The sequence below is a fragment of the Castor canadensis genome, chromosome 3 (genome assembly GCF_047511655.1).
Source record: "Castor canadensis chromosome 3, mCasCan1.hap1v2, whole genome shotgun sequence".
Lineage (NCBI taxonomy): Eukaryota > Metazoa > Chordata > Mammalia > Rodentia > Castoridae > Castor > Castor canadensis.
In genome coordinates, this window is record NC_133388.1 from 94,243,438 (window position 1) to 94,315,526 (window position 72,089).

Here is a 72,089-nt window from a genome sequence, read left to right on the forward strand (position 1 = left end):
TTGACAAAATAATTCTTTCATTTTTCTCACAAATCTTTATTAATGATTTAGACAACTGATTTGTAAGAAGCACTGTGGTTATACATTTCATAATCTATCTTTAGGTAAGTGATAAAGCATACATTGGATCCACTGTGCAAAATGGAAATACAATGGAAGCATTACTCTTCTTTATATGTCATGGAAGATATAATGACCAATTGAGTAATACATACAACTGTTTAGATAAGAATTAAATACCATTTTCAGAATTAGTTCTTGGATTTATTATCTCTGTGATGATTATATTTTTGTATATGGCATGGAATTGGTAAGAGTTTTAAGAGTTATTTATCTTTATAATTACCATAGGAAGCAAGGTATTTGAAGAATGGGTTTGAACAACAAAGTTTTGCATTTCACATCAATTTTTTTTAAATAGAGATAATTGCATACCCATGTTTATGGAGGCACTACTCACAGTAACCAAATTATGGAATCAACACAGGTGCCCATCAACAGATGAATGGATAAAGAAAATGTGGCATGTACACAATGGAGTATTATTTAGTCATAACAAGAATAAAATTATGTGGTTTTCAGAAAAATGGATAGACCTAGAGAGCATCATATTCAGTGAAATAAGTCAGATCATGACAACATGTCATGTTTTCTCTCATGTGAACCTAGAAGGAAAAAAGGAACAACATGGAAGTAGAAGAAGAACTATTAGGGAAGAAGGAGAGAAGGGGGACAATGAAGTGTAAATGGTGGAGAATATGATCAAAAAACATTACATCCATCAATGAAAATAGCACAGTGAAATCCATTATTTTGTACAATTAATACACAAAAAGGCCGAAACTGGTAAGAAGGAGGACAACTAGGTGGATCTTATAGAGAGTCAGCTAATAAATACAGTCCAATGTATATTTGAAACCTGAAATAATTTCCACGTTTGCAGGTGAAAAATCACTCTTAGAACACTAATTTTATTAATATAAAACCAATTTATTTTTGTATATTTTAAGATTTACTTAATTTAAACATTTGAAAAAGCAAACTCTTTACTCTTCACACCAATTAGCTCAGGCATGGAGAATCTGATTTCATAACAGTGGTAGGCACATTTTATCCAGGCTGAGCTACAGGACCAATAGCAGGGCTCTGGGTTCCACTGACAGAGTCATCCTCAGATGGCAGCAGTGACAAAGCATAGGGGATTCAGGATCCACTCCACATAAAGTTAGAGATGAACTAGCTGAGTCCTCAGATCCAGGTGGTGTGGATTTGAGAGAAGGTGTCAAACCTCTTTCAGGTTTGAGGAAGGAAGGAGTTGGAGACAAAATACATCAGAAAATTTTAGAATTGCAAACTTCTAAAGTTGAACTGACCTTGAGGATTTAGGGTTTACTTGCCCACACTATATATCTCCTGATGTTTCTGAGAGATCAAAGACCTGCTCCTGCAGCCTCACAGGTTCTACATTCTTAGTTCATCAACATTTGTCCTCTCCCTCCCTTTCTCCCATCTTTCTCTCTTTGTCTTCCCATCAGCATTGACCTCCAGGGGTTATTTTATCTCTGCATCTGGAGTTTGACTTACTCCTTCTGTGGCCCTAAAATGACATGAAGAGCTTGCTGTCTTGATACTCTAGGAGAGTCAAATTGAGTGTATAAAGAAATTCTGGTGTAAGAGAAAAAAATCAATGAATATATTTTGTGAATACCTATAATACCCCTTGACGTTTATCTACTTCTGATTAACAGAGAAATACTTGATGATTCAGGAAAAAAATTTTATAGACTGCCTTACCAGTGATCATCTCCTCTCAGAGCTTCTTCAGTGGAAGAATGGCCTAGCAGAAGTGGATCTGACCCTGAGAAATAGGATACCAGAGTCAAGGCAATATGTGCTGTTTTGGTATATTGAGTATTTCAAGCTTAAATTACATGAGGAACTGTAGTTTCTGAAAGGAGCATCTGGCCTGTCTTTCTCTACACACAGCAAGTCATCCAGACTCTTTGAGGTGGGTTGTCTTTTCCCTACCAGGGCTAGAATATGCCCTTTATCACAAAGCAACTGCATTGGTGCTGCAGTGAACTTGAACAAACTCTGAAGTAACTCTCATCTTCCATTGGCTACCACATTCCCACATAATTTATCTCTTTCTAACATTCACACAACATATTACCCCAGACTAGAGATACATCTGTGTTGTTACTTCTTCACAAATGTGTTCTTCTTTTTCCAAAAAATATTAAAACAACATGCTTTGGTCATTTCTCAATCTTTACTGTCTATCGAAGATCTGGATGTACATGTGAATTAATGAAAGTGTTATATTCTTTTCTGTTGTTAATCAGAACTTGATTTAATTGGGTTCCTAGATCCTGCCAAAGGGCCCACATAGGAAGGCAAACAGCATTTCAATACTGTCTCCAACATTAGCTAGAGTCTCATTAAGAAAAAAAACTTGCTCAAACATAAGATTTTAATAAATTATTAATGAAATTAAGAATCTACTATTTGTCTTGTAGATTGTTTAACTAATTGTAAAAAAGTTTTAAAAGCAATTTATAGTCACCTTAAACTTTATGACCTGAAGCAATAAAACAGTCTGATTATATGTGTGATTCCTTTGAAAACATAGGTAATAATAGATGCCTATGGCTTTATTAACCCATACTCTAATCTTATTAACATGCAAATTAAAGTCTGCACTAAATAGTTTTAGCAACAAAACATTTCAGGGAGGAGGGAGAAAGGAACATGTGAAGTCAGAATTTCCCATCAGTTTCCTCTGGACAGTGACTGAATCTGTGGTACAGAATGCAACAACACTGTTCAATTCCTGGTGACAGGAAAAGGGAAAATGAAACACAACATCAAAATAGTTTTAAACTGCCTTCTTCAAACTTGCCCTTTAGAATGCTTTCATGTTTAATATGGGAAAAGAAGGAGTAAAGAGACCAGATGAAGAAGTTTAGTCTGTGAGTCAACTAAATTGGGTCTTTTCTGTCAAAGGGCTAACTCAGTTGGTAGAGCATGAATCTCTTAATCTCTGGGTTGTGGGTTCACTCCCTCTTTGCACCATACTATGGAATATGTCTGCAATTGTGTGGATATTAGCTAATTTTCCCAGTTGCCTATGTGCTCTGTGGCACATCTTCTAACTGTAAAGTTTCTGCCTTCAGCAATTCATTGTCATCAGCTGTCCTAACATCAAACTGCTAGCTTTAAGATTATTATTATTCAAAGAAATTTCTGCCCTCCCATGCCAAGGTCTCATTGACCCATGAGATAATTATATATGTGATGCTGCCACTTCAGGTCAACAGTTATTTCAGTCCTCAGTTTCCTGGAATTCTACAATTCTGCATATCATGGGTTACCCCTTTGCCTTTTTATACAACAACCAAATTAAGTTGCATCTCCATGCTCTTCAATCATGTATTCTCTTCCCCTATGCCCTCTCCAAACTCCAACCTTAGTCAATTATAATGACTGTGAACCCAAGCTCCTTCCATTAAAGTAAGGGAAGTCCTTCATGAAGGGTAAAAACTGAGGTGATGCTTCTACCAAGTGTGCTTGTTTGTCTGACTCCTGTTGGAGGTGCATCCTTCTGCAGAAGTAAATTTTTTTTTGTCCATCAACTTTCAAGCACATGTCTGATTTGTGATTGTGCCCATGCCCCAATACTTATAACAAATCTCCAGCCACTTAACCATTCTTTCTTCTACTGAGTGCTTTTTAATTGGGGGTAGGACTAGGGCTTGAAATCAGGGCCTACACATTGAGCCACTAAACTGGACTTTTTTTGTGTGAAGGGTTTTTTCCAACATAGGGTCTGGCCAACTGTTTCCCATGGCTGGCTTTGAACCACAGTTCTCCTGATCTTTACCTCCAGAGTAACTAGAATTATAGTCATGAGCCACTGGAGCCTGGACTACTGAGTGCTTTGTAAAAAATAAAAAACTCAAAGTAAAGTATACAGCAGAGGAAAAATAATAAGCATTCAAAAAGCACTCAATAATTTTTTGTAGGAATATCCAATATGGTGGTTAAGGTAAGGAGTCAGAAATCCTAAGCTCCATGACCCCAGGTACCATCTTGAGGTTGAGCTACAATTGGTAATTCTGGCTGCTTCTAGTCAAAATAATAACCTGGCAACACGTAAAATGCATGTAAGATTCAAGAACTGAGCCTTAAAGTAGCTTTTAATTGCACCTGACAGCTGGGAAAATTCCACCTGGCTCAGCCATCAAGGCATGCCTGAGAAAAAAACCCCAGGCCATTTCTTTTTTGTTTTTCTTTCTTTCTTTTTTTTCTTTTTCTCTTTCAACAAACAGAAGGTAGAGCATCATTCAGAACTGAACTCTGTGACACCCTGGACCCCTAACCTGTGGAAAGTCTCCCTATACCTATCATGCTGAGAGAAAAGACATACCATTTCTTTCCACCAACCAGCTCCATTCGTGCTTCCATGAATCTGCAGAATGAACAGGTGAGCATCACATACCATGCACAACTCCCCTACTCACCCCCCTATGAACATAATCCAGTTCAGCCCCTGGGGAGAGTGAATCCCACCCCACAGCAAAACTGAAAAGCATAAACAGCCAATTTTATTCTAACACTGACAGCAGAGGTGGGAGTGGCATACTGAACCTGCCCTGGAGAATGGGGATGGAGCAATGAGCTGAACTTTCAGTGCAGAACTCTCAGTGAATGAAAGGGGGAAAAGCAGCAAATGCTGAGAGCGAAGGTGGGGTGACAAGCCAACCTCCCAGAGGAGCTGACCTAGCACTGAGCAGAGGTTTTGCAGGTGAGGTACAAAGGCTGAGAGTGGGGTTGGGGTGACAAGCCAACCTTCAAAAGTGGGACAAGTGGAGGATGACTGGAGCTAGTCTTAAGGGACAGAGGGCAGTATTACAAATTGATTTGCCCCATTTTTCTGGGGGAGGAGCTGACCAAACTGTTGTAGTATCTAGAGTTTTTTTCTTCTTCTTCTTCACTCTTTTCTTATCCCTATTCATACTCTCTCCACTTTCCCTCCTTTTTCTGTGCTACAATCCATTATTCTCCCTCCCAACTACTCTTTTTTCCACTTCTCATCCACCCTCTCCCCCAGTCTTCACCTCCCCCCCATCCTTCCTCAACCTGCAACCATACTACCCCTTCCTCCTACACACTCACCACCAACTTACTAGCCTACTGTGCCAAGTGTAAACACCCCCATCCCCATGCAATTCCTGACACAAGGACAATTCACTACAACAACAGACATACACCCAAACACACACAAGGGCCACAAACCCAACAGCCTCCATACTTCTTTCTTCATCCACCACTCCTCCTGCCCCCATTTTTAGTAGCACCATTACCAATTACCCAAGTTTCTATGTCTAGCCTAATAACCATTACACCACCAACTCCAATTATTTATAGATATTATCACCAAGGCATTGTCTATATAATATATAAACAACTGTCTGGCATTGAACCTCTGAATTTGTTATTTCTAAATTATACTCCTAGGCCAGGGACAGAAAGAGCACATCAACCTAGCTAATAATCAAGTCAGTCACAACATAAAAATTAAATCAAGGGAAGGAAAACAGGCAGTTAAAACCATGAACTAGCCTATCAAGAACATAGTTGCAAAGCACCAAATGGAGTGATGGGAAGAAGAAGAAGGGATGGAAACCACTCTCCTCAAACAAAATAATTCAATACAAGACTCAGTAGGAAGTGAGGAAAATGGATACCCAGTTCCTGACCCCCAAAAAATAATGATAAATGTCACTAAGGACCCCAGTATGCCTACAAAAATTCCCTCAAAGAGAAAATCTTGGAAGAAATCACAGAGAAACTCTGAGAGAAGATAGTAGAAATGATTAACCAGAATGCACAAGATGTACTCAAGAAATTTCAATACACCAAAAATAAAGAATATTGAGGAGACACAGAAACAAATAAATGAACTCAGAAAGGACTCAACAAACACCAAAGTGAAACAAAGGAAGTAATTATTTAAAAAAAGAGACATATGAATTAAAAAAGACAACACAAAATATAGAAGATCTGAAGAAAGATAAGAAAAACCTCAGAAAGAAGAATCAAACAGAAACACTGGAAGTAAAGAGTTTCTTTAGTCAAACAAAAAACACAGTAGAAGGCCACTCCAGCAGACTAGAATGAAAGGAAGACAAAATCTCAGAGCTCAAAGATAAAATAGAAATTAAAGGGGGGAAAAAACCCAGAAGAACTCTTAGTCAAATAACTCAAGAGCAGTGAAAGGAATATGCAAGAACTCAGTGACTCCATCAAAAGACCAAACCTGACAATCATGATCAGTGAAGGAGAAGAGGTGCAAGCCAAAGGGATACATAATATATTAAAAATAAATAACATAAAATTTTCCAAATCTCAAGTAAGTTTTGCCCAGTCAGGTATAGGAAGCCTCCAGGACACCAAGAACACTTGACCAAAATAGAACCTCTCCATGGCATATTATCATTAAAACAAGCACAGAGAACAGAGTGAAAGAATATTGAAGGCTGTAAGATAGAAAAAAACAAATAATGTATAAAGGTAAGTCCATCAAAATAACAGCAAATTTCTCAAAAAAATGTTTAAAGCAAGAAGGGCATGGAATGAGGTATATATAACACTGAATAAAAGTAATTTCCATGCTAGGATACTGTACCTAGCAAAACTATCATTCAAAATTGACAGAAAAATAAAAATCTTCCACAATAAACAGAAACTAAAACAACATTTGACCACCAAGCCACCACTACAGAAGATTCTACAAGGAATTCTGCACACAGAAAATGAAAGCAAACAAAACCATGAGAGGACAAAAAGACAAGTAATAAGAAATTTGGCCATACAGAATCAAATTCTTAAACAACAAAAACAACTAAATGGCAGGAATCACCACATACCTATCAATATTAACACTGAAAGTCAATGGACTCAACTCCTCCATGGAAAGACACCATTTTGCAAACTGAATTAAAAAGAAAGATCCAACAATCTGTTGTTTACAAGAGACCCACAGTACTGACAGAAATAAACACTGGCTTAATAATATTTACCCAGCTAATGGCACCAGAAAACAGGCAGGGGTAGCAATACTTATATCAGACAAAGTAGACTTCAAGCGTACATTGCTCAAAGAAGAAAAGAAGGACATTTCATACTTTCTATATTTTATATTCATACTTTTATATACTTTTTATATACTTTTATATTCATACTTTCTATATTTTATAACTTTTAATCTATATTTTTGTCTGAAAGTATTAAAGCATCAGTTATTCTTCATTTTCAGAGCACAGTGCTCAACAGAGGAATTTTAGAGAAATTTATTCATTCTTCTTGTTTAATATCTTCTTGTTTTACATATTGTAACTTAATGGAATCTCTGCTAGCACTAATGTATCCATTACTTTCTATGAGGATTCTTTTGTGCAAACATTTTCTTTTATAACCCCCATCCATTTTCTGGCTTGCATTGATTCCATACTGCTTGTCCCTATTTAACCCTGCCTTATATTTCCCCTAAATGACGATTGATTCTTCATTTTTTTATAGTCATGGAGGGTTTAAGCTCTGTTCTTAATAGCTCTTTTTTGTTTAAAAGAAGCATTAGTCCTGCCTAATAAGTTACTGACAATGACATCCTAGTTTGTTGAAATGCAACATGAAAAATTTATTCCTAAGAATGTCAGGAGAGGATGATGCCAGGAGTGTGGTGTGTTTTATATTGAAAAGGAAGTTATTTGATATACTAAAGAATAAAAGTCCTCATAAAAACAACATACACACAATATAGCAGTGTGGTAAGTATGTAAACATTAATACAAATATTACAATTTTTAAGCAAGAGTCCCCCTAAAACCCTTATCTTATCAAAAAATTAATGTAGGGTGTAAAATTAGATATGGCACTGACTTGCTTCTGGAGATTCATCAGGACTGAGTAGACATTGAGATATTTGGAGCATAAATAAAATACCACAGTTTATGAGAGCATTTCTGCTTCCCTGGGGAGCAATGAGGAGGTAAAAAAACATTATATTTTGAAGAAAGTCTGGTTTTGTATTTTTAACTTTGAATTTAAGAGAGTTATCATTTAAACTGGTTAGAGAGGAACTTTTGAGTAATGATGGTGAGGGATAATACATGTTTTACTTTTTAATGTTATTGAAGGGACAATGGAGAGTAATAATACCTGTTGAAAACAGATTTTGTTTACTTTTAATTTAATACAAGTTTTGTAAAGTCTTTGTGAATTTTTTGCTTATGGAAGTCATTTTCCTTCCCAACCTAGTGTTAGGCAGGGATATAATTTCTTCTTCCATAACTATCACATTTTTTATGGACTAATCTATGAGGTTTTCATGTTTTTTTAATTTAATTAGTGGCATACCAATGAGTAGTTTTGCATATTAAAAGATTTTTAAACTTTTTGCAAGGGGTTTAACCCATTCATTTACGGTTTTTCTTGTTCATTATACTGGTGATTTTCTTGTTTTTTTTTATGAAAAGTTTTTCTGAATAAGTTGGGCTCCTATGTAACATAACTAGATGACATGGTCATTTTATAGTTGAGTATAATTTTAAGTATTCATTATTGCTAACTTTTACCGTAAGTGACCAAAAATTTAAGGTCTCTTTTATTTGACAGTGCATATAGTTTGAAACCTGCTTAATGGTTATGATTTTGAATGGTGTTCTATGTTTCAGATGTTGTGTTGTTATAAATAAGGCTACTTTTAAAGTATTTAACTGATTTTATTAATTGAGACATTATGAATATTTTAGTTCTAAATATTTATATTGGCTATAGATGAGCAAAGCATTTATATGCTGTGTTATGTTTGCCTCGTACTTAGAGCTTGTCATTTTGTGGCATAATATATTGTAAAGGTGTGGATTGTTTTTATGTCCTTGAGACAAAAGACTTTTAGTATACTAGGTTGTTTTCAATACGTCTGGATATGTTTATTTCAAATAGCTATACATTGAGACTTGGAACTAGAGGAAAATGGAAGAATATATTTTAAATATAAAATGGAAGGGGTGACTTCAAGTTTGATTTATTTGTTGCATTGTAAGAACCTTTGTAAATGCCACAATGTACCCCACCCAACACACCAATAAAGGAAAAAAATTAAAAAGTTAAAATAACAACACTAAACCAAGAACTATCTGTAAGCATTTGAGCCAGAATACTTAAATGGATTAGAAAATAGCTGTTAAAGGGTTTTATAAGTTTTGTGTAAGTTTTTATTTCTAATTTGGGACAATAAGTAAATTACAAAGGGATTGACCAGGCAATAAGAATTTTTTAAACTTAGTTATTAAAGATTGTGGATTTGATTGAGGTTGGCTTTATATCATATTAGCAATGACAGGAGCTTCATAAATAAATGACAATAACCTTAGTAGGGTTTTTTTTGTATTTTAGACCTGAAAATTGTTTTTCATTTACTTTTTCTGGTACTGGTGAGGCTTTTTTTTTTATCTCATAAGGTCTTTTGGGGACTGTTATGATATTTTGTACGTTTTGGTCTCACTAGACTCAAAGGAATGACACAGAATGGTTGATAAGATTATGACCATTAAATACAGAAAATATTTGTTTCTAATAATGGAGTTAGCCATTTTGTTAAATGAGAAATTACTGTGGTAAGAAATTAAAATGTTTATAACTGTATGTGAGGAAGGGAGTGAAACTTTTGAGCTTTAACATTTTATTATTATACTGTTTTCTCAGAAAATGGTTTAGGGTTTACTCATGGCAAAATATTAAGCCTCAACACTTAAATGAAGTTTATCATGATTTCTCTCATACAAACCGTTACCTAAGTTTCTAATGAGATATTTAAAGATGACTGTTCAGGGCTTGATCACTGGAATACTTGGGCATTATTAGATTTAAGATCTGCCATGTCACAGTTAGATAACCCACCATCTCTGCAGAGAGAGGGACATTTGTTTTTGTTTATATGTTTTCCTGGCAGAGATAATATATATTCAGTTCATGTGATTCTTAGTTGAAATTATACTTTAAGTGGCCCAGGTTTTTATATTTAGACTTTGGGGGTTTCTTTCTACTTTTTTTGGAGTTTTTAGGAGTTATTTTTATAGGGTGCTTAAGTTTGTAAGGAGTTTATTTTCTGATTCATATTCTTATTTTGATAATGAGAGGGTTTTTAACCATGGACTTTTTATTACTTCACATTAATAGTATAGATGGGATTCATTCTGACAATCCCATGGTTGCATACAGTGTACTTTAAAGAAGTTCTTCCCCTGTATTATGTACTATGAAATCCACCTGTTTTCTACAACATATCCCACTTTTCAAAAAAAATGTTTCACTTTGTTATCTTCATGGATGTGTTCTATGCCCACCCGTCCCTTCTTCCCTACGCTAATCCTCCTACCGATTTCCCCTAAAATTCTGCCTTTTAACTCCTCTTACCTTATTATCATCATCATATTCATTGTAAGCCCAGATTCCACATCTGACCACATAAGAGATTGGCTTGTGGTAATCATTGTGATGACCCCACATTCCATCTATTTATCCATATATAACATAATTGATTCATTCACTTCACGTGAAGAATACTCCACTGATGTACACATAACACATTTTCTTTATCCATTCACTGGTGGTGTGCATGATGGCTGATTCCACAGCTTGGCAACAGTGAATAGATCTGTGGTAAATGTGGGTTGCAGCTGTTGCTTTCCTGTATGTTGATATGCAATCCTTTGGATCCGTGCCCAAGAGCAGTATAGCAGGGTCATTATGTAGGGCTCTTTTTAGATTCTCTCATTGTTTTTGGATGAGCTTCCATGATTTCCATAATGGTGACACTCCTTTATATTCCAGATACCAGTGTATGATTGATTCTTGTTGACATTCCCAATGAGAGTTGCACTTGTTGAAATTCCCAGTAAAAGTGTACGCATGACACTTGCTGAACATTCCCAATAACATTGTATGTGGGCTATTTCCCTACATCCTCTGAAGCATTTGTTTTTCTTTGTTTTCTGGATAATTGACATTGTGACTGATATGAGATAGACTTCAGTGTAGTATTGATATGTTTGTCCTGTATGGCCACGCATATTGAAAATTTTTCTCATGTATTTATTAGTCATTTGTTCTTCTGAGAACTATGTGTTCAACTCATTTACCCATTCATTAGTTGTGGTGTTTGTTCTTTTGATGTTTAATTTTTTGAGCTCTTTGTAGATTCTAAATACTAATCTTTTTTTGTTGAATGGCTGCTCAAGCATTTTCTCCCAATCTATGCACAGACTCATGACTCTGGTAATTGTTTCCTTTGATTTGCAGTGCTTTCATTTGACACATTCCCTTTTGTCAATTCTTGTTCTTATTGATTGGTCATTTGGAATCTTGTTCAGAAAATAATTGCCTATACCTATGACTTCCAGTTTCATGGCTCAAGTGTTAGAGTGCCTGCCTTGAAAATTTGAGGTCCTATATTCAATCCTTAATACTACCACCCACTAAAAAAAATAGATTCAATCTTTTGGAACTTACCTTAAGGTATTTGATGCAGTATGAATTTATTTTTTGTAGAAGGTAGGAGTTACAGGACTTGCTTCATTCTTCTATGTATATATAACCAGTTTTGCAGGAAGATATTTTTATATTTATTTAAGATTGGGACAGCTTATTTCTAAATAATGGGGCTAGCTTTTTGTGAAATTTTCCTGTTTTAACCATTCCTTTTTTTAAAAATTCTGCTTTGGTTGTTCAAAAGGACAACTTTGTCAAAAGGACAAATTGTTAATTTTGAATATGAATTTCAGTTCTCATTGCCTCATTTTGTAATTTGAGATCAATATTTGGTGCTGAATAAATTATGAAGGCCATTTTCAGAGGTGTTTACCTTTTTTAAGAGCTGACGATGTTTATTATTAAGAATTTTCCATTGACCTAGAATCTGTGTAAGATTTTATTTTTTCAGTGTGCATTTTCATATGATTTTTAGAAATAATTAATGGTCTTATGTATTGTTTGTTTTATGTTTTTAAGGGAACAGGTGATTATATAACTTTTAAGTTACAGTTGACATCTTTAAATTGATAATTTTAATTGGAGCTGGTGTTGGGATACACTTCTTTTTTGCTGATTTGAATAATTCATTTTTATTGTGCAATTTTTTCTTTTCTTTTTTCTATTGTGCAGGGTGGGGGTGTATTGTGGCAATTCAAAAAGATATTATAATGTATCAGATATTTTTGACCCAAATGTCATCAGCATAGCCCCAAGTCAATGTCCAAAATATGTGTTTATATTTAGAAGTCTAATCCACTGAAAATGTGATTTGTAATCTTTCCAGTTTAAGTTAAAAGTAATACTTACAGCTTTGAACTTAAGTCTTTGCAGAATCATTTGAGCCTAGCTTTATATTGAGATACATGGTTAATGAAGAAGTAATATGTGGTTGTAATGTTATTTAGTTATATGTGTTATTTTTAAGGCATATTTTATTTCTTTTTGTATTGTATGAAGTTTTCCGGTGGGTTACTTAATATGGAGTAATTTTATTAAGAAATGGTAATGAAACAGACTTATATCTGGAAGCCTGATTATTGAAGATCTTGGAGACGGAGGGTAGGGGTCGTATGGCAAGTGTTCGAGGAAGTGGAGAGAGAGACCCTTGAGTATTAGGGTGTGAGTAGTTTGTGTTTTAGGGATCTTGTTTATGTTGTTATTGATGTTTCAGGGGGCATCAGTAGTACTAGAAATCCTTTCAAAGCTCTTGTTTATTTATTTATTTATATTTATTGATTGATATATTTATTTATGGTACTAGGTTTTGAACTCAGGACATATCACATATAGGCAAGCCACTCTACCACTTGAACCATGTCACCAACTGTTCTGGGTTTTTATTTTGTTTTTGAGTTAAGGTTTGTGGAATTTTTTCTTAAGTTGTTATAATGTCTAAATAAATGTATAAGTGTATTTAGAGGCTTCTTAATTTTTAAAAGTAAGATATGAGTGAAAAACATGTGTTAAATATCTGTTTCTTATTCACAGAAAAAGTAATTTTTCTTTACAATATTATTAAGCCAATTTGTTTTATAGAAAAGATCTTTTCAAAAAAGTAGTCACATATGAAATTTCTTAGTATATATTTTAATAGATAATTTTAAGGAATGGGATTGCATTCACACATCAGTCCTATATTGGTGTTTGAATTTGATGGAAAAGAATGAGGGGATCACAGAATGGAAATAAAATATCTTTCAGTAAAACTCAATCCTAATAGGTTTCCAAAACCATTCTCTTGATTTTTGTTCTGCATTTATATTTTGCAGTTGTAGGGTTTTGAAATGTGAACTCCCTGTTTTTAGGCAGGTGTTCTCCTACTTGAGTCAGGTCCCTATTTTACAAATGTGCTTTGACAAAGTTTGGTTCTTAACATTTTAGAAGGAGGTTAGTTAATTGGTTACAGTTTGGTAAAGGGATGTCTTTTACATCCAAATTTGTGATACTCAAGGCTTATTTTTGAGGCCATTTGAATTTCTGTCTAATCATAAACCTAACAAAAACACATGATGAGGCAAACAGTAAGGGCTATTATGATAAATGAGTAGCAGGATTTGAAATTTATGACAAATAGCCCTTTTACATATTAAAACAGGTTACTAACAATTCAATGTACAAGTTGTTTGAACCCTAAAAATAGTCTACCTAGGATTATACCCACATTATTAATTAGAAAAAAAATTAGAGTTAATACTGGCAGATTTGTCTTTGGTACAAAATTGGCACTGCCTGTCCTATACATAAAGGAAAGGACATAGGAGGATCTGCTTTTTATGATGGTGTATTTATTTTTGTTGAAATTGTTGGTAAGCACCTGTCTTGGCTATTTACTACATGAAGGTATAATTTTTGAAATTTTAATTTTGAAGTGTTAGGTTTATTAAAGAATATTTTAAATAAGTTACATGAAATTTTAGGGGGAGATATCTTCTGTAATATTTTTATCTTCATTGTAAATAAAGACACACCTGATTAAAGTCAGGGTGTCCATGTATGGCCCTCCTTCATCCATAATCTTGGTCATCTAATTGTAGCAGGGCAAAGGAAACAGCTCCCACCTATGAAATCATGTGTGATTATAAATGTACTTTGGATTTTTCAAATAATTTATACATATATTTGTTTCATATGAATTTATGAGACAGGGAGTGATATATTTTAGCTAAGGCTGACTACAGTAACAAAACTATAAAATTACCACAAACGTAATAACTCACTTAGTACACCAGCAAAAAATCAGAAGGAAGGGAGAATACACACACCAAAGGTCAGTGCTCCAAAGGTCATACAACAAGGGTTACAGAGCTTAAAGGAAATACAGGTCCAAATACTATAACAGAGGGATATCACAACATCCCACCTTCATCAATAAACAATATCCAGACATCAACTTAACAAAGATATCCTAGAACTAAACAATACCATGGACAAAACTGTCTTAGCATACATTGATAGAGTATTCATTACGATAGCAAGACCTTGCACATTTTACTCAGTAGCCTATTGAACTTTTTTGAAAATAGATTACATCTTTGCTCATAAAACAAACCTTGGTGAAAATATCAAAATATTTCCCTGTATCCTAATAAATCACAATGGAAAAAAATTAGAATTCAGAGACAAGGAAAACTGCAAAAGCCATTCAAACTGATGGAGACTGAACAATACCTTTTTGAACTATCAATGGGTTATTGAAAAAATTAAGAAAGAAATTATGCAATTGCAGTACATTACAGAAATGCATGTACTTAAAACTTTTTCTAAGTTAAGCAAACCTAAGGCAAAAATATGAACTAAAATCCCTAAGAAAATTTAGGCAACTTATAAATTTTTTAAACAGTAAGTTCCAAAAAGAAAATGAACATAAACTCAAGACTTTTGTTGTATAGGAAAATGAAGAAAGGCATTAGAGGCTGGAGTTTTGACGGGCTTATAGGCTTTGTGTTAGTTGGAGTAGTTGAAAAAATTTAAGGAGGGTGAGATACAGGTAAAGAAGCCCTTAATATTTTACTTTCTTTCTGTCAATAAAGGTGCAAGCTTTCTTCAATTAGAGTTTGATGTCTGAGTTGTATAACCTTGCTCTTGGGTGATTTTTTTCAGATGTGAATAAGTTCTTTTGTCATGTGTCTCAGACTGTCTCTGCCCTGTGGGAGTTAAGTGGCCCTGGTACTGGGAGACCTACCATCCACACACTCTTTTCAGGAGAGATGGGTATGTTCCTTGAAGCATAAGGAATGAGACATGTGCCCAAAGGAACTTGAATGAAAGTTTGCTGCTCATGAAGTTTGACTTTTCGTGTACTTTACAGCAGGAGCCACATGGCCTCCACTGGAAATCAGAAGGAACAAGGAAACCCCTTGCAAGGCACCTCCTCCTCACCTATCAGGACAATGATTAGCAGATTGCATCCACTTTCATTTGTAGCTCACCAGTTACTTATAACCAAGGTTTTTTCTACAATCCTTTGATATTTGCTGTTTTCTCATGACTGAAATGGAAAAAATCAAAATACTGTTTTTTAAGGTTCATTTTTCTCTAACAGGACAAGTTTCCCTTCCTTTGCCCATGACCACCCATTATGAAGTATCATTTAAACTGTTCCTAGAATAATGAACTACTTCAGCATTGACAGAATTTCAGGAGCATCCATCATTTCTACATTGGAAATATGAAGATATTTTAAGTTTCTTCCTGTGTGGGCAAATCAGCAACAGTGACAATGAACCAGGTTATCAAAACTCTCTATTACGAGTTTTAACATAATTTGCTGACAAGACTAAAATCACATATTCGTTAAAAATTTCAAGGCTACAAGTGCTTTTATCAAAGCAAGTGCCTCAACAGCATGTTAAAAGAGGGGTTGTGAGCACCCTCATTCCTCAGCTCGTAGATAAACATAAGACATCCTATCCTGTGATTTTTGGGAATATCACTGCTTAACTTTTTAGGAGACATTTTACTCTTGATGATCCCTGTGAATAAATTTGGTTTGTTTATCTATCTCTCAGAAAGACATCAGGGAAAACTAAATTATTACATGTGGCATTCCACACACATTCAAAAACTCCAAATTCACTGCATCAATTTATGATCCATTTACATTCTGCACACTTACAGAAATTCACCTACACAGCCTTGTAGAGTAATTCTTACAACAAGAAACCAGCACAAATTCCAGCCTCAATATACTAGGTTAGACACAAACAAAATTACATGGAATCTTTCATATACCTCTACCTATGTGAGCATTAATTTCCCATTTTCCCACAGGAAACTACAATAATATATAATGTTTCCTGAAAATATTAGGGAGCTATTAGAAGATGAAGGTTTGTAAGATAAAATCTATGGGAAAGTAGAAGTGTCTCATAATGATTTACTAAACATATCTGAGAACAGGAAGTTAAATAATGATTGAATACATCATCACATCATACCTGTAACACAGGTGAAATGGGAATAGACAATCTGCAAAAGATATGGTGAAACCAGGCCCAGACTCCTCAGCTACATGCATGTTGAGGATTAGATGATTTGCACTGTGCTATCAACACTTTATCACTCAACTGGATATTAACAAGCTTCAGTCTAGAATCTTTCCTGCATATTTGAGTTGTCTTCTATGAAACTTGAAGAACAATATACATGTTCATGCTTCAGGATTCAATTTTTCTTCAAGGACACTTGGCTAGTGATGTGGACAAAATCATTGCTAATGTATATGTGAGCTCTAATTGGACTCTTGAATTAATTTGAGATTTGTTGTATCAGCAAGAGGGCCATTTTTTCTTTTCCAAACATATTCAAACTAAGTACTCATCCCCAAAGGAAAAAATGCCTCGTTTTGACCTGAGAGGACCATGTCAATGACAGAGCTGCTCAAAATAAACATTCCCTCAAAATTCATGGTTTCAACATAAAATTTTAAGCGTCTTAAAATGTTGACTCCTTAGTCACTACAATTAGTAATGACACTGTCAGTTTGATCTGAGCCACAACAAGCCAAATGTGTGCCATATCTTTTTGGAGCCAGAGACTTCCCTTACCTGTATTTTTGATGTGCAGATGTTGTGTGCTGTCACATAGGCCCATGACAGCTTGTACATACATATCAGTAGTGTTCCACAAGAGGGTTTTATTGATTCACTGAAAGGTTTGGACTTTCTCTGTGAAAGACATAATTGCAAAACAATTTGGCAAAACCTGATGCTACATGTGGTCTGGTAATATACGAGCTCTTGTATCCTCTTAGGATACAGTTATATCACCTTAGTCTTCATAAACAAAGATATTAAAGAAACCTCTTACTCTCCAGAGAAAAGTCTAAAGATATTCCTTGATCAAGATTGCAGGGATGGACATTGAGAACATTATGTGGGTCCCTGTTTCTGCCTTTATCACTTGGATCATTAAATACACAGTAACTCTCTGTGAAGATACAAAACATCTCACTCTCGATTAGGAATATGAAGATATATGTGACTTTTCAGTACATGCAGGCCAAATATACAAAGAAATATAAGAATGAAAAAACTTTCTTCAAATGAATATCTGAAAATAAAGAGTATTCAGATGAGTGACTATGAGACCTACTGATTCATGTATATTAGTCAAGGCCTTCAGAGAATTAGTGCAAAACACATGACAATAACCATAACCACAATCTCAATCTCAGAGGTATTGAAAAATCAGATGATCTCTTTGCACTTTGTTCTCTTTATAACCTAACCTTGTTATTAGCAATGCTTAGTCACCAGTCTTTTAGGATATGCTGTATTGTTTTTCATAGAACCCATGAGAAAACTTGCACAGGTGTGTTTAAGGATACAAATTGCTCTTATAAGATACCTATCTAGTATTTCTAACAGCACCATTTTTGACATACACTTCAACTTTGATTACAGTGATACATGGATGAATTCCTGTTGAACTCAAGGATCTGGAGTTGCCTTCCATTTGATCATTGCCTGAAAACTATCCTGTACTTAGATTTAGACTCAAGGTCAACCAAAATGCTGTGTCTATGATTCAGGACACAAATGTCCTAATACCCACAGGAACAATGCAAGCTTTCTCCAACATGAACTCGAAGTCACTATAAATGGGAAGAAATACAGTCATTTCTTACCTGCACGCCTGTAACAAATGTGAGTGACAAGAAGTGTTTGGGGCAACCTCATGTTTATGCCAACATAGCAGAGCCAGACATTCTATGGTACGACTTTTGACTCAGAGCATCACTAACCTGTATGCCAGAAATTGTCATCTTGATGACTTTTTGTCTCCCAGGGGCATTTTGACCTTAGACATATAGATAAAATATAGCTTCCCGCAAAAGTTGTATGTGCTCATAGAAGGAAGAAACTAGTCCCATCAGTCCCACCCTCTACAAAAATAAATTCAAATTATTAGTTGTTGTCCACCTAGACTGATTTCAAAGCTTGGTTATTGTGACTAGTACTGCAATAAAAGTCAGTGTGCACGTGTCATTCTTGTATGTGGGTTTACACTACTTTGGAGCTATGCCCAAAAATGGTATAGCAGGGTCATTTTGTGGAGCTATTTTTAGTTTTGTTTTTCTTTGTTCTTGATGAGTTTCTTTATTGATTTCCAAAGTGGTGGCACTTGTTTCCATTACCAATAACTATGTATAATATGCCTTTCTCTGCACATCCAAACAAGAATCTATGGGTTGTTTTCTTGAAGATTGCCATTCTGACAAGAGAAGGTGAGATGGAATCTCATTTTGATGGTAAGGGTTCCTTTCTGTTGAAATAATCAGAATCTGTCATGGTTGAGGTGGACAGGAGTGAGTAAATATATAATGTTTGAAAGGCTAGTGTTAAATGGTGAGGTTTTTTTCCAGAATATTTACCATTTCTTAAGTGAAATTCAGGACAAAATAGCTTTGGAGATTTTTTTATCAATGAAATAATAAACAGTGTTTGTGAACAAAGCAATGGCTGCCAATTGTGGCTCTGCTTTATATGCAATCTTGGTCATCTCACCAGAGGAGGATTATAGGAGAGACTATTTCATATGAGACCCTCTGTGTGTGGTAAATATGTTTGGAATTTTCCAAAAATTTTTATAAAATTTTGTTGATTTCATTTGAGTTTAATAGCTATACAGTGTTACATTTTAGTAAGACTGACAAAGATAAAAACCTTTAAAATGAACTTGAGCAGCACATCTAACTCAGTACATGTAAGAAAACAAGAGGAAGAGAAGAGTTGTGGTTCACATGGTACAGTGTCTGCTTTTTCTAGAGCATTTCTTAGAATTCATACCCCAGCCCCACCAAAAACAAAACAGAAAGGAGGGAAAATATACCAATAGCCAACAATCTTCCTAAGTTAACCCTGTATCTATAATTTATGATATCAAAGTTTTGTGTTTAAATGGTTTTTGCTCAGTTAAGAAAATCTAATCTAAAAATATGATCTGACATCCCAAATTAAGAGAACCTACACAGGTAATCTCTAATTTTGTTTCCAAAGTAAGCTCTAAAAAAATGAAGGAAACACAAAAATCCTCATATTTTCTTTTTAAAAAGATGAAATGAATTCATAGCCTGAGGTTTGACAGACATAGAGGCTTGGTGTTAGGTGGAGTGATGGCAAGGTTACAAGAAGAGAGGAGGAGATAAAGAAACTGTTAATATTTTACCTTCTTGCTATGAATAATGGCAAGAGCAAAAGGGACCCTGGGGGTAGGTTTTAGTCATGAGAGTTACATTCTGAGGTCTGTAAATTTGCTGTTTGGGACTTTTATTCATAGATATATTAGATATTGTGTCATAGGTTTCAGATTATCTCCAGCTTCTATGGAGCTCAGTGGCCTGAGCATGGGAAGGCAAACCCTTTATAAATACTATTGTACTAGCTGGAAATGTTCCTCACAGCCTACATGTGTGCCTAAAAGTTGTTATGAATAAAAACTGTGCTGCTTATGAATACCAAAGTCTCCTGAGCATTACCCAAGTGTCTCTGGGCTTCCACTGTGTCTCAGAAGGAAATTTTAGCTTTTAACTTGAAAAAATGCATCTATAACTACTTTGTCAAACTTATAGATTCCATCCAAATTCCTTGGCTTGACCCATCTCAACCATTGACAAAATATTTAGACTCTAATAGGGGCTTATGTTTGGAACGTACAGATGAAACTCTCATTTTTTAACTGGCAGATATTCACAACCCAGTAAAGAGTGGGTGATTCATAAAGTATATCTACAATTCTTCATAAAGCATAGGAGAAAGAGACATATAGACAAAGAGAGAAAAGAGGAAAAGCAAAGGAAATTTAAGAAACAAGACAATGCCCTGCCTCGTAACTGATGTTCTTTCCTGATAATACAAGAGCACTGCTCCCTCCTGGCTGGTTCACCTAAACTTCTGTCACTGGAAATGTGTTGAGAATATCTTTGACACAGGAAAATCCTCAATTCATTATTTTTGGCTTTTGTAGTTATTGAATGGGTCTTAGAAAAGAATTTTAAGATAATTTAAAAGGGAAATGCAGGATGGAGGAAAGGCATTGGAGACACAAGCATCAAGTTCTTCCATCAGGACTATTTATAGTACATAAATGTGTATATGAAATCAGGGTTAACATTTTTCAAAAAAGTGTTTTCTTTTTTGTGTTCTATACCTTGCAACTTTTAATCATTTTGATTTTGTAATGTTTTAATATCATTATCCAAGCATGGAGATATTGGGTTTGTGGTGATCTTACCCAAACTAGCATCTTGTGACATAGGTGCCTATTTGTTATTTTATTGTTGTGGTTTCCTTTTATCATCAAAAGAATTGATGTGAATTGCATTCGTAGTTGCTAGGAAATAGGAATCACCTGTGACTAGTCAGAGGCACTGTAGAAACATTGGGTTATTTTGACTACATATTGTAAGTTGGATGAGGGGTGTTCTGAGAAGGAATGCATGTGTATGATTTCACACATACCATTTAACACAAAGTTTACTTTTATAGTTGCAGCCTCTGATTATGTGTTCATTTGGTGCTGTGCCACCTATTCATATATTAACCTGTCACCATATGATCACTTTATCACATACCTGATTATTATGAAATCTCTGTGAAGAATCTTTCTAAGGCTTTTGGTTTCTCTCATGGGGAACCTGAAAAAAAGCATAGAATAATGCCTTTCAAAATACAAATGCACTTCAAGATATTTACCAAATTAACATTCTCACTTCAGGGACATTTGAACTTAACCTGGATATGTTAATTTGAGCCTAACTGTGTCATCAGCTCAGGCCATGCTCTTTTTGCTGAACACCTACAAAAAATTCTGAGTTTATTTTGATGCTCCTATGACCACAGATTAAAAATGGAAAATGATATTGTTATTCCCTGAACATTTTCAGGTTCAACAAAAATTATGTCTTCTCTATTAAATGTCTAAAACCATGGTCACTGCAGTTCCTAAGGGTTTTATGCTTTTTTTTACCTGAGCCACTGAATCCAAACTACACTGACAAGAAGTGGTATAAATATTGTCATCTTATTTTCTATGAAGCTCAGATAATCTATGTTATTATTTAGACCCACACCAATTTGTATCTCAATACCAGTTGAGATACATGTTTTGTGTTGATGTTTTTGTATGTCTCCCCACAAAAAACAATTTGGTACATATCTAGAACTAACTATTTTTGTGGTATTTACCTACTTGTATTCACATACCTAGTTTTCCACTACACTTAGTCAATAATATTTTGTGTTCACCCAGCTCTGTTTGTGAGAAACTGTAAGAAAACATACACAAATGAGTTTCAGGATATGTGTTGTTCTGCCAGGAAAACATATCTATTTCCTTGACTACTGCCATTGTTGAAGTATGCTTTAACTTTACCTGGATAGTTAGATTAATTCTAGGTGCACTCTATTCTTAGAAGACTAAGATCCTTTCTTCACTAAGCAACTGTAAATTATCCTATGCTTATAACTATACTCAAAGACAATATAAATGACAGTAAAATATGAAACAACCAATGCCTCAGCAAACACAGTTTTAACATGAAATTCTCAACCATATAAAAACTGAAATTCATGTGCACTATAATTACTGAGGAAACTGTAATTTCTTATTGAGGACCAGGAACAAAAGTATAGTGACAAAAATTATTAGGGATGAACTTCTCAATTGTCTGTATACATAATGGTCAGATGTGGCCCAAAGCAGCATTACCATAGATATGAAGGATGGTCAACATGATGGATCATTTTTGGGTAACATGAATGCATTCATCTGTCTCAAATAAACACATTATGGAAATTCTATGTGGCAAATGCCATTCCCAAGATTGCTGTATCATTTCAGGATGCAGATATACCAGTTGTAGAATGCCAAGGACACAGACTTGGGAGTGAACCCTTCCTCTCTTGAGAGTTAAACTGTCATTATTCCTGCTTCAGATAATTCCAGAACTGCCTATATCACCTTTTAGCATTTAATATTATGTGCTTCAAATATGCATTATATATATCAAAGATACAATAACATGATGCTTGATAATGTTCTTATGGACATATGTGTTTTTTGAGTGCTTCATAGCATAGGGAAGCATGATAGCATTCCAAACATTCTGCAACAGCTGTTAGAGATTGAATGAGCCATCTTGTTCAACTGGTACACAACCTAAAACAATATTAGAAGCATTCATAAAATCATGGCAGTGCTCTGGGAACACAACTCCTCACCTATCTGGATATTTAAAATCAGTGTGTCTAACCTGTCACATGTGCAGTTTATGACTTACCTAGCAATATACCAGGGTTCTGTCAACAATCCTACAATTCATTGTGTTGTCATGAAGGGAATGCACATAAGAAAACTTACAAAATTGTGTTTCAAGAGAAAACTTATCCTACCAGGACATCTGCCACTTCTGTTTTCCAGGGTCATTAATAAAGGACACATTCATGGCTTACTTCAGAGCTAAGACTTCAGGAGCATCCACCAATTTTAGATGGCAAACATGAAATTTCTGAATCTTTCTCATATTTAGTCAGATAAATCATGACAATAAATGATCATACCACAAATCTCTCAGTATTCACAAGTTCAACATAAATTTTCTTGTCATAGAAAAACTTCACATGTATAACCACTGACAGTGCTAAGGGCTTCATGGGTTCTTGTCATAGCTGCATGATGAAAATCTTGTTGATATAAGTGTTTAGGAATTTCCCAGTCTCTTAATTTGTAGATAAAGGCATGATGCTCTGGGGATGTGATTTAGGGTTATAGCAGAACTTATCTACATAAAGGAAATTATACTCTTAAGTGTATCTGTCACTAATTGTGGGGATAGTACCCTTCTCTGAAAAACACATTATGTGAAATCAGTTGGTTATTTTTCTAATTCTACTTGGACATTTGAAAAGTCCTGAGGTCACTATACCAATTCAGGATCTATTGGAACTATTGACACTTGCACCTCCACAGACTTGTAAAAGAAGTCTTATTTTCTTAAAAGAAAACCTGTAGTAACTTCAGAATTCATAAATATCAAGCAATGGACACAATGAAAAGCACTGGAACAGTTCTTACTGCTCTATGAGTGCAGGCAATAAACTCACATTGTCTATCAGCAAGCATCAAAAATGTTTTCTAGACATGTTAGGGATTCCTTAGCATATAAATGGCTAGCATGACAGAAATGTTAAAGAAATCAAAAAGTCTCCTAAGAGTTTATTAAATATATCTAAAAGTAGATAAACCCATTCTTCATCTAACAATATTTTGCATATCAGTTGTTCTGCACTTTCATATGGCCATTTTATCACCTACATCATTCTTAGCAATGATTGGTGAAAAATCTTTTCGGCTCCACTCTGTTCTTTTCCAAAGAATCTTTTAGAAAGCAGGCACAAATATCCTGGTAGAGGAAATTATATCCTCTACCAGGATGGCCACATTTATGTACCCTTCAACTCTTCCTGAATACATGGAATAATACAAGATGAACTACACTGTCTCAAGACTTCATACTTTTTTTCAATATTTATTTTATAAGCTTCAATTAACTGTATAAAGGGCGTTCATTGTGAAATTTTCATACGAGTAAAAAGTGGAGTTTAGTCAAATTCACCCTGTGTATACTGTATTTCTTTTCCTTATCTCTGTTCCTTCTATCTTTAAAGTTTTGTAGTATCGTTATTCTATTTTCAAGAATAATATATATATAGCTCTACCTAACTATCTCTCTGTCTGTCTATCTATCTATCTGTCCATCTGATATGTCTAACATCTAGTCACGATTCTGTTCTACTTTCCCATCTTCTGAACCTTCCCATTCCCTCAAATGTTCCCCTTTTTTCAAATATGTTATATTATTTTTTTAGGTCAAAGTTCCCTATATGAGGAACTTTGTTTAGTGTTTAGTGTTTGGATTTTCACAGGACTTTTTATAGAGGTCACATAATGTTGAAAATAGAGAAAACAGTAATGCTGCCACAAGACATGGAATACTACAAGCTAGAACAAGAAAAGATTCTTCCTTATAGCCTTTTGAGGAATTGACTTGACTTTATATTACATCCTTGAAGAGGGAACTATTCCTTCATGAACTGCTCCTCACAATTAGATGTCCCTGATCTAAATAGTTCATGTCCCCTAGTATATGTATTTTACCCTCAAATGTTTGCTAATAATTAATGGGCTCTGAGTTGGTATCATTAATTTGGTAAGGAAAGTGTTTTGGAGCTATCTCTGAGAGACAGATTATCCCCATGCTAGAGACATGGGAAATTTCAAATTCCATAATTCTGAACACACTTTCAACCAGAGTAGAAGCAAGCAGCTGATTTATTCAACAAGGTTAAATGTCCTGAATTACCACACTGAATCTATCTTAGAAGAAGGAATTTTACCACTCTCAGATGGTTGGTCATGGTTTCCCTAGCCCATTAGCAGCAGAGACGCTGCCACCACTACTGAACCCACTCTTTCTCACCTTAAGGACAGCTTTGACAGGGGAGGACTCCAGATGAGCCTATGTTTGACTCTTAATGGAAGAGCAGTATATTGCTATGGCTATAACTGAAAAACTAGACACCTGATGTCATAACTACCTTCATGCTACCTGTAGAGCCAATTAGCTACCAGAATGCAGCTGCCCATAGCCAATCAGCACCTGCCACATTCTTGTCCGTACTCACAACTCTTGGATTATGTGCTATTTGTTGCTATGCAACAGTTTTAAAACCATATGTGTCATTCAAGCATTTCCTTTTTATAAAATTTACTTTTATTTGTGAAAATTTATTCTAGTCTGTCTCCTTGGTTACTGAATGTCTCAACTTCTAGTAATTTTTTTAAACAGGACATTGCTATATAAACTGAACAGTCACTTTTCTCATGTGTATCTGGCTTCAAACTCATTCTTCTTTATTCTGGCCTTGAACTCATGATTCTCTTATCTTTGTCTTCCTAGTGCTGGAATTTTAGATGCAGTAGTCCAGCAAATTCAAAGCCACTTCTTAGAGGTTCATTGACTCAAAATTAAGGTATTTTACTAAATTTTTTTAAATTTGAAAGTGCATATGTTTTGAATCCAAGCAAGTCTTTTTGAGTGAGCCTGAATGGTTTGGTTTTTTAAGGTGTTGTACAGTGTTATTAATAGGCCATTTTGTAAATTATATCTAACTTTATGTTGACTACCTGCGACTTCCAGGATATTATGATTTTCATTTATATTTTTCATTTGTGAGGTTATAATTCAATATAACTTTTATACATTGAATTGTGGCTTTTTGGCTAAGATTTATCATTTGTATCTTTTAATAGGTGTAGATTGTGAATCATTGATGCAATATACTTTAAGTTTATTGGGCTGCTTTTAAAGTAACTGGATATGTTTATTTAAATGTAAACAAAAATCTGCAGTTTGAACTTACAGGAATGTAAAATAAGATATTTTTAAGATTAATGACACAGAGGCAAGACTGGAAGTAAGTATTTGAGCCAAATTATTACAGAAAGTAGGAACTATGTGGTAAATATGTCCTACGATTTTAAAATATACATAAGTTTTAATTTATTATGTTATTTCAATATAAAGAAAATTTGTGAGTAATATGCAAATTGGTTAAGTACTAGTAGTATAATTCCAATAAGTTTATTAATTGAAGTTAGTGGTTCTTTTCAGATTTGGAATTAATATGATGTTTTTCTTGTGGCATATAAGGAACCTTTAAATAAATGGTAATAAGCTGAATTATTATTGAGCTTTTAGGTGCTTTTGTGTTTTAGAGCTAAGGATTCATATTACTCCTGAAATTTTTTTATTGTTTTGCTTGGTAGGGGTATATTACAAGTTTCATTACAAAATGTCAACTAAATCATACTTAAATTATTTTAGAGAAAGACTTGTTGGGCACCTTATATTTATTTTTGGTGGGACTGAGATTTGAATTTCAGGCTTCATTCTCTTAAAGTAGGTAGTCTAATGCTTAAGCCATGCTTCCAGTCTATTTCACCCTGGTTATTTTGTAGATGGGGTCTAGCGAATTATTTGCTTGAGCTGGCCTCAAACAACAATCCTGATCTCTGCCTCCTCAGTAGGTAGGATTGCAGACATAAGCCACCAACTCCTAGCAAATTTTTATGTTGGGGGCTTGCAAGGGCTCTCAGGAATAATGTAGAATGACGAATATTTACATGTATTGTGGTCCTCAGTGCAGTCAAATTACTTTTGCCTAATAATGGACTTGGCCACTTTTGTCAAACAAGAAATTTTAGAGAGAAATTATGAGAGGGTTTACAATAGCTTAGTAGTATGCAGAGTCCTTTGAATAAGTCATCTTTAGTATCATATTCCCTAAAATCCTACACTGTCCACCTCTCCTTTTTCACACAGCATTTGATGGGGTTCATTATACTATTTTCATATATACATATGTTATATATATATATGAATAAAATTTGCATTTTTTCTCTTCACACAGTACAATCTTTTATCCCCATGTCCCCTCCTGCTGATGCCCACATTAGCATTATTGTTATCTTCCCATCATAGTAGGCCTAAATTGCACACATGGCCAAAGACCTGTGATATTCTGCTCTCTATGTTGTATCTATCGCACGTTTTTTCTATCTGTTCATCAGTTGTTGGGTACCTACGCTGATTGCATAGCTTGGTTAGTGTGACTCTTGATGTAATTAACTTGGGCATGCAGGTGTCGCTCCTGTATGTTGATTTTTTTCTCCTTCAGGTTTTTGCACAACAGAGGTATGGCAGGGTCCTAAGGTAGATCTACTTTTAGTTTTAGGATGAACCTCCATACTCATTTCCATAGTGGTTCTACAAGTTTACATCCCACTGACAGTATATGACGTTTACATTTATCCTACATCCTGGAAAGTATTTGTAATTTATTTTTTTCTTAAACTTTGCCATCTAACAGAGTGGAGATACAAACTCATTGTACTTGTGATGTGTAGTTCTTTTATGGCTAAGGATGTTGAATATTTCTTCCTGTATTAGTAATTTCTCTTTCTTCTTCTAAATATTTATTAGTTGGACTGTCTGTCCTTTTGGTGTTTGGTTTTGGAACTCTAAGTACATTTTGTATACTAACCCTTTAATCACTGAATACCTGCCAAAGACTTTCTCCCAGTCTGTGAGATGTCTCTTGAATCTGATAATTGTTTGTTCTGATATGCAGAAGCTCTTTCATTTAATTCTACTCCCGTTATCATTTCTTGTTCTTATTTCTTAGGTAATTGGTGTCCCATTCAAAACATAATTTCATATATCTATAACTTTTGGTGTTTCCCTGTAGTAGTAGTTTCAAGTCTGAGACCTTACATTAAGATTTTTGACCCACTTTGACGTGATTTTTGCAAAGGTGAGAGTTAGAAAGGACTAGTTTGATGTTTCTACATAGAGATAACCATTGTTTTGGGAAGTTATTTTTCATGGATATATTTAAAATTGTGATTGTTAATTTGGAAATATTTGGGTGTCTTTTTGCAATAATTTTTCTACTTTAACAGTTAATTGTTCAATATTTTAAACTTTAAAATTCCTGAGATTAATTATTAATTTTTAAGTAGAGTATAAAATCTCATTACCTCTTTTTGTGATTTGTGATCAATATTTGTATTTGACAGATTAAAGATGCCATTGTTATAAATGTTTGCTCTTTTGTTGAATTGGGGTTACTCTTTGTATATCTTTTAAGGTCTTTGTCAGTTGGCATAGGATCAGAATTATTTTATATTCCAAATGAGCATAATTTTTATATTTTAAATAAGTATTAGAATTAGTGGTCCTATTTATTGATTATTTTTTTAGTTGTACAGGTGATTATGTATCTTTTTAGGTCTAAAATTCGTATGTCATGTTAATAATTTTAATTTGTGTCAGTCTTGTGATCTGTAACTATTTCAACTGATTTGTTGGCTTTTTGACACAAATATTGCTTGCATAGTTCCTAATCATTGTCCATATTTTGTGTTTCTTTTAGAAATATAGTCAACTGTAAATACAATTTGTAATCTGTCTAGGTTAGACTAAAAGTAGTTTTTAAAGATTTGAATTTACCTATCACATTTTCGTGTCTTTGGAGAATCAATTGAGGCCTGCTTCATATTGAGATACTTGTGTTAAAGAAGAAGTAGCATGCGATTATTTTGTTATTTACTTATAGACTTCATTTTTCAGGGGACACATTTTATTTGCTTTGGGATGGTTGATGCTTTAGTATGGGTTGTTTAGTAGGGAATGACTTTACTTAGGAAGGATAACTGAACTGAGGCTGTTGAACTGGTGCTGAGACAGGAGTTGATACTGGAGATGGGAAGACTCCTATGACCAAGATTGAATGAAGTCATTGGAGACCTTGGAGTAGTGGGAGTGGCTGAGATAGTGGGAGCAGTTGGTGCAGTAGAGTTTTGGTTTTTTTAACTTGTTTGTGCTGTAGGGGGAAATAGATTTTTTTCAGGGTTCTTGCTTAAGCTTAACATATATAGCACCACTGAAGCCATGGCACCAACCCATTTTTTAAAAATTTTTCTTAATTTTGCAATAAGTTATCTGTAACTTGCCTTGGTTGAACTCAAATTTGTTTCTTGTGTCTCCACTTCCAGAGTAGTTGTGATTACAGTTGTGCTTCACCAGACTAGGCTTTGTAAGGACTCTCAAATATTAAGTTTATTGGATTTCAAAATATAGATTCTCTAGTACTATGATTTTTGATTTTATGGTCTGGGAATTATTTCTTAAAAGGGTGTACACATGTGATTTTAGAAATTGTTAGATGAGTAATAAGGAGATTTGATGGCACCAATGATATAAATTTCATCAACTCAGTAATTGTACTTCTAATTCCCATTTGTTTTGACCTTATATGATACTGTTTTTTCATGAAAGAAATGAGAAGAACTTTCTAAATGAATGACAACAGGCTGAATTGTGATGGTTCTGTTAGGTGTTTTTATGTTTAGACCTGAGGATTTATTTTTGGTAAGAGCTTTTGGGAGCATTAGTTACACAGTATCAGTCTGCAAGGATACATGCAATTCTTACTCTTGGCCTTGATTTTTTTTGGTGTGAATAGGGTTTGAACCCAGGGCCTCAAGCTTACAAAGCTGTCATTCTACTGCTTGAGCCACACCTCCAGTCTGAGACTCTTACTCTTGATTAGGAACATGATGCTTCTGTTCATATTTTCACTACATATAGGCCAGAAAGGAGAAGTATATGAATTTAAAAATATTCTTCAAACATATACCTGAAAATAAGGACACTTCACAAATGAGTGTGATACCTCCTCATACCTGGGTGTTAGTCAATGTCCTCATGGGATTCATCCAGAAAGCATGGCAACACCCACCATGCACATCCTGCTGAACCTCACCTACATTTAATATCAGAAGGTCTGCTCTGCATGTGGACCTCATCACTACCTGGTTATTAGCAATGCTTGCATGACATTCTTTCAGGAAATGCTCTATCATCTGTGAGAAACACATGTTAGAAATTGTATATGTCTCATTTATCTGTGTATATGAAAATTCCTGAAGACTTTGCATCATTTTGGAATAATGTATACTACCTGCATACCTACAGAGGTCCACGTAAATAGCCTAGAATGGGAACTCTTACTGTTTTGAGAAGTTAACTGTAAGATTCCATAATCAGTGTCAAATTGATGGGCACAAGGAATATTACCTGGATGCATGTTTTTTCCTTTACCCTGCAAAAGTAAAGACATATTATTTATCTATATGGACACACCAAAAAATCAAACTCTAGACAGAAATACTCATGTTTTCATTGCTTATATGCCAAATAGGTGAAAATATAGGAGAGCCTAAACATTCTTCAAATTGGAAGCAATGAAAATTACATAGATTTCTCCTCCTGTGTCTATCACTACAAGTTGAATGTCACACTGTCAGCAAGTATAAAATAAAATTTGGCTTTTGCCAGTACAATTAGGAAATTATTAGGCTTGCATAGGCATGCATGAGAAAAATTTTGAAAAATATGTGTCTCCTAATGTTTTATTACATTATCTCTAAAATTATGAAGACATCTAATGACAGAATGTGGTGTTATCCTAAATTAGCCAAATCAGGAAGAGGACAGCTGTATGAAAATTTAATAAGTTAAGTACAGGCACTGCTTTCTCCTACCTGGATATTGAACATCTGATGAGCTAGATTGAAATATTGCCACCAGAGAGGGGTTAAAATTACTACCCATATGTTTTGTTATTCCTCAGTGTTTCCAACAAAACTATTTTAAGAGAATTCCTGAAGTAAAACTGTGACATTACCATTTAGTAATGAAGTAAAGCAGTGACTCTTAAGGAAATAAGCAAGCATCGACCAAATGGAGTGGAATTGGGGCAATAAGACATAAGTATTTTTTCTTATACAAAAATTCCTTTCATGCTTTAATGTAGGTTAAAGAGTTTAATGTAAACCTATTTTTGGAGTTGTGTTTTTCTATTAGGTCCCTGGTAGCTTTGTAATTCTGCTTTTATTTAAGCAATACTTTGATGTTATTTATTATCTAAGTGTGAAGCCAATGTGTCTGGGGAGATCTTACCAATTAAAAGGTTCTGACATGCCTGTCCATATTTTCTAACTTTTATATACAAACTTCAGATTAAAGTTATTGGTGTGCCTGGCATCCTCAGAGCCTATTATTTACCAGGAACAATGGCAGAGGAATTTTTTATTGCTTAATGTGTATTGTTACTAAATGGAAGGTGTGTGTTGAAGAGAATGCATCCAATGCCTTCTTTAAATTTTCTTTATTGCAGTGTTCTATGTTGTACTCCTAACTCCTTATTTTGGCTTTCATTTGTTCAATGTTCCCTGTCACTTTAAGCCTGCATTATTATTCCCCTGTAATCAATTTAGTTCCTTAATCTGAAGGAGACCTTGAGGGTTGGTTTTTCTATCTTTAATGCATCTTTTCACTTGAAAAGTATTATCAGACCTGTTTGAAATGGCATTGACAATTGAACCCTATCTGTTGGAAGGGTGACATAGACAAGTTAGTTGCTGAAATCTTATGATACCAGTAATATGGAGTGTTTTTGTACTTCACAAGAGTTTATGTGATATGTTAGAGAGGACAATACAACATAAAGAGCAGCAAAATATTAGGGATATAAACATTAAAATAATTACGACCATTATTTTCACCAAAAATCTCCAGTAAACCATGAACTTATAGGTCATCAATGCTGGGTATAAAATTATACATAACATTGATTCTGGTTGGGAACGTCTTTCAGGACTCAGTTGACATTGAGATATTTAGAATATGAACATATTAATTAAGTTCTATCAGCCTATCAGTGCTTCTCCCCAGGCAGCATTAAGAAGGTTTAGGACATTTTAGTTGAGGAACATTAGATTCTGTTATTTTTATTTTTTAAGAGAAATGTGTCTTGAACTAAGTCAAAGAAAACTTTTGAGCAAAGTTGTTGAATGTTTTTATTAGTTGCTTTTTATTTTAAATGTTACTGGAGGGATGAAAATAGAGGTTACCTGATTCTATCTGTTGTTTTTTATGATTCAGTACCGGTAAGTTATTAGGTTTTCTGAGGTCTTTATCATTTTTCTGTACAGGGTAATATGATAGTATGTTATCCTACTGAACCTAGGGTTAGGCAGGGCCATGGTTTGTTGTCACATAACAATCCCATTTTGCTATGAGCTTTTTCATTAAGGATTTGATGTATTTGTTTTTAAACACACACATACTTATTTATAGTTTGAGTAGTAAAATGATTTTATATTTAATAAGAGGAATTTAACCCATTTTCTCAGTGGACATTTTATCATATAAGCAGTCTTATTGTTTCAAATAAAAGTATCTTTGAGTTAGTTAGATTAAAGTGTGATTTAATGAGAGATAATGGTCATTGTAAACTTGCAACATTTTTAAGGTGTTATGGTTGTTAATTTTCATCTTAGATGATTGTAAAGTATTATGGTCTTTTGTTTTTGATAGCACACATTTTGAACACTGGTTAATGGTTATTTTGATTTTGAATGATTTTTCATGCTTAGAATGCTGTATAGTGTTAATGGGCAATTTTGTAAAGTTTTATTATCTATAGTTGATTACTTGTGTATGTTCAGATATTATTCATATTTTCTATAGCTATACATTAGAAAATTAGTAACCTAATGAGTCAGAATATTGATATAGCATCATAATTTTAGTTTTTATATATAGTATATTTTTAAAATGTGGACAGTTTTTCTCCAAATGAGGCAAAATTGTTTAAGCATATAGTTTGCAAAGAGTCTGGATTTGTTTATTTAAAATAAGGCAAAATTTTGATTTTGGATTAGAAGAATGTAGAAATCTGTGCTTTTTAAAAAAAATTATAATGCTAAAACAAGAACCTTCTCTATGTATTTTAGACAAAATATTATAGGGCTTAAGGATGGTGGGATGAATTGGCACTGCAGTTTTTAAAAGATTTGCATAAATTTTCTTTGTTATTTTGTGAGAATAGGTGAGTTAGAAGGATATTGGTAATGCACCAATAATTTATATTCTTTAAACTTAATAATTGAAGATTGTAGTTCTGATTTACATTTCAACTTAACAGAATATTGATTTTCAGGAAGATAATGAGAGGAGCTGTAAAAGTAAATGATAATAGGCTGAGATAATACTCTTCTGTAGGGCAACTTGGTATTTTAGACAAAAGGATTTTATTTCATTTATTATTTTTGGTTGTGCTGTTGACTATGGGAAGGAAGGAATTTTTGGAAATGTTATAATTTTTTTATGTTGGGGGCTCATTAGACTCTTAGGAATATTATTATGATGTTCAATAGTTAGATGCATATTAGCACCTAAAATATTAAAAATATTTGTGACTAATACTGGAATTGGCCCTTTTGTTAGATTTTAGTGAGAAATTAACATTTTTTATACCAGTAGGTAAGGAACAGATTAAATCTTCCCTTTGTTTTGTCAAAAAGTAACTTAGGGATTTTTCTAAGGGAAAATATTATGCCCCAATCCTCAAATGAATTTTATCATGGTATTTGTTATATTTAGAAAGACCTGAGATTTTAAGATGTATTTGAAAGATTGTTTAGAGAGGCCCTGGGTATCTTCATCCTTTAAGGTCTTCCATCTCTGAGGAAGGTCAATGACCAACCATCTCTCCAAAGAAAAGGACACTGATTTTTTTTGTCTGTCTGTTTCATGGCACAGGAAGTACACTGTCAGCATAAGTGATTCATTTGATGTAATTAGACTTTCAGTGTCTCAGCTTTTTTATATTTATAATATTTTAGGAGAGATCAGTCAACTTTTTCTTGGAGGTTTTTTTTGGTCTTTTTAATGAGGGCTTAACCATTGTGGGAAAATTTTTTTATATTAAAATTTTTATAATGATAAAAGTTGAGCTCAGATAATGTGTATTTATAATGTGTTTTTATAATGATAAAAGTTGAGCTCAGATTATGTGTATTTATTACCAAACATCAATAGTACAAGTGGGTTTCTTTGTGACAATTCTTTCATTGCATGTAGAGTATTCTGAACAAGTTCATCCTCTCTACACACAACCTTATAACCCACCTTTCCTCTCCCCCTTTATTCCACAATATTTACTGGGTTTCAGTTTGCTATCTTCATGTGTATGTGTAACCTACTTCTCCTTTCTCCCTTCACACTCCCACTGATCCTTCTAGAGAGTCTCCCTTCTATACTTTTGTCTTATTATTAGTATCATCATCCTCATTGTAGGTCTATAACCACATATAAGTAAATACACACAACCTTTGGCTTTTTGAGCTTGGCTTCTCTCAGGCAACATGATGACTCTCAATTCCATCTGATATTGGGCAACTCAGCTGATTTCATATCTGGATATTGTGAATACTGCTGTGATCAATGTCAATGCACAGGTGTCATTCTTTTATGTTGATTTACACTCTTTTAAATCTATGCTCAAGAGTGGTTTAGCAGGTTCATTAGGCAAGGCAATTGCTAGATTTTGTTGTTGTTTGTTTTTTAATGAGCCTTCGTAAAGATTTCCATAGCCATGGAACTTATTTACATTCCCACTAATAGCATATGTCGGTTTCTTTTCAGCCTATTTTCATAAGAATTTGCTGTGTGTTTTCTTGATAATTGCATTCTGGCAGGGATACATGGAATCTCATTGGAGTGGTGATGTCTATTTCTTTCATGGAAAAGAATGTTGAATTTTTCCATATATTATTGGCCATTAATACTTTGAAGAATGGTCTGTTCAATTCAGTTGCCAATCTATTAAAAGGGTTGTTTGCGCCTTTGGTGTTTATTGTTTTGAGTTCTATGTATATTCTACATATTAATCCTCTGTCTTTTCTATATATGTCAAATGTTTCTTCAAATTTTGTGGTCTGTCTCTTGACTGTGGTAATTGTTTCCTTTGATTTTCAGACACTTTGAAAATCAAACTTTGCATGTGATGCAATCACCTTTGTCTGTTTTAGTTCTTATTTTCATGTTCAGAAAATAATTGCCTATTCATAAAACTGCCAGTGTTTTCCTATTGTAAATTCTGGGCTTCTGGTGTGGCTCATTTGTTAGAGTGCCTGCCTAGGAAGTCTTAGGTCATGAATTCTGTGCCCAGTACTGGTCTCTCCATTCCAAAGAAAAAAAACCTCTTGTAGCATTTTCAAAGATTTAGAAACTTACTTTAGGAACTTTGACTCATTTAAATTAGTTTTTGCAAAGGGTGGGAGTCAAGTGCCTAGTTTCATTCTTCTATGTATACATAACCAGTATTGCAGGAACTTATTTTTTATCTGTATTTGAAATTGAGATGTTTATTTATCAATATCGCATTTTCTGTTTTTATAATGGTCCTATTTTAACCTTCTCTTGTTTTTAAAATTACAATTTGGTTGTTCAAAACCATGAGGTAAATTATTAATTTTACATAGAGTTTGAAGTCTCAGTGCCTCATTTGCCAATTTGTAAATGATATTTGGTAACAACAGACTATGAAGAATATTTTTAAAATTGTCTGTCCTTTTGTTCAATTAGGAGTGATATTAGTATAATTTTTAAATCTTTGCCAGTTGGTCTAGATCCTGGTAAGATTTTTATTTTTTAATTCAGAAATGTTTCAGAACATTTTATATTTAATGGCCCTATGTGTTGATTTCTTTATGTTTTAAATTTGACATGTAATTATGTAACTTTATAAATTAAAATTAGTATTTAAAAGTACTTTACATATTAATATTTGAACTAGAGTTACTCTTGGGACCCATAACTTTTTTTTCCTGATGTGTTTGGCTCTTTGACCTTAATATCTTAAGCACAGTACTGAGTCACTGTCCAAATTTTGGATTTGCAAATGTGGATGAGGCCTTATAATATTTTCTTTACTCTTTTTCACTTTAGAGTTTCCATATAATGTCACAAAGGTATACATAGGAATTTATTCCAAAATTTTCAGAAATTTTATGAAATAGGTATAATTTCTCAAAATAGAAAATATTAGGCTTTAATATAAAGGCCAGTTGTTTTTATTGTTGTTTTATTAAGGGAAATTGAATTATAGTAAAAGATTAACTCTATAAAATTAGTGTTTAAATCTAATGCTTTAATATACGTTTTAACTGAGCATTGTTAGGAATGACAACAACACTTCTCATGTTGTTTGGATTTCCTGTCACTGTCTGGAGGAAACTAAAAAATGCAGCAAAGAAAGAAAGAAGAAAAGAGTAGAGGCAAAAGGAAAGAAGGAAAAAAGAAATGAGAACCAAACACAAGAAAATAAGATTTTTACTAGAATTTTATTTTAATCAGAAGTCCAAGACTATGGTATTTGAAAAGGAATGACTTTAATAGTTTAGAGAGTATTTACTAACATCATTAGAGACTGGTGAGTGTGTGTTCCTTCATTCCAACTAGGGCCGATTTTTAGGCCAAATGGAATTTCTTTATAATCAGGAGTGTAATAAAAAGGTACAATGAGAGAAACCTTGAAAGCTAAGATGGTCACCACAGAGCAAGATTTTAAATTTATGAAAAAATACGTTTTTGAATATTAAAACAGAGATTATTAAGATTTACAATTTATAGGATATTTGGTCTGTAATAATAGTCTACATAGACTAATAGGACTATTTTTTAAGTAGGTAAGCCTTTTTAAAATGAATTTAGAGATCCTGTATTTTGGGTACTGTGTTGACACCTCATTTGTTGCAATTAAAAAATGTTCTTGGGAAAATCTGATCTTTATGATAAGTATTTCTTTGTGTTGAAACAATGAGTAGGAATTTGCCTTGGATAAGTTGGACAGGATTGATGCATATGTACCTCAAGAAATGTAAACATTAAGGTGTGATTTTTTTCCAAGTATTTAATATTTTTAAGTGAAATTTAAGGATAAATAGCTTTGGTCATCTTTTTAACATGATAATTGAAAGCAGAGATTGGTGAAGAAAGCAATGGCTGCCATGTGTGAACCTCATTTGCTGGCCATCTTGGCATCTCATTACAGGACAGCAATGGGAGAGGATAGCATTCCACAATATGTTCTTTGTGTGGCAAATATTGCTTGGGTTTTACAAAGAATTCTTACATAATTGTTTTTGGTTTCATATGAATGGAAAAGCCATGGAATGTTACAGTTTATCTAAGGCTGGTCAAGCTAACAGAGCTTTAAAATGACCATGAACCTCAGAATTATGTCAGTATAAATAAGAAAGGAGAAGAGAGAAATAATATACCAGGACAGAATGGGCTTCATATGATAACCCTATAATTGCAGCTTATACACAAAAGTCTTGTGTATAAAAATTTTTCCTAAGTTAAATAAATCTAATGGGAAAATATGATTTAAAATACCATATAAAAGTAAACAGCCAGGCAATTTATAATTTTGTTTTCAAAGTGAACTCTATAAAGTAAATCAAGGAAACTGGAGAATCATTGTGAATATTAGAATTATGAAAGTTATTTGTGTCCAAGGATTGGCAGACTACAGGCTTGGTATTAGGTATAATGATGGAAACAACAAAATGTTTGGAATAGAGATAAAACAAGTTAATATTTTAACTCCGTGCTTTTAATCATTATTGCAATTGCCGGAAAGAGATCAGAAGTCTTGCTTTCTCCCATCTCTTAGATTATGGAAGATATAAATTTGCTGTTCGGGAATTTCTTTTTCAGAAATATGTTAGATATTGTGACATTCTTCTCAATTTTCTCCAACCTGTGGAGAGTTGAGTGGCCCAAGTGTGGACTGTACTAGGAATGTTCCTAGCAATCTAGGAATGAGACAGATACCCAAAAGTGATTTTGGATGAAAAACATGGAGGACATGAAGACAGACTTTTCATGGGCATTATATCAGGAGCTACATGGCCTCCAATGGAAATCAGAAGGAACAATGAATACCACAAGAGCAATATGTTCTCACCTATCAGGATATTTAACATCGGATTGTCTCCACTGTCAAATATTCAGTTTGCTACTTAATATTTACTCATAAATAAGGTTTCATCCACAATCCTCTAAAGTTCTCTGAATTCTCATGACTAGAACAGAAAAAAAAATACGGTGTTGCAGGGTACAGTTTTCTAAAGCAGGACATTTTCCTCTTCCCTTGCACAGGACTGTAAAGAAGTGTCACTTAAATTATACCTACACTCATGGGTTATCTCAGAGTTAAAAGGAATATCAGAAATGCCCATCATTTTTTAGAGTGAAAACTTGGAAAATATACTAAGCCTTCTCTTGTGTAGGCAGCTCAACAACAATGACAATGAAGCAAGTGACATCTTAACCTCTCAGCATTGACAGTTTTAACATCAATTTGCTGGCCACAGAAAAATTAAAAATGCATACTTGTTATAATTCTTAGGGATCAAAGGATTCTTATTAGGGGACATATATCAAAAGCATTTTAAGGAAGGATTTCAGAATGTCCTCCTTCCTGAGCTTGGTAGATGAAGGTAATATGCCTACACTTTGATTGAGTCCCATATCAGTGCTTACGCATTTTGGAGATATTTTATTCTTGAAAATTTCTGTGAGTAAATTTGGAATCTTTATCTGCCTTTTAGAAAGACAACATGCAAAGCCAAATTGTTAATTGTTACATGTATCACTTGACACATACATTCATAAATTCCTAATGTCATTATATCAATTCACAGTCCATCTTCAATTAATGCATACATACAGAGGCTCACCCACACTACATTCTAAAAATACTCTTACATTCTTGACAGGAAGCCTATAATATTCCACACAAAACTTTTTAGCAATGGACACAATTAAAATTAAATGGAATCACTTACACCTCTACCTGTGTGAGTATTAAATTCACATTTTCCCTCAGGAAGCATGTAATGGTTTGTGATACTTCCTATAAATCCTAGACAGGTAATTGGAGTGGAGGCATGTATGGTAAAATTATTGGGGAAATAGATAAGTCTTATAATTATCTCTTAAATTTATGTGAAAATTGAAAGGTATCGCATGACTGGATGTGGCTTCACCTCACACCTGTACATTAAGCAAGACTGGAGCAAGCAAAAGAAAAGAGAAAAACAACAACATGTGACACCAACTAGGCACAGCCACTTCACCTACCTGCATATTCAAGATGCAATAATGTGCACTGTGATGGCAACAGTTTTTCACTCCCTTGGTTATTAGGAATCTTCTGTAAAGAATCTTTTCTGCTTTTTTGAGTGGTCTTCAAGAAAACCTAAAAACATATAAATAAACATGCCTGTAGATACAATCATGTTTCAAAGACATTTGCATTTTTATGTCCACAAAATCATTGTTAAGGTAATCTTGAGCTCTACCTAGTTACTTAGATTAATTATACATTGATGGGATCAACAGAAGCGACCATAATATCCTGTCTGGTCACCTGCAAAAGAAATATAATAACAAAAAAAACACCTATGCTTCTTTCTGGGCTGACAGGACCATTGCAATTACAAGGGAGTACAATAAAGTCTTTCCCTCAAATTACAGGTATTCAAAATAAATTTTAATGTTACTTAAAATGTTTAACCCTTAGTTAATACAATTAATGACAAAACTGTCTGTTTTGATGTAGCCAAAAACCAAAATGTGTGACAGGGAAGTTTAGAGCCACAATCATCCCTTGGCTATGTTTTTTATAAGCAGAAGTTCTATGATGTCACATAGGCCCACAGCAGCATGTGTCTGAATACCAGGCATAATGCACAAGAAACTTTATTGACTCAATGTCATGCTTACTGTCTCTTTTTAAGATATGGTAATCCAACTTGGTAAACATCTGGTGCTATCTGATGTAATATTCTAGGCCAGAGTTTCATTTTAGGATGCAGGTACAATACTTGGATAATTACAAAATTCTATGAACAGAGACTATAAGGGTCCTAATACTTTCCAGATAAAATTCCTGAAAATATTCCTTGGTTGAGATTGCAGAAATAGATAGATATTATGAACATCATGTGGATCTCTGCTTTTGCCACTATCAATTGGAGCTTATATACATAATTTCTATGCATGAAAATAGAAGAAAATGTTTTCATTGATAAGGAATATCAATCATATATGTGTTTTCTCCACATATTTGCCTCAAACAGGGAAATGTAGCTATGAGAAAACATTCTTAAAAATATATATATTTGAAGAATATAAATGAAAATAAAGAAGCTTTTCATGAGTGAATGTGGCAGTTTCTACTCTCATTATATTAGGCAAGACCTACACAGAATTCCTTTGGAAAACATGTAAATAACCAGACATATGTACCTGGACATATATATTCAATAACCTTGAGGATATTGAATATCAGATGGTTTGCTGTCCACGTGGACCATTTTTTCTCCCATGTGGTTGTTAGCAATGCACAGTCAATGCTCTATTCTCTTTCAGAGAACCTGTGAGAAAACATGCACAGATATGTTGCAGAATACAAATTGTTCTACTAGGCCAATTAAGCATTTCAACATTGACATAACCTACAACTCTACCTGGATATATAGTTTAATTCCAGTTGAATGCTATGATTTGTAAGTTGAATCCATTCTAGATTGGTGGTAGCAAAATATCTGATTCTAAAATGGAGTCTCAAAATCAATAAAAATGACAATGGTCCAGAATCTAATCACTTCCCAATAACTAGAAGATCATGGACAATTCTGTATACCATAAGGAAGGTAAAAACTCATGGCACTTAAAATGGTTAGGGATTAGTTATTTCTTACCTGAGCACTTGTAACAAAGGTTAGTGACAAGAAGTATCAGGGACAACCCCATAATAAATTACAGATTAGAAGGCCAGTTACCCTATGGTAAGTTTCTGATAAAGAGCACCACTAACCTGACAGCAATTCTCCACTTGATGACTTATTTTTCTCTGTGATCTTGATTTGCCTCAGTAAAGATATCAGGGAAAAATTTTATGCATCATGTGGTTTCCTACATTGTGGTGTTATCAGAGGATCCAACAATACTGCATGGAGACTTTCAGTTATCAATGGAAAATATTTATGAGACAACCTTTTTTCTCTGCCTCTTTGACAATTCCTCTTAAAAGCATCTGAATGTCTATTTATATTTCTAAAAGTAGTCACTGTCAAATATGTATAGTTTGTTACCAAGGATACATATTGGGCTAGTGGTGGTGTCATTTAAATATAAGATTTTCTTTAACTACAGCATGTATAATAAGGGAAAATGTTCCAATTTCCTAAACAGTCCTGAGATATGCATTTTAGAATAAGAGATTTTAAAGATTGAATGTGGCATCCTCCAAAGTTTCTATACTAACAGATACCTCACTAAAAGATAGGTACCCAGTCTCCATTTTGTATCAGTGTCTTTTGTTATAAATTGTTCTCTCTAGAGCCACCTTTGATTCCAGGAAGGACAGTACTGTTTGATAACAACTTTACAAGAAAGGACGTAGAAAACTTCCTCTAAGAAAAGGAACAGCAGAACTTCCACAGGACAGACCACCTACCAGGCAACAATGACTTGCTTATTCTGAGTCAATGATAACCCTCAGTAATGAACAACCAGGCCATACTTTGACCTGGGCTTTTTAATAATTATTCATACATTTTTATCTCTGGCTCAAATTCCTTCTCTATTTAAGCGTAAAGCTCATGTTTGTATCCTGAAGATAGGCTGATGTGCTTACTTTGTGTCTTCACATTGTGTGCCTCCATTGTGTATGTAACTGGAAGACACACACACATGTGTCCACAAAGACACATAAGAGTGGTCAGGGGAGCACAGCTCACAAGGCATGGAAGTTCAGATGTCCATAAACAGAACGGGTCAGTCGTATGTTCCTACAACAGATAACACAGCATGAATATGAACAAACCACACATGATATGGCCGAAGCTCAAAACATAATGTTGAACTATGACAATTGAAAAGTCAAACACAAATGCTACACACTATATGACTCCAACTGGTGACATTCTAGAAAAAGCAAAGCTGTAAGAGAGCAACAAGCTCCTGAGATCAGAGAAGGGATTAACTGCATAGGGCCATTCCTACACTGAGAATGGATACTGAGAATCAAAATGACATCTTACTGCACATGAATGTAACATTACTATTAGATTGTCTTCAGTAGCACTACTTTTTAGAACTTGTCTAACTCAATCAAGTTTCTGATTATTCATGAGAGAAACATCAGAAAAGATCCATCAACTTTTTCAAACAGAATTATCATTTGACAGTTTATGCCTTGAAATTTTTGGAATCTCTTTCCTCAATATCTTCACCTTACTACTACCACCCATTCTAGCATGTTATATCAAGCCTCTACTTTGAAAGCAATACTTTACAAATTCTCAATGAATAATGATGCTTCTTCCTCTCTTTGAAGCACCAGTAAAGTACTGTGTGAAGGTTTTCTCCCTTAATTTGGTAAGAAATACACATAGCTGTATCTTATCAGCATATCGTGTTGGTGATATTTGAGGAGAGAGATTTACAAATGTCTAGAACTAACAGAAGCCAACAAAAATCCTCAGTAAGAATGCTTCATTGTAGACCAAAACTTATGGAATGCATTTTCATCACAATATTTCATTTCTTCCTCTTGGAAAAAAAGACAGTAATGAGAATGATAATCATTAATTTATCTATATTGGTGAAAAACACACCCTGCTTTATTCAGAAAGAAATATATTGAAGCAAAACATCGGCATCTTTTAACAGTTAAGCACTAGAGAAAATGTAAACTCTATTTACAGCTAGATTTGCATGATGGAGCCTCATTTTTAAATATTTGTTGTTAAGAAAGACTGAGTTACTCAGCATGATATATGTGTGGTGCCAGGTTCCTTGCAATTCCCCATAATTCTTAAATAATAAAATGCTTTATTATAATGACTTTTTTACCTTTAGAAGCAAGGTAGGTGGAAGACTCTGTGTGTGTGTCTGCGTGCAAGTATGTGTGTTAATTCTTAGTTGGTCTACCTTAAATATGTATATATATGTAAATATGTATATATATATATTTGTATATATATATTTTATATATATGTAATTCGATCATCAGCTACAATACATATTGATAAATAAAAAATGGTTGATGATAATAGTATATACTCCTTTAAGAAACTGAGATATTAATTAGAGAAGCAACAATAAAAATATTGACAGCAATTGAAATATTATGTTCAAGCTCTTAGATTTTGTAGAAGACACATTCTTTTTGAGCAGAAATGGAATTTACAAAAACATCTCCAGGCCTGTAGAGAGGTTTCCTACAGTTGAACACAGAAGTGATTCTCAGTGTCAAACAGTAAAGTTCTCTAAACACACAGCAATAGAATTAAAAATTAACTGCAAAGAGTAGCTGCAGCAGTCCAAGATGATGTCTCCTCCATAAATAGCATCATTTCAAAGAATCCTTGAGTCAACAGCAGCAGAAAGATGATGAATAAATATGCATACAGAATAACACTTAAAATCATACAAGCTGAAATGTTACTTTGAAGAAAAATTTCCATTATTAGGAAATTTGAAAGTAAATGTACTGAACTTGAAAATATACTTTAGATAAGAAAAAACTGGAGAATATGTATTAGAAATAAGGGAAATAGTATTAATCAAAAAACAATAAACTGGAAGCCAAAGAAAACAATAAATGAAAAGAACAAAGCTATTGCCAAATTCTCTGAACAATCAATTAATATAAAAATTTCACAAGTTTGGCCACTAATTAGGAGAATATAAATTTCTATTCCTTAAGCCACTTCATCTGACGTATTTTATTATGGCTCCCTTAGCAAATTAATACCTTGCGATTGTCAGTTGCTTACCCTGAAGACCCAATATATAGCTATTATTCCTGCTTAAGCAGAGAAGACTGTTGTAGAAAAAGTAACACAAAACAAAGAACACACAGAAATGAGATATCTTGCAGCCAAAATATTTAGCAGCAATATTACCTTAGGGAGTGTGTCTGAATCTTCATTTGTTTTTACTCTTTGAGGAGGTACACTCCTCAGTTTCTAAGTCCTCTCTGATCTAATACTTTTGCTGTGAAGAACACATTTTATTTTATAAGGTTAAAATGAAGGATAGTCTGCCCAATTACTTGTGCTAAGATTCTTTGCTCTCCTAAGATGACATATCTTACAAATATGACTTTATGAGTTCTGCAATCCTGTCCTCTCTCAGCCATGAGAAATGGTGTTTTCCTAGGCCATGGGCACTCCTCACTTGCAAAGTCATCTACTGGGATACAGGAAAGTTAGCTTCCTTTTATGCAAAAAAGATTAAAAAATAGGAAAATATTATCAATGTGACTGGCTTTCAGATGATGATATGTCATGGGAGGGATGGAAGGAGGTCTACACTGAAGGACTTTGTATGATTTCTCTTGCCCATTTACTTCTGGAACACTGACACAGAATGCAGCTTAAATATGCATTGTCAGGAGAATTATGGTTAATCTGGGTTTCACAAAACCCTCACAAAATAAACAAGAAAAAGTGGGAAGTGAAGGCTAGAACTGAACCTCGGTGCTTGCAAAGAATGTGTGAGGCACTGGGGTAGATCCCCAACACCACAATAATAATAAACTAATAAAAAATGTTAAAGCTTTTCACCCTTTTTCACTTCTTTGTTTTTACTTTTCAAGTTGCACATGAATGTGTCATTCTCATAAGTTGGGTGTACTACTCAAAACAGGGGAGGAAATCTAAAGCACTCTTTACAGTTGGCAGCCACAGTTGTGAAGAAGCTGTTCCCTTCCAGATTGCTTGATTGGTGCAGCAATTCAACCACAGCTAGAGGGCCAGGTGATTCACTATGTATTTTCATCAATTCAGGCATGACAGCCAGGTCATTGCTTCAGCTCTTGTTCACAATTTCTCTTTACCTCCAACCAGAAATAAGGACACTTGAGGGCTGGCTGATCTGTTACAGCTGTGAGGTCTCACCTGCTTCTCTCCACCTCAAAATCCCAGTTTCCTGACTGTGAACTTGAAAGAGTTGAACTCAGGATTCTCCAAAGGCCTCTGAGAGCATCATAAACAAGAGGACAAGTGCCTACTTCAATTCTGTCCCCTAAGCACTTCCTTATTTCTCCCTCATCCCAGCCCTGACCTCTAAAATGCTATCTATCAGAAGTAAAGTATATCAGATGAAATAAATATACACTAATATCCAGGCTATTTTCTGGGGTAATGGCAAGAGTTGGGGTGGTACAGAATGTTAGTTGCCTGCCAAACATCCATTCATCTCTCCTTTCTTAGGAACAGGATCAGAATTAACTAGGGTGGCAATTCTCCCAGCCCTGTGGCAGCTGGCGTCACAGGTAAACATAATGCTGTGAAGGGAGGTGGGGAAGCAAGCCATGCCTTCTTCATTTTTCTTTTACCACACTGCCTGAAATGTGGTTATTTAGGTGGGAACTCTAGCTCACTTTTGTTCATGATTTTTAATTTTTTCTCTTTTTTATTATCATACTGTTGTTGTACTTCGGGGGGGTACCTTGTGACACTTACAAAAGTGCTTAGAATATAATTAAGTTAAATTCATCCCCTCTATCATTCTCCTTTATACCCTCTTCCTCCATTCATAGAATAGTTTCAACAGTTCTCATTTTTTCATCTCAGCTCACTTTTATGTGAACTTTCAGAGACATATTTTTCTACCTTCTGAACACAAGCAATAAGGCTATCAATATGGTAGAATAACAGACATCAATAATAACATTCAAATTTTGAATGAAAAAATTGTTTTTTAAATTAAGCACTAGAATAATTCAAATGGCTAACGTTATTTCATCTAAAATCTCAATTCGCTATCATTCTTAAAATATTAATTTTCATTTTTTTACTTACATATGTGAAATTTTTATTTAAATTGATCCCATCTAGATTCCTGTGAAACAAAAGTGCTGCAACATTCCTAGAGGAAGGTCAAATGACTACTCACAATTAAGTCAACAGATAATTTCAGAAATAAGTAAATTCACATTCAACAGAACATACTATGTCTTGAAATTTGACCATTCTAGGTACCAGGGCACTTTTGAAAGAGGTTTAAGTTGATTGGAATGCTTACTTTGACTTAGCACAAGGGTGGTGTATCTGAATCATATCATAATCCTCATTTAATAATCTCATGAACATTGCTTTATCAATGAATATAAATTTAATATTCCCTTCTCTTTTCCTAACAGTCAAAAGAAGAAGGGAGTGTTTGCCCCAGTATGGTATCACTTTATCATATGGTTGGTGTATTTTTAGTTTTCTGAGGAACCACTATACTGCTTTCCATAGAGTTACACTAATTAACATTACCACAAAGAGTGTAAAAGGGCTCCTTCCCCTTCTCCCCTACATCCTTGCCAGCGTTTGTTGTTGATTGTGTTATTAATGATAGCCATTCTAACTGTGGTGGGGTGACCTCTCCATGACATTTGATGGGCATTTCATTTATTACCTAGGATATTGAGCATTTCTTCAGGTATTTAGTGGCCACTTGTATCTCTTCTTTGGAGAATTGTCTGTTCAGTTCATTTGCCAAGTTTGTTGGTGCCTTGTAGGGTTTGTTTTTTGAGCTCCCTGTAGGGTCTGGTTAAAAATGCCACGTCGAATATATAGTTGGCAAAGATTTTCTCATTCTGTAGGCTGTTTCTTTTAATTTTTATGGGCAAAAGCTTCTACCACGAACATTTATTTTTGTTAAAGCTGATTATAAATTCTCATCAGTACAAAATATATATAATATGTATGTATGTACGTATGTATGTATATATAACTTACATTTGATTGTAAGGTCAATGTTCAAAAGTAAAAATGAAATGGGATCTCATGTTGTTACCCGAGGTCAAGTGGCTGAGACTGGCAATGGGATGTTCTGTTCACTAGGGGGAGGGGGACAGGGCACACAAAGTGAATAAAACTAGAATCCCCATTCTCACAGAACATGTGGGAACAAAATTTAAAGGGCAAACCCCATCAAAACCCACATTACAAACCAACACAGTGGCCCTGTGTTTCCTTCTGTGGATATGATTATGTCATTGTCACCTTAGTGTTAAAATAAAGGATTAACATAAGGAAACTGCAACAATATATAAAATATAACATATTCTCTAGAGCGTATTTAGATTGAGTCCATTAAAATAATGACATTAGAATTTCATGATAGGTTTAAAACCAATACTGCTCTTTCATTTTCTTTATTTAAAACTACAACCTAGTGATTGTATTGGTCATAAGTATGATTGTTGTTGTGATGTGCTACTTACAATGAATGATTACAAACAAGCCAGGGATCCTGCCTGCAACTTTCAACCCTTCCTCTTTTTACTTCAATAGGCATCAATGATAAAACAATCTTATGTACAATTTCTTAAAACTAACCCTTTTACTTTTGGCAAGATTACTTACAACTCATACAACTTTTTAATATTGAGAACTATTTAAAATATTCTAGATGCATAAAAATAAAGATTTTGGCTTTTTGATATATATTTATAACATTTATTCTGTTACTCAAAATGGAGCTCATTTTTACCCCCAAAATATAGGTCTGCTGGGCAGTTGCTGCTGTGTACTCCCAGAATTCTGGCAGCACAGACTGCCTCTTTTCCCAGTCTGAGCCCAACCCACTTGTTCTTCATCTCTAAATCAGGCCAGTCCTGAGAGGAGGCAGGTGAATGAAGGGAGATCATTTTGCTTCCTGTTGTTGTGTTTTATATTCCAGTGAATGTGCTTTGAATGTAGATTACTGTTCTGATACTTCTGCCTCTCTGTTACCAGAGATTTGTAAGGGGGTGAGGGAGGCAGGTATGGAAGGCAACATCTCCTGGACTTCTTTAGCCTAGCTGCAAGATAGTCTTCTCTAGGAATGGTTTTCCCACTTCTTTTAAGTCATCTCTCACTGCATTCTGTGCCTGGACTTGCTCCTTGGGAACTTTGGGATTAGTAAAAAGTGTACTGATCAGGGAAACAAAGTCCCCTTTGCTTCTTTGATCTCCATACTTTGCTCTTACCTAAGTACAGACAAGATACATACACGACAGAGATTGCCTAAAGTTCGATTTCAAATGTCTTCTGTAAGTCACTGGAGGAAGAGGTGGTAGGGGAAGGGATTGGTACGCTGCTTAGACTTGCTTTCTAATGCAGCCCACTGGGCTTCGAAAGGATCCACTGGGCAGACGCCTGCAGGAACCTCTGTGTGCTTGTCTCCTGAGGTCAACCTGCCATCGTCTACACCATTGAAAGCTGCAGAACCGTTGAGGTACTGAGCAGGAGGCTTAAAGAAGGGACTGGCCATGGCACTGCTTGTCTTATACTGAGGGAATGTCTGCTGCTTGACCAGGCTGGGTGACTGATGGGGGTGAGTGGCCTGAGGATGGCCTGCAGTGCCAAACATGTTGGCTAGCATTTGGGATAGGATGATGCCCACTATAGGCATGTTAGGGGCTGGATAGGGCATCCCACTGGCCACAGGATAGGACTGGGCAGGGACAAAGCCTGGCTGCAGGGGTGGGACCACACCCAATGGCACAGGCTGAGAGCTGAGGAATGTGTTCCCTTGGGAAGGCGGTGCAGGCTGGGAGATGGCAGTGGGTGGAGGAGGCTGGAGAACTGGCTGCAGAGGGGCAGTTGAGGCCTGGGGCCGCTGGGCCCGGACACTCTTTGATACTTCTTCTAACCAGCGGTCAGCCTCCGAGGGAGTACGTCTGTGACCAGCCTGGAAGAGACCTGGAGAGGCAGCACCAGAAGATTGACCCCACTCAGTTCCCGGATGTGTGGCTGCAATTTCCTTGTTAGCAGCATCAGGGGAACGGGCCCAAAAGTTGGTTTCACGTACAGGCATTGCTAGGGGTGCTAGAGCAGTATGGGCTGGCTTAGCAGTAAGCACGTGGAAGGCTGGGTCAGTGCCATTATCTTGGAAGGCAGGAGATTGTGGTGCCACCACTGTCACTGGTTTGGTCATTGGGGCAGAGGAGAAGGGGTCCTCAGAGGGTGTGCTGAAGGCATTGGTGATATGTGAGCACAGGGAGCTGATGCTCTCTGCCTCTCCTTCTACCTCTGGAACTGCAAGACAAACAGAAAAAGGTTCTAGGCTGTTTCTTAAGTCTGGTGTCTGTTTCTTTTGCTGTGAAGAAGTTTTTTAGTTAGATGCAGTCACATTTGTCAGTCCTTTCTCTTAATTATTGAGCTATTGGAAATCTATTCATAAAGTTATTACCTATGCCTGTATGTTCCAGTGCATTCCCTATTCTTTCCTATAGTAAATTCACCATCTGAGATCTTGCATTAACATTCTTTGTTCACTTTGAATTGATACTAGCACAGGTGAAAGACTGGGATCCAGTTTCAGTCTTCTACAGACGGATATCCTCTTTTCCCAGCACTTTTGTCAAGTACACTATCTTTTCTCCAATGCATGTTTTGGGCTTTTTTGTGGAAAATCAAATGACTATTGCTGCATGGGTTTGTGTATGGGTTTTCTATTATATTTGTCTTCATGACTGTTTTTATGCCAGTATCATGCTGTTTTTATCATTATGGCTCTGTAGTATAGTTTGAAGTCAGATATTGTGATAACTCCAGAATTACTCCTTTTGCTCAAGATTGGTTTCACTATTCAAGGTCTTTTGTGCTTTCTTACAAATTTTAGGATTGATTTTTATATTTTGTGTGAAGAATGTCATTGTAATTTTAATGGGGATTGCACTGAACATATGAATTGTTTTTGATAGTACAGCAATTTTCACAATATTGATTCTGCCAAACCATTAGAATGGGATGTCCTTCCATCTTCTAGAGTCTTCATTGATTTCTTTCATCAGTGATTTGTAGTTTTTACTGTATAGGTTTTTCACTCCTTCAATAAATGTACTTGTATGTACTTGAATTTTTTAATGATATTGTTTTTCTGATTTCTTTCAGGATTTGCCTTTCAGGACTGTTAATTATTTGTGTATAGAAATGCTAATGATTTTTGTACATTGACTTTATACCCTGCTACTTTGCTGAATGTGTTTATAAAATCTAAGTGTATTTAGTGGAGTTTTTAGGGTCTTTCAGGTAAAAGATCATATCATCTGCAAGTCAGGCTAATTTGATTTCTTCTTTCCTCATTTGAATATCTTTGATTTCTTTTTCCTGTCTTATTGTTCCAGCTAGGTTCTTGTACCATACTGGATAACAGTGATGAATGTGGACACCCTTGCCTCATTCCTGACTTAAGAGGAAATGGCTTCAGTTTTTCCACAGTTAGTATTTTGTTGAATATAGGTTTGTCATACATAGCCTTTATAATATTGAGGAATGTGCCCTGGATTCTTAGTTTTTTCAGAGCTTTTATAATGAAAGGAAGTGGCCAAAGGCTTTTTCTGCATCTGTTGAGATGATTTACTTTCTGTCTTTGATTATTTTTATGTGTTGTACTACATTTATTGATTTATATATTATGTACATCTTTCCATCCCTGTAATAAAACATACTTAATCATGGTGTATAATCTTTTAAATGTGTTGTTGGATTTTGTTACAGTATTTTATTGAGGATTTTTGCATCTATGTTCATCAGGAATATTTGCCTATAGCTTTTCTTTTCTTCTATGCATCTTTACCTGGTTTCGGTGTTAGGGTAATACTGACTTTGTAGAGTGAATTTGGTAGTATTTCTTCCTTTTGTATTTTATGGAGTGGTTTGAGAAGTATTGATGTGAATTTTTCTTTAAAGGTGTGGCAGAATTCAGCAATGAACCCATCAGAACCTGGGCTTTTCTTTTTGCAGAGTTTCTTTATAACAATCATAATCTCATTACTTGTTTCAGATTTGTTAAGTTTTTAATGTCCTCTTGGTTCAGTTTTATTGGGTCATATATGTCAACAAATGTACCTATTCCTCTTCATTTCCCAGCTTTCTGGAGTATAGGTTTTCAAAACATTCCAGTATGAACTTTGAAATTATTTGGGGTCTGTTTGAATATCCCCTTTTGTGTCTCTGATTTTATTAATTTAGGTCTTCTCCTTTCCTCTTTTAATTACTTTGGCTAAAGATTTGTTGACTTTATTTATTTTTTCAAAGAAACAACTTCTTGTTTCATTGTATTGTTCTTTGGGTCTCTGATTCATTGATTTTTGCCCTAACTTTTATAATTGCTTTCATCCTAGTACATTTGATATTAGCTTGTTCTTGTTTTTCTTACAGTCTGAAGTCCATCATCAGATTATTTCAGATCTAATTTTCTAGTGTGACTGTTCATGGGTATAAACTTCCCTTTTAAGACTGCCTTTACTGTGTCCCACAGATTCTGGTAAGTTGTACCCTAATTTTTATTTGAATCTAGGAATTTCTTAATTTCTTCAAAGAACTATTGATTGTTCAAAAGAATGTTGTTCAATTTCCTTGAGTTTGAATGATTTGTGGTTATCTTTGGTATTGATTTCTAAACTTATTGCACTGTGGTTTGTTAGGATTCAAATTATTATTTTAATTTTTTTGTATTTTTTGAAATTTACCTTCTGACTTATGATGTGATGTATTTGGAGAAAGTGCCATGGCCTGCTGAGAAAAATGTGCAATCTCTTACAATAGGATGGAATACTCTATAAATGTTTATTAAATTCATTTCATCCCTAATATAGTTTAGATCTAGGATATACTTATTAATTTTTTCTGGATGTTCTCTCTGTAGATGAAAGTATTGTATTGAGCTCTCTTATTATTATTGTATCTGGGCCTATCTGTTTCTTCATGATCAAAAGTGGTTCTATTATGAACTTACAGGCTGAACAGTACATGTACATTTAGAATTATATCTTCATGCTGGAATGTTCCCATTATTATATGTAGTGACCTTATTTATCTCTTCTAATTGTTCTTTGCATATGCATAAAACCTTTTTATTTGATATGAAAATAGCTATTCCTGCCTTCTTTTATTTTTGAGGCGGAAACTTTATTTTATTTCATTTTTAATTTTTATATTTTTATTATTCATATGTGCATACAATGCTTGAGTCATTTCTCCCCCCTGCCCCCACCCCCTCCCTTACCACCCACTCTGCCCCCTTCCACTCCCCCCACCCCTTGACACCTGGCAGAAACTATTCTCCCCTTATATCTAATTTTGTTGTAGAGAGAATATAAGCAATAATAGGAAGGAACAAGTGTTTTTGCTGGTTGAGATAAGGATAGCTATACAGGGAGTTGACTCACATTAATTTCCTGTGCACGTGTGTTAACTTCTAGGTTAATTCTTTTTGATCTAATCGTATCTCTAGTTCCTGGTCCCCTTCTCCTATTGGCCTCAGTTGTTTTTAAGATATCTGCTTTAGTTTCTCTGTGTTGATGGCAACAAATGCTAGCTAATTTTTTAGCTGTCTTACCTATCCCATATCTCCCTTGTATGCACTTGCTTTTATCTTGTGATCAAAGTTCAATCCCCTTGTTGTGTTTGCCCTTGATCTAATGTCCGCATGTGAGGGAGAACATATGATTTTTGGTCTTTTGGGTCAGGCTAACCTCACTCAGGATGATGATCTCCAATTCCAGGTTACTCCAGAGGCACCTGCACACCCATGTTTATTGCTGCACTATTCACAACAGCCAAGTTATGGAAACAGCCAAGATGCCCCACCACTGACGAATGGATCAACAAAATGTGGTTCCTATACACAATGGAATTTTATGCAGCCATGAAGAAGAATGACATGTTATCATTCGCTGGTAAATGGATGGAATTGGAGAACATCATCCTGCCTTCTTTTGATCTCCACATGCCTGGTATAATTTTTCCCAACCTTTTGTATTTAGCTTATATGTGTGTTTGTTTGTGAGATGGGTTTCTTGTAGAAAAAATTGCTGGATCTTATTTTTTTAATACAGTCAGACAACCTGTGTCTTTTGATTGGAGAGTGAATCCTGTTTATATTTAGGGTTATGATTGAGAGGTATTTATTGATTACTGTGTTTCTATAGCATTTGTTTTTCAGGTTGAGTCTCATGTTGATTGTCCTTTACTTTTGTCACTGTTCATCTTGAAGTTGTGCTGGTTTACTAAGTTCATCATGCTTCCCATCTAACTCTCCTGGGTTCATCAATTTACCCTTTGAGTTTTATTGTTTCCTGACCTCTCATGTTTGTGACTGTTTGTCTTCCTCTTCTGTGTAAATTATTCACTTGACTATCTTTTGTAATGTAGGATTGGTGGAAATGAACCGTTTTAGCTAATCCTTGATTTGGAAGGTCCATATTCACCATCAAGAAAAAATGATGGCTTTACTAAATGTATGTATTCTTGATTGGCAGTTATTCTCACTTAGAGAATTTTATTGCTCCATGATTTTCTGGCTTTTATAGTTTGTTCTGAGAGGACTGAGGTTATTCTTATGTGTTTACTTTTGTATATAAATTGGCATTTTCCCCTGCAGCTTTCAGCATCCTTTCTTTGTTCTCTAGTTTTAGCATTTTAATTATAATACAATGCATCATTGATCTTTTGTGGTCTTGTCTATTTGGAGTTTGAAATGCCTCCTGTACATAGTATCTGCATCATTACACAGAGTCTGTAATTTTTTTCTGCCATAATTTCGTTGAATTGGTTTCTCATGCTTTAGTTTGTATGCTATCTCCATCTTTCACAGTGTGAGTTCTTATGTTTATTTCTTTTTTATGTTCCAGAGTTTGTCTATGTTACAATCATTTGTATTCATTTTTTCTTTGTGATTGTTTATGTGTACTAACTCCTTAATCTTGTCCTGATATTTTTTCTTCTGTTTGATCTTGTCTGCTGATAATATTATACACTGTGGTTTTATGAGGCTTTCATTTTGAACATTTGTGTTTGGTTACATTTCATAATTTCCATTTTTTGCTAAATTTCTCATCCATGTTACTTTCGTTTCTAAGTCTTGGACTGATTTCTTAACATAATTTATCCATTTATTTGAATCCTTTTTGGGGTCAATGATCAGTTTTAACAGTAGGCTTCTGAATTCTCTCCTGACATTTCGGCAAATTTGTTATCTTTGGATTAAATTGTTGAGTTGCTGAGATGGGATTTTTGAGAGGAGACATTGCCTCAGTTTCTCAAATTTTAATTTTTGCACTTTGATTTGAGTATATGTTAGTCTATGTTTCTCTTTTACTTTCTGGCATAAGGAGAGAAACTTCTGCAGTAAGAAGGCTAAAAATTCATCAATAAATCAAGTATTTGAATGAGTAAGAGACAATTGGAACCTATATCTGTTTCCCCACTAAGGTTGTGTGGGAACAACACTCTGGTTTCTAAGGAGATAATCTGGGAGCTTAACACTGCTGGAAAGGTTTAAGGATTAGAATTAATTTATCAAATGAATATGGGGAAGGGTGGGGAGCAGGAAAATGGAAAGATGGGAGATATGTGTAGGAGACAGTGGCATGTCAGTGCTATATGTTTATAAAAGAGAAATAGAGAATTGTTTAAGAGATAAGGTGAAAAAATAAGAAATAATGAGAAAAAAATTTTGAAAACTAGAATCCAAATTTTAAGAAATGAAAGAAAGAAAGGGAAAGAAACAGTGAAAGGAAAACAAATTCTATGAAGAGAAAAAAGATGAAGAAGTTTTCATTTCTTGCTAAAGAGTCATGTGATCTTCTTTGAATTTTGCCCAAGTTAGTCTGTCTTGTCTCAGTTATTAAGGGTCAGCTGCAGGAGGGGGAGTTGCATCCCTAGCTTAGAGTGCAGATAGTGACCTCAGGGGTTGGGCAGCTCAGATTTTGTGGTGACATACTGCAGGGCTATTCTCTAAACAATGCGCTTTGCTGGCTGAGTTGTTTTGGGACTGCGTGGGCCCTTTAGATAGGGAGGGTGCGACTTCCTGCTGAAATTCTGAAGTGCAGAGTGATATGAACAGGTGGAACCACTCCTTCTATGAGTAGGGCACAGGAAGCTGGAAGGGGCAGGACAGCTGACCTCTGGACCTTGTGCTGCCTTCCAGATTGCCCCATCCAAAAACTATCCCTCTCTCCATCTGCCTCTAATAGCAGTCTTCCATGCAGACTGGTTTGAGACATGAAACTTCCTGAGCTGCCCCTGTTTAAATATCCAGAGTTGCCTGTCTGCAGTTTGCAGGCATGCAGCTGCTCTAAAGTGAGTGCTACCTTCGTTTAGTGTGAAATTGTGACCACTGGCAATATTGATTTTTTAAAAAAAGATTATTTATGAAATAATTTACCAAAGTATTGATTATTTTCACAAATTTTTCCTGAAAAGCTTATAAATGCTTAGTTTTCAATATAGATACTTTCCTAGAAATTAATTATATAACTGCACACTTAAATCACAGGTGTCTAATAGTGTGAATTTGTTTATCCATTCAAACTGGCGTTTATATCCTGACATTTTAAATATATCATTTATTTTAAAACAAATATTTAGAAATACCTAGATGTTTGTAAGAATCTAAGTCTCAGGTCTAGCACTTTCTAATACTTTAAGCTTTCATTATCCTACATCCTTATCAGTATAAATGCACAAAGCAATATGCACTTTGTAGCACAGATATGATTACTAAGTTTGAATTGACTACAGTGATGTTTTACAGTATCATGTAGCATAGTGGAAGTAACATTATACTGTGGAAAAAAAGAGAGGGTCATGCCCATACTTAAAGGCACAAATGAATAGGCACTAATGTGGAATCTGAGAAAGCAGGTCAGAAATTGATCTGGACAACAGCCATAAACAGCCACTTTGAATGAGAGTAAATAAACAGCATCTCAAGGACCATGCACAATAAGGAACTCACCTTCCTACATGTAGTCCTGACTACAGTCCTCAAAGTGTGTGACATCAGGCAACTAGTTATATATATATTTACATCGCCACTAAGCCAGTTATAAATATGGGGTAGGTACCAACAACATAAATAAAGCAATTACAGCGCTGAAGACCTGTAGGTACCCAAAACACATGTTTTAAATTTCTGGCCCCTCCCAATGCCTGTGGATATTTAAACTGAGCAAAGCTGATGTTATTCAACTTGGCCAGGAGAGTGGAGTGCATTTCATGTGTCTTTGTGTTCATATGTGGGCACTGGACAATAGGACAAGGAAAGTCTACCTGGACCCCATAAGAAGGGCTTCACAGAGGAGCTGCAGTTGGATTTAGATCTTAAAGAAGAGGCTTCTTACAGGAGATGAAAAGAGAAGGCAGGTATCTGCACAGAGCTGGTCTGTGTCAGGGCTCTATATCTTCAGCAGTCTTTTGTCACTTGTCAGCTATGTGTCTTGGAAAGACCCAGATAATCTGTCTTAATCTGGATTCCCTTCTTAAAAGTGAAGCCTCTCCTTTCTAAGTATGTCATACACCACTTAAAGGAGTAAATGACATAAAGGAAAATAATAAAGTGGCCAAAGCTTAAAAGTAGGATAAGCAAAACAAATGTGTCAGACACCACAATCTGTCATTTTAAGTGTGGAAATGCAGTTGCCACAAACTGGGCCAGTATCTGGTGTGAAAACCAAGGTCAGGTTATCTGTATGAAAAGTTCTTCAGCAGTGACTGAAAAGAATTCCCAGGAGCTCCCCTTCCCCAGGCTGCAGGAGGCTCTGATTTTAGAGCTGAATAAGGTGGTTTTTCTCCAATTGCAGTAGTTTCCCCTTATCAATGATTTTCCTTTCCTCGGTTTCAGTTATCCAGGATCAACTATTGTCTGAAAATTTTAACTGCAAAATTCCAGTAATAAAAAATTGGTAAGCTTGGAATTATGCACCATTGTAAGTTATTGATTATTTCACACTGCTATGCTCAGGATCTGAATCTTTGCTCTTTCCACAGTATGCACACTGTATACTCTACCCTCCAGTGAAGATTTAACAGTCTTCTCAGCTATCTACTCACAGTGCCTCTTTAGGTAATATTCATTTACTTAACAAGGCCTTAAAAGTCAAGAATAGTGATTCAGGCAATTGTATTACAGTATATTGTTCCAATAGTACTGCTTTATTGGTAGCCATTGTTAATCACTTATCATGGCTAATAAGGTATAATCACACCATATTCATAATTATATATGTTGGTTAAAACAGTCTACACAGGTTTGATACAATCTGCAGCATCTGACATCCACAGGAAGTTTTGAAGTATATTACCCATGGACAATGACACATTCTTGTAATTTTAAAATATCCTTAGATTACAAGTACTTAGATCTTACCTTCACACATTTAATATCTTATAGGTCAGTGAATATGTTACTAAGTCTTCACACAATGCTGAAGGATAGAAAGTATTAATAAATATAATATTTAGATTATCAGGACTCGTGTGACTTGTGGAATTGGAATAATGGTACCAACACAGGCCCTGTGTCTTTATTAAGCAATATATGTTGAGTGTTCTAGGAAGAATAATGGAACAAACAGTCTCACTTGGGACAGGGAATAAATATTTCCTAAATGGTTTTGTAGAAACTTACAGAAGTTTGCATGGAACTCTGAGGTCTGACTGCTGCTGGCCTGGGTATGCTTTGAAAGATGTATGTCAGTGTGTTTACCTTATGTTGAGAAGTTCTAGCCATTCTGCATTTAAAACAAAGCAAAACATCAAACCATGCAACACAGTGGGTCCCTTTAGCTTATTTGTAATGTTCCAGAAGTAGGTTTTAGATTTCCACTATTCTATGTCACTTCCAGTGTGCAGATTTTTTCTGTGGTACTGGGGTTTGAACACAGGGCCTAAACTTTGAACTACTCAACCAGTCCTTTTTTGTGATTTTTTTTAAGATAGGTTCTTAGAAACTATTTGTCCAGGCTTATTTAGAAATGCAATTCTCCTGATCTCTGCCTTCTGAGTAGCTAGGATTACAGTCCTGAGCCAACAGCACCCAGCTCATTGTACAGATATTTGTAGAAGGTATAAGGGATGACAGGAAGGAGAAGTTCTCAGGGAGGAACCAAACTTTCCCTTTGGTTATCAGGCATCATACATGCAGGTGCCCATGAAGTACTGGGACTACTTGTGTTCTTCCTCTCTCCTTGCCTTCTCAAGAAGCACCTACTTAAGCTGATAGAAAAATGGCTTCTTACGACCCATCCACTGACCACTCAAAATGTCCCCAATACTCAGGCAGAATTCCATTTCCCCCACACAGGGACAAGCTAACCAGACCCTGTATGTGAGAAGCTGGTCATCCAATCTCACCTTACCTGTACTCTATAAACTCCTCTACAGCCAGTTGTGAAATGCGATTCATCTAAAATGGTAGATCCCACAACGTGCAATGAACTGTGCATGGTTTCTCAAAAGGGAAGTGCGTCACTGAACTACAACTTCTTGAAAACATGCACTAAGGTATTAATTTCTACCTCATCCTATTTGGGAGTTTTTGAAACTCTTAGGAGAGTCTATCAAATGTTTCACATTCTACAAAACTGTGTCCATGTACATGGCCTCATCTTTAGCCATAGGCTCTATATTAATTGCTGAGAATTTTATTTTGCTGTGTGCAGATGTTTCAGAAATACATTAGTAAGTACAGACTCCATCATGCTTTTTGGCCCTGTGAGTTGTAGCTCTGGCCACTAGTGCACCAAATTAGCTATTAGTCAATTGTGAATGAATATGTTTGCACTGAGAAAAAATATGTTGGGCATATCTATCTTGAGCCTTGAGTGTGTGTGTGTTTATGTGTGTGTGTGTGTGTCTATGTGTGGTGTAGCTATGCCCCAGTTACAAATGAAAAGCAGAGCCAGAGGCATGTAGCCAGGGATCAGGGTAAACACTGAGGACAGGGAATGATACTGACTTAGTGCATCCTCCTGCACTGCATGTAAAGGAGACCCACAGCCTACAAACTGTCACTCCAGGTTGAAGAAAACTTACTGTTCATTTGTGAATATGGTCCAGTCTTCCTAAACATTTTTCATATTCAGGATACAAGGTATTGGAGTTCTTTGCCTTAGAATACTCAGTATTAAGCATGTTCACTTGGTGGTAGACACTGTGGGCTTTGAATTCAGCCTTTCTTGGTTCAAATACTGGCCCTCCAACTTCCCAGTGAAGCAGCCTAATTGGGTTGCTTTAGCCTCTGTGAGCCTATTTTCCCATACATGAAGACATTCCTTCTGCCTCTCTGCTGATCCCCTCCCACTCACATTCCCTATCTGCTCACTCTAGGCATGTATTGAGGTTTTGCCCAGGAAATGATAAGATCAAATTAGTTAATGCTACAAAAACGTAGATACAGGCCCTGCTATGTGCTATTATAATCAAAATCTTCCTTGTTAGCATCCCCTTCTTTTAGTGAGCACTAGTCTTCATTTTTTAAAACTGCCATCAATCACTCAAAATCTGGCTCCAAGCAGGATATGTTCTTCCAGGTCATTGCAGTATTTCTAAGTTAGTCATTTCTTGAGCACTGAGCTATTTGTGAGAACAATTTTATTTCAAGTTCTTTCCATACTGACAGCCCTTCAAGCAGCTGTTAGGTTTCTAATACAAATTTAAGGTATTCTCCAAGCTTTTTTACATTGGCATTTATTCTAAAGGGTTTTCATATTCATTTAGTGCCCATAATGTCAATTAATGAGTGGTAAAGATTCCGGTATGACTTCATCTCCTCATACAGCAGCTTAAAGATATTAACAGGAGCTGAATAAGAAAAATTAATACAATTCTGAGTGGGACCATCCACCCCCAACAGATATGTGTTCACTCCCCATGTTGGACTCTGGAGCAGCTTTAAAGCCTGAGTGAAGAAAGGCTACCATGGCTGATACTCACAATGCATTCTGTGTAAATGCCACATGCCAAAGCACACACTGTCATTCTATATGAATGTATGTGTGTATTTTTTTATTGTTGTAAATGGTTCAAAGGTTGGGGAAGGTCACTTCTAAAACAAAATGTGATAACTTTTTAATAAGATAAATGAAAAGAACATAGGAAATGATCTTATATACTATTGACAGCTTTCTACACTAGATAGGCCTATATTTGTGTATTTTGTGTGAAATCTTTGCCTAAACAGTAATGCTGTACTTTCCATTTGAATCTGTTTTTAAATGTCTTTAGCTATTAGTGATCAGTAAGTAAAATTGGACCTTAGAATCCAAAAGCAACAACAGCAAATAAAACCTAAAACACCCAGCATCACCAAGTCTTCTGTTTTTAAGTGCTTTCTGTCAAGTCTGAGCAAACTTGGAGGTTTAAAGTATCTTCTAATTATCATGTTTGATTTCTTTCATTTTTCAAGTATTGTGGGAAGTTCTTAATGAAAAAGTCTTAAAATACTCATATATATGAGCAAATATGTAAAAATTAATAGAGCTTTAATGCTATCACTACAAAAAATATATTCTTTGTGGTAACAGTGTTCAAAACCTCTCTTCTTGTTATTTAGAAATATGCATTATATTTCAGTCACATTGCCATGCAATAGAAACCAGAAATTATCCCTCCTATCTAAATATAATTTTGTACTCATTCATGAATCTCTTCTCAATCCCCATCTTCCCATTTATGCTTACACTCTTTGTATTAAAATATCTTCCTTGCTTTAGAAGCATTAATATGTGCTGTACATACATCTATCACATCTCTAAGACTCAATTACCCTGCTTATTTATGCACCTTATCTACTTACCAATCCAAATTTCCTGAATGAATCTATAATGTTTCACTCTTTCAGGATGTAAACATATAACAGTTTTTCAATTTACACTATATATATGCTATATATATGAAATAATTGACAATTTGGGAATTAAGCAACCCAAGGGCATGCAATCTTATTGTGAGATTTTATGCTTATTAGAAAATGTTAACACAAGGTCTGGTCTCAAAATTTTAACAAAGTACCCAGAAGATGAAGCAATCACAATGTAAGCTTATTCTGCATACAGGAGGAGGTTGTCATCACAGCATAAGGACGTCCCTAGTCATTCAGTCAAGGTGAATGTGTGGTGTCTGTCTTCACAGAAGTGAAAGCCAGATCAGCAGCTGGTATAGGGCATGATGAAGGTGAGGATAGAGGTGATGATGTAAGTGATGACAAAGTGATGATGGAGTTGATGATGGCGGTGATGACGGAGCATGGTGATGGAGCATGGTGATGGAGCATGATGGAATATGGTGAAGGAGTATGGTGATGGAGCATAATGGAGTGTGATGATGCAGTGTGATTGACTGGGATAATAGAGTGCTTTCAAGGTGAAGATGGAAGTGATGATTGAGCACTTCCTCCTCAGAGTTCAGAGCCTCTGGCTACTGATACTGTGGATGCTCCCTGCTCAGGTAGATGTCTTGCCAGACCTGAGAACCACCACATTTCTGCTACTCCTGTGTTCAGCCTCACTTAACTCAGCACACCATTTCAGAGGATGATATAATTTGCTTTAACATTTGTATATTGTCATCCAATATACAAACTTCATTTAACACATCATTTCTTCACATACTCATTAATTAGAAAAAGAAAAAAAAGACTGAAAATAAAAGAAGAATTTGTTATGTCACGAATACATCTCAACTACCTCACCATTATAGTACTAATAATTCTAGAAACATTGTTTTAATATTTTAAAGTTTGACTGTCAGCCTGTAAGTAACAGGGCTATAAGAGCAGAACAAAATACTCATCAACGGTGTAAAAAATATGGAAAGTAGCAATGCATAAGAATATTATATGTGTGCTATAGTTTGAATTAAAACCATTGAAATGTCTTGATTCTGGCAAAAATGGCTATGATCTGCATGTAAAAGAAACACTAGTTAAGAAACCAGTGCTGCAGTTCATAGCAGGAATTCAGGAAATAATGATGGACTTCACAGCTTGTGTTCCTTAAGGACATCCAGTGAAGAGATAGCCTACAGAAAGATCTTTTCACCTTATTGGATTCTAAGTGGTTACAGCTTAATGTTCTTAGAAACTAGCAGGAACTTCCTGTCCTGATCTTCACAGTCGTAATAATCCTTTATTCCAGAAGTTAGGCTAGTTTCCATATGACTATGTTTTTAAAAACAGTCTGCCTATTAGAGCATAGATTTGTGGGCCCAATCAGAGTAGTTCAGGCCTTTAATCCTGATACTGGAAGGTCCAGATCAGGAGGATCTTGGTTGCAGGCCCTCTATGGGAAAAAACTGGTGACACTGCATCAAGATTCAAATATCTGCTTGCTGCAGTGTGTGTTATTCACATGTATGTGGTGCCTAAGCAGCAGTCCCTTGATGGCACCTCATTTCAGTCATCCTATTGCCAATACCTTCACATAACCAGATCCTTTGATTGTTTTTTCTTTTTTATGGGACTCAGTCTGGCCTGTAACTCTCTATGTAGCCCTGGCTGGCCTAGAACTCATGATATTCCTATTTCATCCTGTGAGTGCTGGGATTGTAGGTGTGCACTGCCATACCCAAGCTTATTTTGTCTGATTTTGAACCATATGGGAAAACTTCAGATTTCATTAGCACAATCCCTTGACATCTCTAAAGCTACACTAGAAATGCTCATCCTCAGCTAGCCAAGTCTCCACTCGAGCTGCCTCTTCACACTACACACAGCACTCCTTGTGTTTCCTGTAAGTCTCCTTTCCAAATGCCCAGACTGGCATGTTTCAAGCCTCCCACCATCATCTTCCATTACCACCCCATGCTATATACATCCACTTCTCTCTAATCCTCATATTTTGTTAAGAAAATAAAATTTATTCAGTGAATTTCAACAATTTATTTTTCTTTTTGTTTTTCTGAAACAAGTGTCTATATGTAGCCCAAACTAGCCTAGAACTGCAGATCCTTTTGCCTCCACTTCCACATACTGTGATTAAAGGCATGTGCTTCCACACCTGGCAAATTCTCAAAGTTTTCATACATAATTTGTTGTAAATTTATGTGTGCTCAGAGTCCTTATTTCATCATCTCGTTCCACTTGTCATCGTAAGTCCTGAATTCTGAATCTAACATAATACTCCTTTTCAAATACAAGATACGCATGCATCATGACCCATAACAGAAAACTAGAAAATATGTAGGATACTTTTTCTCCAGGAATTCTCTTCAGTTATCTGAACTCTCACTTTTCATTTACAGAATTCCAAAGAAAAATGTACTCATGGATTCCAACAGGTAATCTTACACTTTTCATTCCAGTACAGCTCAACTCTCCCCTCCAGGATTCTGCAAACATCTAACTAAGTACTTTCCTAACTAAATTACTAAATAATTAAATAAATGTCAGTGTCTTAATAGCTAAAACAAGAGATTTTATTTTCCATCATTATTATTCCTTACCACCTCAGGTTTTATCTTTGGAACCATTCTTTCTTTGAGACTCTTCCAATTCATTAGGCATTTACATTAATAAACAACATGAAGTCATATATTAGACATGCATATTTGTTCAATATGACACTATCAGTCCTTGAACAATTGCATCTCGATTCCTCATATATAAATGATAATGGCAAATCTGATCAATGCCTGAATAATCTTTTATTGGTTTCTATTCAGTGCATTTGAAGTTTGTTTCTCCCAAACATCGCCTCCCACCATTTTCTGCTCTCATTTTCATTGAGCATTTTATGTGATTATATTTAATCTCACTCTTAGCATACACTTTATGCTTCCTCTTTTAGAATCATATTTAGTGATGGTTTGCATTGGTTGCTGAATATTTTACATATATTTATAGGTCAGTATTTTGATGACTATAGATACAAAAACCTATATATGTATATATATATATATGCACAAACATATATATATATATGTTTATATATTATAATATATATCATGTAGGCTACTATCTAAAACTGCATTATCTATTAATTTTTGTTCTGATGGTTCCAGCTTAGGCCACTGGGGGCTCTTTCAGTTCTCCCTGACATACCAGTACAAGTACATGTGCATGTTTTGTACTTGGTTATTTCTGCCACCACAAAATACAACAGCTTCAATTTTTCTTTTCCTGCCCCTATCTTGGAGTCTGCCATTTCCCCATGCATCCTGTGCTCCTTTAACTGTTGAACTAAATTATAGTCCAGCATCTGACTGTTATGTGTGCCATTGCCCCTGCTGTGTCATTGATATAGGAGCCCTCAATTGACAAACACCCTGGGTGTGTTCAGCGTACCTGTAAATGTTACAATACATTTACATCTCATTTTCTACTAAGACAGACATGAGCTCATACTGAATTCTCCAATTTTTACTCTGCACCACATGAATCCTTACAACAATCACCCAAACTCACAGGTAACCTTCCACTCCCAAAGTGAGCACCCTGGTTCCCATCACCCCTTCTAATTACATAATTATTCAATTTGGGATATACATTTTAGAATCGTTAACTCTGTGGCAAACAAATTTTCCTTTAAAGTTGGGTATCCTTCATCATATAGACTTCACTTATTTACAGAATGGCTTATATTAGTCCACTTCTCCCCAGTTCCTCTTGTGAGGTTGTTCCATATTTTGTAATAAAACCTAGGTTCTTTCATCAATCCTGCATTCCATCCTAATATCCAAATAACCTCCGGAATATTTCCTTTCTAAAACTGACATACATGAGGATTAATTCTTGTGTTACATATTCAGCGAGATTTGAAAAATATAGTATCATGTATCCACTACTAAAGAAATGTAAAGAATAATTTCAAAGTGATTAAAAAAAACCTCTGCATTTCACCTTTCAGACTTTGCCCTCTAAACATGGGTGACAATGTTCTGTTTAGCTTTTTCAGAGTGTGAGTAAATGTAGTCACAGGGAAGACTTTTCTTGATGTTCTTGCATGGCTGTAAAAACTTGTTTCTTTGTAGTACTGGATCCTCATTCCACCACAGATAAAGCTTAGTTTTGCTCATTCTTTCCTCTATTAAACTGCATTTTAGTACTTCCAAGCTTTTGGAGGTTATGAATAAAGCCTCTGTTAATATTCATATACAGATTTTTATGTACATAATTTTAAAATAAGTTGGGTAAATATCTAGGAGTGCAATTGCTTGATTACATAAGACTATGTCTAGCTTTGGAATAAGCTGCAAAAATGGCTTCCAATGTTGGTTCACCATTTTGAATCTCTTCATTAAGGCATGCAAGCTCTCACTGGTATGCATGCTGCCCAGTCAAGTAAGATTTTGGGATATTTGGCTTTCTAATAAGTATGTTGTGGTATGTCATTGTTTAATTTATACTTCCAACTGGCAAATGATGTTGATATTATTCACTATCTTTAATTCTTGTTGAAGTGCCTGTTCAGAGCACCTGCCCATTGTTTAATTTTGTTGTTTTTGTGCTATAGCATTTTAAGAATTCATTGTACATTTTTATATGAATTCTTACCTGTTTCTTTTTGCTTTTTTATGATTGATATGTTCTTTTTCTTCTACTCTTGTAAGACAGAAACTAAGATCTTTTATTTTAAAACTTTAAAAACAAATTTACAAATTTATCTCTAAGCAATGCCTTTGTTATCTCCCATGAAATTTGTTAAGTCTTATTTTAATTTTTGTTAAGTTAATAATATATTTTGAGTATCCCTTTGGACTTTTTTTGACCTGTGAGATTTATGTTTAGGAATTTTTTGTTTATCTCCAAATGACTGATGATTTTTCAACTTATCTTTTTTTATTATTTTCTAATTTAATATTTTGTGGTCATAGAATATAACTTGTTGAAATCTGTTGTTTTTATTTTTAGTGGTGCTTGTGTTTGAACTCAGGGCCTCATGCTTACAGATGCTGTACCACTCAAGCCATGACCAAGTCCTTTTGATTTCTATTTTTTTACAGCAAAAAAAGTGTTTAAAACCTAAGACTTAATTTGTAGAGTCAATGCAAAAAGTTTATGCACAGCATATGACCAAAAAAGACAACAGAGGGAAAAACATAACTGTATGAACAGTAATAAAAATAAATATCTTATTAATCCATTAGAAATCAAGAAGAAAAATAAGTAAGGAAAACAATGGCATGAATGGAAGACCACAAGACCTTAAATATAAACAAAGTGTATTGAGTTTAAATACATTGTATTATAAAATTGACAAATTTAAAGATGTCAGCATAGTTAAAAATAAGATCAAAATTAAAACAACGTTAAAGAAAGGCCTATATTCTGCTCAGTAAAAATGTACCAAAATGTGAGAAAAAATAGAAATAGTAAAATATAACGTGATATTTTGAAAAATTAATTATAACTATACTAATATCAGATAAAATATACCTTAAGGAAAAAGCATAAATAAAGACAAAGAGATATATTTCAAAATCACAAATTCCATATTAAAAATGTGTATTATTCTAAATTTGAATGTATATTACAAAGTCTCTTCAAAAATCTAACACTATAAAAGAAGGAATATATAAGTCTACTGAATGCAATCCTCAAAAGATAAAGGAACCATACCAAAAATCAGAATAGGTATAAAGGATTTTATGAATATTTATTGACGTTATTAAAAGAATGTGTTAACTTTGTAAAGATTTGTTATCTGTACATGGATGATCTGTAATTTACACATGCACTTAAGCATCAATTATTCAGTTAAGGAACAGTGATCACTTGATGGGATGGAGTGCAATGGCATCTGAAGGGGGACAGGGTCAGGTGTTATTTTGCCACAGATGGTGACAGGAGGCAAGTTAAGCAATTAAAACTAATGTGAAAAGAATGAGATACCAAGGACTTAATAAAGATTGATAACGTATTTATGATGAGAAGGTCAAAGGAAGATCATCATTATAATTTGATAGCAGTTTGGGTGTAGAGGTGAGAGGTAGAAAGGACTCATCCACAATTCTCTTGTTCTTGGCTGGGGTAGGAGGATAAACACAGAAAGCAGGAGGAACCTTATTTGTTTGTATGTCTCTCCTCTTATTTGACATGAAATTCTGCTACCACAGGACAGATGTTTCCTCTCTGTCTTCCTTGTTTGACTGTCAGAAACTGAATCAGAGTATGTGGTACATGTAGGGTTGTTCAATGATTCTTGATTTGCTCTCCTTCCTGAATTTTGGGCCTCCATGGAGCAGAGACAACTAAACCTCAGCAGCTCAACTTATGGGCCCTCTTTCCTCACAATCTTGAACTAGAATGAAGGTGCCAGGTAGGCTCATTCCTGCAGAGACCTTAATTGAGTCTCATGCTTAAGCTATTGAAAGCTCATGGATGCTCTCCTTACATAATCCTGTTAATGACAACTGTGTCACAAAAGTGGAAAATCTAAAGGTACTGTACATGAGGTCTCATATCTTATGCAATCAATTTAAAAGAAGAAAACATGTCTTTGAATCACTTCATATTCAAAATCCTGTAGGTACAGCACTTGCAAGTAAAAACTTAAGATAACCAACGCATCAGATTTTAGTTTGGCATTTATTTAAATAAACTTTTTTTCTTATAATTAAGTTCCATACTCAAAGTTTGCTTAGTTTTGTTGCTTACTTCACTTTAGTCACTAAGCCTGCCTAATCACTGTCTCATTCTTCATGTAACTTCAACTTGAGTGTACTAAAAATTCAAGTTATAGCTTTAAAGCCAGTAATATGAAATTTTGAAAAGTGGCCTTTATAATTAAGTAACATTTATAATGCCATATTAATATTGCATCAAAACATACACTATATTAAGAAAATAAAATACTAAATAGGCATTACCTAAGTCTTGATAAATTGAATTTACAGTATAGTAATTTTCTTTTGTAGAACTCCTTCTCTTACTCAAATTTTATAATAGAGGAGTACTTAAAACATTTCTGGAAATATGCAAATTTTCCCTACACTGTTTCTTAAGAAATTGATTTAAGGGACCAGATCTAAACAATATATGAAATTATAATACATACATGTGGTTTTGAAATGTCTTAACTTTAAGAATGATTTTTATAATTACAAAGCCCAAAATTAAGTAATGCAATTAATGTAAATGAAGTATCATTAACAAAAGCAACATAAAGAGATCCATAATAATGAAATTTTGGATAACTGATACTTGATAAATTATTAATTAGTGCTTCATGAAATATACAAATTTATATTATTATGACCCTAAAATGAGAAGCAGAGGGTCCTGTTTAGTGGTATGTTGTGCCTCCGTGTATCTGAACAGAGACTGTGCCACATCTGTAAGTCATTCAATGTGCACCTGGAGTGGGCATCCTGTTCATGCCCTCCCATGTACTCTTTTGGTTGATGAATTTAGGTGCAGAGCAAGCTGCACATTGAAGGCTTGAGGAGGTGAGGCAGTGGAGCTGTTCTTTAAGAATGGCTTGGCATCCCTCAGTGTCACAGCCCTGATAGGGACAAGACAGATGTCACAACTGTGGTGTTCTAGATAAGCATGCCAAGGAATGTAAGATGTCACCTAACCCAGGAATGCCACTTCATCCAAAGCAGCAAACATATGGTGGCCTCGTATCTGCTGAAGGCCCAATAGGCCCCCAGCTCCCTGGAAGAAGGGTACACAGACCTGCCCTGTCTTCAGAGACCCAGAATTGACCCACCTGGATAGAGGGTGTTCTTTTGCTCACAGGAAATTTTAAGGAGCAGACATCCATTCACAGAGTTGAGACAGTGGGGACAGGGTGTAGTGGGGAGTTGCTGTCACTGGCATGTGTCTCAGTAGCAGCTATCATCCCTGACAGTGGGGGGAGGGCAGAGGGAAATAAACTCATTTCATGCTCTATTCAAAACCAGTGAGGGCTTTGGAGGAACCACCCTAGAACCTGCATGTTCCATCTGAGGCTGGCCCCTAACCATTGGCTTTAGAAAGTGGCCTGGATGAGGATGTTGTTCTCCATTTAAAGAAGGGTATGTAACATTTATCTTGCTAGGGTGTGAAACAATTAAGTGGAAAGCCAGATTAGTGGACACAACCCACCAGCTACTGCTGTCTGTGGGGGTCACTCAAGTAAGGCAGCGTTTTATCACATCTTGTTCCCTCATAATCGGATCTTGAGATACAGTTCTGGGAATGGTCACAAGCACTGGGCTATGATGACAGGCAAGAAGAGCAGTTGGAGGATCAGCTGCAGACTGCTGCTCCTAATTCACTCCCACCCCTTTTAGGGTCAACTCGATTGCATTCATTTGCTCCCTTGGATAAGTGCACTGTAGGCCCCACTTTCTCAAGGATGCCAACTGCACTATCAGTGTGCAAATGATATGCCTGGTGCATTTTAACTTGTTTTCTTAATGCAATTATTCTGTTTTGTGTTTTTCTATATTTTTATCTAAGACCTTCATTCCTGTTCTCAGAACAGGAGCTACTCTAGGGATATTTCAGGATATCTCCAGGTCTGAACAACAGGAATAAAACTTGTTTTTAGCACCATGGGAAGCAATCATTTACATAAAGAAAGCAAACTAGCAAAATGGAATTTCTGCCTAAGAAATGTCTGAAAAGTTCAACATGAACTGATGGACATTCTGTGAATGAGGAACAATAATTACTTCAAATGTAATTTATGTTTTGAAGATCAACAATTAGTTCTTCAAAATGAATATTTAAGCTAATATGCTACATTTTCTATTGATTACTCTGTGATAGAAAATTCTAGTATAGAATTGGTATATAAGCCATGATTATAATTTTTATATCTATTAGCAAATGATATGAAACACCTTTAATGTTACAGACATTCACATTAAACCAGGCCTAGTGACACACATCTGTATCCTAGTAGTCAGGAGGTGAAGTCAGGAATATGATACGTTCAAGGCCAACCTGAGCTACATAGTGAAACTGTTTCAAAAACAAACAAAGAAAAGAAAGAAAGAAGTGGAAGGAAAGAAGGAAAGAAAAGGAGAAGGGGAAGGGAAAGGAAAATATAGGAATTTAGATTATCCAGAACAAATGAAAGAATTTTCTTTTACTAGACATACAAAGTCTTAAGAATATCCAATAGTTAGTGTAACTAGCTGAATATATTTTCGTAAATACTTGCTCATATAAACTATCCTATTTCTGTCCCAATACTTAATTCATTTCAGATTTGGTATCCCCATTTAATGTAAAACTTAAGGACACATGATTCAGGGTAAACTTTCCTGTGTATTTGGAAGTGATGGAGGCAGGATTCTATATCTGTCACATATAACATTGTGGTTACTAGGGAAATGTCACTGCAGAGGCTCATGCCAGATTTGCCTTAGAAAAGTGTGTAACTCTTACTGAAATAAGATCCACTGGGGAACAGATTACTTAATGAGATTGTTAATAAAATAAGAACTAATAGAGGCAATAAATTGCTCTTGATAATAATTATGACTTATGATTTATGGTATTTAGGTAGATACATAATGTGTCAAGTGAAATAAGCTAGACTGAGAGAGACCAGCATTGACATGTATTCTCCCATATGTGGGATCTATGGGGAGAAAACAAGAGGAGAAAACACAAGGAGGGCTGTTAGGGAAGAGGAAGAGGATCATGGAAAATGGTGAGGTAATAAGAGAGGTTATGAGGTGAATACGATCAAAGTATATTAATTGCATGTATGAAATTTTCACAATGGAATCCATTATTTTGTATAATTAATATGTGTGAATGAAAAATTTGAAAAAAGGGATTCATACAAATACAATAATCAAGGCATGGTATTGGCATCAACTAGACAAATCAATAGAACAGAATAACCTGGAAGAATACCCACACATATACGATCAATTGATTTTTGACAAAAGTTCAAAGACGCATCTGTGGAAAATGGCTACTTTTTTTTAAACAAATGATCCCATAAAATGCATTCCTATATATCTAAATCTATTTCTATATAGTTATAAAGAACTTTGATATATACATTTATAACATAAAAAGTAAAGTAGATCATACTCACATATGAAACCTAGAAACGTGAAATTTATGGATGAAATCACAGGGGAAAATCTTTGTGTCTCGGGCCTGGCACAGATTTTTTTAGATATAAGATCAAAAGCATGAAGAAAAAGAAAAAATCATAAATTTGACTTCATTAAAATGATCAGGTTCTTTTCTTCAAAATACATGTTATGACAGTAAAATGCAAGCCACAGATTAAAGGTAGTTTTATGAAGCCACATATATAGCAAAAGACTTTTATCTAAAATATATAAAGAACTCTCTAAATTCAATAATAGGAAAACATCACACATTAATTTGCCCTCAGCAAATAATTTATGAGACCCAATTTTGAAAATACCTAACACAAAATGGGTTGGCAGAGTGGCTCAAGTGGTAAAAGTGACTTTCTAGAAAGCATGAGGCCCTGAGTTCAAACCCCAGTACCACCAAAAAAACAAAAATGTCCTTGCTGAGATGAAGCTCAATCTGTAATAAGTTCTGGAGGGCAATAATGAATCTCAGGTGCAGTGTTGGGACAGACTTTAGCTGTGGAGGCTTTACATATGCCACTAATTTTCCTCTAGTAAGTTCCCTGAGGATTTTTGGCCAGACAATCCTAGAAATGCCATACTTGGATAGAGTGCACTTAGTTCACAAATGGAATAGAGCTGAGAAATTCAGAGACAAAAAGAATACATACTGTTAGTGCCCTCAGATTTTTCGCTACTTCTCTACTTATTCTACTTCTCAGTGCACAAACTTCTACAAACATGGAATGGTGACTTACACCTACACAATTTTCTCTGGAGAATTCCACCTTGCTGAGAAGAGCTGTGTCACTCTGATGGGTCACAGTGTTCCCAGGAGACTCAGAGCCCTACCAATCACCCAAACCCCTGGAGCATCCACAACTTATTGGCACTACCGTGCACAGTCTGAGCAACTTTCTGCATGATGGAATGTCCACATTAAAATTCATGGTCCCAACAGCCCTCTTCACCATCCCCCTACCTGAATTATCCAAGACTGAGCTTAGTGACAATGCAAATGTAGCTCCAGCTATAGTAGTTCTTTTCCATTCTGTTCTCATTCTGTTCAAATCCCTCCAAGAGTCCTACTTCTAGAGACCTTGACTTAAAATTGGCTTTCAACAAATATTACATGTTCTCAGTCATGTGTTGAATCTAGA

At 35.0% G+C, this 72,089-nt stretch overlaps 1 protein-coding gene across 1 annotated transcript; it reads right to left on the minus strand.

Annotated features, from left to right (window-relative positions):
• Positions 1-48,165: 48,165 nt before the first annotated feature.
• On the minus strand, positions 48,166-51,657 carry LOC109677937 (protein numb homolog). The gene is given in 3 exon segments (XM_074066982.1): positions 48,166-48,225; positions 48,227-49,179; positions 51,618-51,657. Coding segments are annotated over 3 exon segments (1,053 nt in total).
• Between the last annotated feature and the right edge of the window lie 20,432 nt (positions 51,658-72,089).